The 72,089-nt window shown below is 36.8% G+C and overlaps 1 protein-coding gene and 1 pseudogene across 1 annotated transcript; both read left to right on the top strand.

Annotated features, from left to right (window-relative positions):
• The first annotated feature begins 1,291 nt into the window (after positions 1 to 1,291).
• Positions 1,292 to 2,047, top strand: LOC124503894 (general transcription factor 3C polypeptide 6-like; annotated as a pseudogene).
• Positions 2,048 to 15,482: 13,435 nt separating this feature from the next.
• On the top strand, positions 15,483 to 38,364 carry SLC5A7 (solute carrier family 5 member 7). The gene is made up of 8 exons (XM_047067514.1): positions 15,483 to 15,660; positions 20,221 to 20,334; positions 21,080 to 21,235; positions 25,266 to 25,414; positions 28,806 to 28,949; positions 32,333 to 32,486; positions 36,258 to 36,475; positions 37,738 to 38,364. Exons 1-8 carry the CDS (start codon positions 15,483 to 15,485, stop codon positions 38,362 to 38,364), a joined length of 1,740 nt encoding a protein of 579 aa, XP_046923470.1.
• The last annotated feature ends 33,725 nt before the right edge of the window (positions 38,365 to 72,089 follow it).

The raw sequence follows: 72,089 nt of genomic DNA, 5'->3' as shown, positions 1-72,089 counted from the left end.
ACACAAATGAATGGAAAGATATTCTGTTCCCACAGATTGGAAGAATTAATATTCTTAAAATGTCCATACTATCCAAAGCAACTTATATATTCAGTGAAATCCTTATTAAAATACCAATGGCATTTTTCACAGAACAGAACATATACTCCAAAAATTTCTATGGAACCGCAAAAGATCCCAAATAACCAAAGCAATGTTGAGAAAAAGAACAAAGCTGGAGATATCAAATCCTCTGATTTCAAACTATACTAGAAAGCAAATAGTAAAACAATATGGTACTGGCCTAAAAACAGACATACAGATCAATGGAACAGAATAAAGAGCACAGAAATAAGCCCACACTTACATGATCAATTAATACATGACTAACGAGGCAAGAATACACAGTAGGAACAAGACCAGGGCATCCGGGTGGCTCAGTAGGTTAAGCATCCAACTCTTGATTTTGGCTCAGGTCATGACATCATATTTTGTGAGATCAAGCCCTACATCAGCACAGAGACTGCTTAGGATTCTCTCTCTCCATCCCCCCCCCACCCCTCTCCCCTCTATGCCTTTCTCTCTCTCTCTCTCTCTCTCTCACTCTCAAAATAAATAAATAAACATTTAAATATATATTTTTAAAAAAGGGAAAATACCATCTCTTCAATAAATGGTGTTGGCAAAACTAGACAGCTACATGCTAAAAAATGACACTGGGGCCACTTTCTTACACCATATACAAAAATAAATACAAAGTTAATTAAAGACCTAAATGTAAGACCTGAAACCATAAAACTCCTCACAGAAAATATAGACAATAAACTCTTAAACACTGGTATTGGCAATATTTTTCTGGATCTGTCTCCTCAAAGCAAAGGAAACAAAAGCAAAAAATAAGGAATTGGGACTACATCAAGCTAGAAAACTATTACATGGTGAAGGAAACCATCATCAAAACCACCATCAAAAAAATGAAAAAGCAACCAACAGAATGGGAAAAGATATTTGCAAATGATACATCAGATAAGAGGTTAATATTGAAAATATTTAAAGAACTCACAACTCAACACACATAAACACACACATACACACACACACACACACACACACACACACACAACACACACAAACTAAAAAGTGAAAAAAGGACCTGAACAGACATTTTTCCAAAGAAGACATACAGATGACCAACAGGCATATGAAAATGTGCTCAACATCAGGGAAAATCCAAATCCAAACCACAAAGAGATATCACCTGACTCAGTCAGAATGGCTAGGATCAAAAACACAAGATAGGCCTCTACTCAAGATGGTAGCCCTGGAGAGCATGGCCACTGATTCAGAGGTCCCAAAGAGGTGCAGGATTAGGGTGGCCACTGATGAGAGGAGCTGGGAGGAGAAGGAAGAGGAAGAAGAAGAGGTAGAGCAGTTGGTTTTGGTGGAATTGTCTGGAATTATTGATTCAGACTTTCTATCAAAATGTGAAAATAAATGCAAAGTTCTAGGAATTGACACTGAGAGGCCCATTCTTCAAGTGGACAGCTATGAAGAATAGTATGGAGAGTATGAAGACACTCTTGGGACCTGGATTGTATCTGAAGAAAATGTTGAATATGATGATACAGAGGGCAATAAAAAAAAACAGTGCTAAGATAAAATGCCATACAATGAAGAAACTCAGCATGACAAGGACTCTTCTGACAGAAAAGAGGGAAGGAGAAGAAAACAGGTGATGTGGAATGGCTACAAATCAAGGACAACGATTTCTTCCATAGACCCAACATGATTTTAGCTTTCTGCATGAAAATGAAGATAATGAGCCTTCAGCCTCAGACAAACCTTTGGAAGTGGAAGAGGAAGAGATTAAAATGAAAGATAATTCAAACCTGAGTTATGAACAGGGGAAACCACTGAACTTGGAAATAGAGAAGCCTGGTCCTCTTATTGATATCCCTTCTTCTGAGACAGAGGTTCTGTTTTTTTGGAAACTCATAAACTCATAAAACTCACTTCTATTGCCTTAGAAATCACTCCTAGAAGAAATGTTTCCTATAACAACTACTAATGAACTTTTTGGAGTTTTTATATAAAATTATCGTGTAACTTTCAGTTTTTTACTATTTTACTAGTTTTGTTGGCTATACACACATTTCCAATATAGCACAGTTTAATATACCAGAATCATTAAGGATGAGATATGAGTTGAAAGTTTAAAATTTGGTATAAATGACTATAGGGACCCATCACTGATAAGTCCTTTAGATTGGAAGTTTTATTAAGGTAAGTGTAAAAGTTTTTTTGTTTTTGTTTTTGTTTTTGCTTTTGTTTTTCAGCCATCACAAATCACCATGGGCCAGTTCATCTTCTTCTTGCTGAAACATGAACGTGGTGGCTAGATATTCAGGAGGCTTTTTGGACTATAAAGTAACCTTGGAAATAGAAGCTATGAATGGCAGAGCAATAGATAGAATATTGGACTCTGTAGTACTTGGATGGCTCAGTCAATTCAGGGTCCAATTTTGATTTCAGGTCAGGTCATGATCCCAGGGTCATGGTATTGAGACTCACGTCAGACTCTGCACTAAGTATTCTCTCTCTCTCCTTTTGCCCCTGACTTCACTCTGTATCTCTGAAATTAAAAATAATAATAACAATAATAATAATAGTAATTAATAATAATAATGGATCTTGATATGATAGTGCCCTGTACTGACAAGAATAAAGAAGGTTAATAATAACCTTTAATAGATTAATAATAATCTTTTTCTTCCTGGTAAAATGACTTCAAGATTACCTTTTGGCATTGTTTTCTCTGGAAATCTACTAGATAAAATAACAATAGAATGTCAACTGCGATGTCAGGCAATAGTGTTTATAATTAAAAATATCCCCTTATTGGTAAACTGTATCTAGACCAAGAAGGCTATGACAACTCTGCCCATTGGAAAATATGGGCTTTGGGCTTCTTTAAGTGCTGTGTTTCTTATTACAAAAATCCCTGGAAACTACACTCATGGATGTTACAAGAAATATTGGTTCTTGAGGAGACTGAAGTTTCTAAACCAGTGTGGCTTGTGCATCCACCCAAATCATCTTGTTCCCTTACACCTGAACTGACAATTGGGTGCCAGAGTAGAGCCTCCTATTGCAACAAGCCTCAAGCTGCTGTGCTGGTTCCTATGAAATTAAGTGAGCCTGGTGCCGGGTTCAGTCCCATGAAGCCTATTGGGTACTGTAAGTGTGAATACCATTACAAACCTGTGACTACTGCTGCTGTTCAGGTAGGTAAGGCACTGCAACTACCTACTTCTGGCCTTTTATGTGAGAGAGAAGTAACTTTTCTCTTCTTTAAGTCACTCTGTATTAGCCACGCATAACCCTACTTAATTCATTATGCATTTTGAAAAATAGAGAAAAGTCCAAGGAAGTAGAATGGAAGATTCTTGAGATTTGTAATCTTGCAAAAGGAACTGATCTAGACTGCAGTGTAGTTCTACCTTACTGGGGAGTAAGGTTAGGAATTCCCTGAGACTGCACCAATGGCTTAACACAGTTTAGGACGAAAGCTTCCAAGAATAGACAAACAGAGAAAAAGTGCCCCCAACATAGAACAAAAGCAGAAAGCTGCTTCCACAGGATGAAAGCATCTGAGAAGTGGTAAACAGGGCAATAGACCACATCAGACGGGTGAAATTGCCTGGAGCTAATTAGCAAAAGAAAAGTGCCTTGTTGACCCTGAGGTAGCATGCTCTATCTATCTTACCCCCTAGGCAAGTTAAGATAAACAGACAGGATGCCTGGTGCCTGCCATAAACAGCCACCTGCTCAACACCAGGGTTCTGTTTTGTATTGACCCAAACCCTTAACACCACATATCTTCAAAACCCCCTTTCTCTCACACACTGGAGTTAATGATCATTGTTTTATTGTCTCTTTCTGAACATCCATCACATTTGTAAGCCTTCTGATCCTAATAAATAGGGAGCAAGGACCCATACTCGGGGTTCTTGTCTTCTCCCAGACATTAGCCTCTCTTATATTTAATTCTGCATCCGCTGTCTTGCTGGACAAGAGAGAATTCCATACTCAAAGTCTGCAACATACCTTACATTGAAGAAGTTAATAAAGTCTTATATTCTGAAGAAGAAGAAAAAAAAAAAAGACAAGATATAAGTGTTGGCAAAGATGTGGAGAAAAAGGAACAGTCATGCACTGTTGGTAGGAATGTAAATTGGTACAGCCACTGTGGGAAACAATGTGGAGGTTCCTCAACATATTAAAAATAGAGACACCATATGATCTAGTAATTCCACTTCTGGATGTTTATCCCAAGAAAAAAAAATGCTAATTTTAAAAGATATGTGCACCCCTATGTTATTGCAGCATTATTTATAATATCCAGAGTATGGAAGAAATCTGTCTACTGATAGATGAATGGATAGAGAAGATTATATATATAAATATATATAAATATATATATATTTATATATATAATGTATATAATGGGATGTGTATACACACATATATACACATTACATATAATACATATATATATATATTCTGTTTAAAAAAACAGAAATAAAATCATAAATACAGAGAACAACCTGGTATTGACAGAGGGAAGGAGGGTGGGATGATGAGCCAAATAGGTGAAAAGGATGAAGAGGGACAAACTCTCAGTTATAAAACAAATAACTCACAGAGATGTAAAGTGCAGCATAGGGGATGTAGGTAATATTGTAATAACTTCGTATGGCAAAAATGGTAACTACACTTGTGGCGAACATTTTATAATGTATATAATTGCCAAATCACTATGTTGCACATCTGAAACATAATATTGTAAGCTAACTATACTTCAATTAAAATTTAAAAATATGTTTTAAAAACAGAGAGACAAGTCCAGTATTTGGATATGAAAACATCATATATAGCAAAATTCTTTGGAAGAATATACCAAAATCCAAAATCTGTCATTCATATTATCTAGGATACAAACCAAACTACTCAACATAATTAATAATGAAAAAAAATGTGAAAAATTCCCAGTAGAAAAGATAGTTACAGGAAATAAACTGTAGGTGACCCAGATGCTGCCATTAGCAGACCAGGACACTAACATACCTATTTTTAACTATGTTTGACTACATAAAGAAAATATGTCATACTGGAAAGATAGGAAATTCAGCAGAGATAACAATTTAAAGGGAACAAGTAGAAATACCAGAACTATAAAATACAATGTGTGCGCTTTTAAAAAAAATATTGGATAGAGTAAAAGTACAATAGAGATGACTGCCCCACACCAAAATTTCAAAAGTCAGTGAACTTAAATGTATCTCAATAAGAATGATCTATTCTGCAATACTAAGGGGATAAACTGAAAATACAACTAGAATCTTAAGAATCTGAGGAATAAATTTCAAAAATCTTTCATGGAGACACAGATGTGGAAAAAAGAGACATTGGGGCAGAAAAAAATTTTAATAATGTAAAATTTCCTGATATCATACACAAAATTAATTTGAGATAGATTATAGAACTAAATGTAAAAGCTAAAATTATAAAGCTTTTTAAAGAAAATATTAGAGAAGATTCTTTGGAGCTATAAAGTCTTAGAGGAACAAAAGAAACTAAACAAACTAGAAACTAAAAAAAACTACTCAACTACTTTAATAAAACTAAAGAGAAAAATTAGATTTGATCAGAATGAAAAACTCCTGATCTTCAATAAATAAATAGATATATAGGGGCACTTGGGTGGCTCAGTCTGTTAAGCATTTAACTCTTGATTTTGGCTCAGGTCATGATTTCACAGTTTGTGAGATCGAACCCAATGTCAAGCTCTGTGCTGACAGTGTGGAGCCTCCTTGGGATTTTCTCTCTCCCTGTCTCTCAGCCCTTCTCCCATCATGCTCACGATCTTTCTCCATCTCTCTCAAAACAAATAAACAAACATTTTTAAAAAGGTAAAATAGATATATAAAGAAGGTCTACAACAAAATAATTTTTTAAAAAACAAGTAACTCATCACAAATGGAAACAAAATTGAATGTATATTTCACAAAAAGAAGACATACTATTTTTTTTTAAAAGATTTTCTTTTTTTAAAGTAATCTCTACCCCTAACATGGGACTGGAACTCACAACCCTGAGATCAAAAGTCACATTCTCTATTAACTGAGCCAGCAAGTACCCCAAAAGAAGACATACTATTAATCATTAAGCACATCAGCAAAATGAAAAATAAACTCACAATGACACATCTCTACATAAGCCAGAATGGCCAAAGTTAAAAGGAAAATTATATATATATATATATATATATATATATATATATATATATATATACTGGCAAGGATATGAAGCAAAATCTTATACGTTGTTGGTGGGAATGTAAAATGGTACCTCTACTTTGGGAAATGATCTGGCATTAAAAACAAAATCTAAGTATACATTTTCTGTGACCCAGAAATACCACTTTTAGGCATTTACCCAAGAGGAATAAAAACATGTACCCACAAAAATAGCTGTTCATAGAAGCTTTATCCATAATAATCAAAAATTGAACACACCCAGATGCCTATCAATAGATTATCAACTGTGATATATTCACACAATGGAAAATTACAGCAAAAAAGGAACACATTGCTTATTCAGTCAGCAACGTTGATGAATCTCAAAAAAAAAATATGCTGGGTGGAAGTACATACATTGTGGTTCCATTTACATGAAGTTCTAGAATAGGCAAAATTAATCCACAGTAGAAGAAAATTTAGAACTTCACTTGTCTTTTTGGAACAATGGCAAGGATTGATTCAGAAGGGGTATAAGAGACTTTATGGGGTGCAAAGTAATGTTTTATATCTTGATCAGGGTCTGGTTACATTGGTCTTTGCTTTTACCAAAAATCAGCTAATACACTCTCAAGATTCATGAATTTCAGTGCATGTAAATTTTACCTCCATAGGAAAGGAAACAACTGTAAACAATTAGTGAACTCTAGTTAATGATATGTTTGTTCAGGGGGAATTGTACTTATGTCATTTATTTTCAAATGCATCAAACAAATGAGATAAATTGATGAATAGGTAGAAAATAGATATGATAAAAAGAAATGTTCTGAAAGAATCTAAATTGTGGCTATACAAGTATTAACTTTGATATGTGTTTCAACTTTAACGTTTTTTTGAATATTTTCATAATATAATGTTAGGAAAAAAACATAAGGAAAAATGTCTTCTGCTACTACCAAGAATAACAATGGTTTCATAGAGTGACTTTGACACCACCAATAGAGGGTGACTCTAAAATACATTATTCACCACTGTTATACTTTTAAAAACTATGATGAGGCTATACAATTATATAATTCCCATATAACTTCTTGTTTCAAATATATGAAGATTTAGTCATCATGTGCCATTTATCATAAGGATAGAAGGAAAAAACTTGGCATTTGCTAGCAATTGCATTTGAATCTAATTGATTTGTTTCCAAGTGATTAATTTGAGTGTTATTGTCAGCACATGGAGGTCTATTCTAATGCACTCAGGTCTTCATTTACTTTGAGTCTCAATTTTCCTTCTGTAAAAGAATAAGGCAGTTCAGCTCAACTAAATTTTTGACCAGTAGTATTCCAGGCACAGTGCTAAGTGTGACTAGATAAAATTTATGGAATGTGATCTTTCCCTTCACAGAGTTCACAGGCTAATAGGAAAATAAACATATGATCTGTTGACCATCAATAGGTAGCAGTAAGTGCCATGGGAAAACAGCCTGGAAGAGGGACATATCACTCTGGCTGCATGTAGACAAAGGATCATGGAAGTTTCTCTTGGATTCATGTCTGACCTGGATCTAAATGAAAAGGGGTTAGCCTTATACAAGGTGACCAAGGTGAAGAGGGTTTCACTGAAAAGTTTCTGGGGACTGTTGGTGAGGACTGAGTGTCAGGAAGATGATGAAGTTGGATGTCTCTTCCACATGTATCTCTATGAAAGTGAATTTTTACCTGTCCTTCCAGCCCTACCTACAAAGGCATAAATTGGCTTTAGCTAAAAATGGATCAAGAAGTAGAATCTGCACCTTAGTCTATGATGTGGTTCATGTAATATATGAGCTTCTGAAGCAGCCCTGAGGTTATTAGCAAAACATTTCTCCAACATTAGGTAAGGAAATGGTCAGGAACATTTATCCACCACAATAGTTGTGTGATTAACTGCTATCAGAGGCTGGAACATCAGCAGTTCAACAGTGAATCAAGCAGCAATAACAGAAGTTACAGCTGAGGTAGCAATTACCTACTGTATACTGATCACCAGTGGGAAAATATGTGTTGCACTTAGTGTTTTAAAAAATACTGTCCCAATCATTACATTCCTATGAAATCAACAATAACCTTGCACATTTTTTATTTCCATTTTAGAGGAAAATAATTAAAACTCAAAAAAGGCAAAATAATTTTCTGAAGTTCCCATAACTAGCAAATATCATCTAAAGTTGTGTGGTTTGACTTCAAAACTTTTTCCATCCTGAAAAGCAGTAGGATCCCCAACTTAGCTGATTATCAAAATCACCAGGAAGCCTTCAAAAAAAAATTCTGCTTTCCTATATACCTATAAACACAACGAACAAGTGGAATCTGAAATTAAAATCACAATAACACATTAGTACCCCTAAAATAATACAGATATAATAAAAAAATGTACAAAATCTATGGGATAAAAACTATAAAACTGATGAAAGAAGTAAGTAAATGGAGAGATATCCTATGTTCATGGATAAGAAAGGAAGACTCAATATTGTCAAGATGTCAGTTCTTCTCAATTTGATCTATACAGTCAATATAATTCCAGTCAAAATCCCAGAAGTTATTTTTGGGGATGCTGAGAAACTGATTCTCAAGTTTATATGGAGAGGCAAAAGACCCAGAAAAGCCAACACAATATTGCAGGAGAGAAACAAAGTTGGAGGACCTACACTACTCAACTTTATGACTTACTATAAAGCTACAGCAATGAGACCAAATGGTATTGGTGAAAGAATAGATAAATACATTAATAGAAAAGAATAGGGAGCCCAGAAAAAGACCCACATAAATGTAATCAACTGATAACTGATCTTTGACAAAGGAGTAAAGGCAATGTAATTAAGCAAAGGTAGTCTTTTCAACAAATGGTCCTTGAACCCACTCCCCCCCCCCCCCACACACACATGAATGTAGTCACAGACCTTACACTCTTCACAGAAATTAGCACAAAATGGATCCCAGGCCTATATGTAAAACACACAACTATAAAAGTCCTAGAAGATAACAGGGGAAATTTAGATAACCTTGGCTATGAAGATGACTTTTTTATATACAACATCAAAGGCACAATCCATGAAAGATATAATTGATAAGCTGTACTTTATTAAATTAAAATTTTCTGCCCTGCAAAAGACATTGTCTAGACAATTAAAAAAAAAACACAGACTGGAAGAAAATTGTTATGAATACATAGGTAATACAGATACAGAGAACTCTTAAAAACCAACAAAAAGAAAATAACATTTAAAAATGGGCTAAAAGTCTTAAACAACACCTTATAAAGGAAGATATACAGATGGAAAATGAGAATATGAAAAGATTATCTGTGTCATATGTATCAAGTAAATGCAAATTAAAATAAAAATATAATAGTACACATCTATTAGAAGGGCTAGACTTCAGAACACTGACAACACCAAATGCTGCTGGGAGTGTGGAGCAATAAGAACTCTCATTCATTGCTGATTGGAGTAAAAATTGGTGTAGACATTTTGGAAGATAGTTTGACAGTTTCTTACAAAACTGAACATACTCTTATCATGTGATCCTGCACTCATGCCCCTTGGTATTTACCCAAAGGAGTTGGAAACTTATGTCTACACAGAAAACTGCACATAGATGTTCATAGCAGCTTTACTCATAATTGCCCAAACTTGGAAGTAAAGAAGATGTTCTTCAGTAGGTTGATGGATAAAAAAAAAAACCTGATACAACCAGACAATGGAATATTATTTAGCACTAAAAAGTAATGAGCTATCAAGCTATTGAAAGGCATAGAGGAAACATAAATGCACATTACTAAGTGAATGAAGCCAACTTGACAAGGCTACATACCATTTGATTTCAACTATATGACATTCTAAAAAAGCAAAACTATGAAGACAGCAAAAAGATTACTGGTTGCCACAGGTTAGTGAGGAAGGAATGAACCAGTAGAGTACACATTATTTTTAGGGCAGTGAAACTACTCTGTATGACACTATAATGGTGGATACATGTCATTGTACATTTATCCAAACCCATAGAAAGAACACCAAGAGTGAAATCTAACATAAACAATTGACTGTTGGTGATAATTATGTGTCAGTATAGGCCCATCTATTGTAACAAATGTACCACTGGGTTGTGGTAGTGCTGAGGATGGTATTGATAACAGTGGAAGGTATACATATGAGGGAGGGAGTATTTGGGAAATACCTTCTATTCAATTTTTCTGTGGACCTAAGATACTCTTTAAAAATAGTCTATTTAAAATAAATTTTTGAACTCTTACCCAAGATTTACTGAATCATAATTTTTGCTGTGGGGCCCTAGGATCCACAGTTTTTAAAGTACTCTGTGACTGTTGATGATCACCCTGGTTTGCAAATGACAGGGCAAAATTATAATTGAAGCTGAACGTAATCAATTAGAAATTATGAAAGGTTCAAGTAAAAATTGTATGAGGAAACTGAGACATGATGAAGGATAATGGCTTAAAGAAAAAGGATCCCTCAAAATCTCATTATGCATTGTCATTCATATCTGAGTGATGTTCAATGTGTGTATACCAAGTGATGTCCTTCTCAAATTACCAATGTTATAAAAACAAAAGAAAAAGAAATAGAGATGACGTTTGACACTGTTGTTTCATGGACCATACTTTGAGTAGAAAGGTCATAGACTATAAACTCAATGAGGACAGGGCTGTCTTCATTTCAGGCTATTCACTTCACACCTTTCGTAATTCCTAGCACAGAGTAGGTCCTCACATTGTGTTTGTTGAATGTATAAATCTCCCCTTCCTCCAATAACAATACCCCAGTCTTATCAAAGCCTTTTTGTGTGTTTTCTCTAAAATCTGTGTGCGTAGATATGACACGTCTTTGCCAGTATTTATAATAGTATATTCAAGTAGAGCTTTTGCTTGTTTGTTCCTGCTTTCCTTTCACTAATGATAAATTGCTTGAGGGCAGGGACTATATAATTTTCCACATGCTTCTTAGTACTCAGAACAGTGCTTGGAACATAAAAGGCGCTTAGGAAATTTCTGTTAAATGAATAAATGATTTGGAAAGGCAAAACCTTCTTTTTTTATTGTCCAAAGCTGAAGTTGAACTTCCATTGCCATGTACTTCACATATTCTTAGAAGAGCAGAAGAAGAGGTGCATATTAAAGACAAAAGAGGAGTGGGTGTCTGGAGCAGACATCCCACAGCAGAAAATCACAAGCAGCCTCCTGATCAGATCAGAAGCAGGAGCTCAAAGGGCTCAGCAAATGAGGAAATGTCTCCACAGAAGTAGACTCAATACATCAGCAATTGTTATTTTCAACTGGTGCTTTCTGTCATGAAAGATAGCTGCTCTGCCAGGTCAGAATTGTTTTGGCCACCTTCAAGGTCATCGTACCTTCCCAGATCTGGCACTGAATCTAGAAGCTGGCAAATCTGGCTTCTTAAAGTGGATTAGGTGGGCCCCACAGAGAGCTTTGTGTCCTGGCTGCCTTCCTGATTCTTGTAGCTGAAAGCCATGGTGATGTTTCTCTGAGGACAGCCACCTCTTTTGTCCCTCTTTGGATTTGAGTCTAGCCCTCAGGAACTTAGCCTTGTGCACTATTTCAAACACTGTCACTGCCCACATATGCCCTGCTACAACCACAAGATTTTTATCATTTTGACCTGAAGTGTATTCTGGTAGGAAAGACAGAAGTTACCCTGTGGCCTAAGTCCAGAATCAGAAATTCACTTATACATAACTGTCAAATACAAAATCAAGAATGAATGAATGAATTTCTATTGAAAAGCACTTGAGGGGCCCCTGGGTGGCTCAGTCAGTTAAGCATTAGACTTCAGCTCAGGTCATGATCCTGCGGTCTGTGGGTTCAAGCCTGGCATCAGGCTCTGTGCTGACAACTCAGAGCCTGGAACCTGCTTCAGATTCTGTGTCTCCCTCTCTCTGCCCCTCATCAGCTCATATTCTGTCTCTCTCATTCTCAAAAATAAATAAAGATTAAAAAAACTTAAAAGAAAAGAAAAGCACTTGAGTAATAATATGAAATTTCATCTATGTTTTCCTTCTATCAGTTCCTTAAAATTGCTTAAATTCATAACCCCTCATGTAAAAAAAAAAAAAAATGGAGTGACATTGAAAGGTTATCTAAACCTTTTCCAGAAAAGCAGTGGGCTAATCATTCAAACTAAATGAGATAACTGTTCACGCAGACCCTTCTCCCTTGTCTTAATTTCAATTTGAATTCCATGGGACTTCTTATCTCAAACAAGGTGATCTGATGTAGTTAGTGTTTATACAGAGAACAAAGAAAAGGGGTAGTGACATAAATTTGAAAGTTAACTTTCAAATCCAGCATAAGAAAATGGGGGATGGTGTGAAATTTCACCTTGCAAGAAGTGGACAGTAGTTAAGAACTACTCTTACTTATTCTATCAGTTACTAGATTTTCATGTTTCACTGGTTAATACATTGACATGTTTCAACGTGGAAAGAAAGAAAAACGTGGCCAGAGGGACTTGTTGCTATTCTATCTTTTTACATACACTCACAAATGTATATAAGGGGTATACAAGGTATATACAAGGGTATATAAGGGGTAGCGGGAGAGTCGGTGGGGGGTTGGGTGGGGGGTGCTTGGGGAGCCCCCAGGCTGGGCCCAAGAAAGAATGTATATAAATAAGCAGATATTTATATCTACCAATCCATCTATATATCTAGATAAATAAATATAGCTCTATGCTATGCATGTGTAACTATATCCGTTCATATGTAAATAATCTAGGCATTAAATATAGCTATCTAGGGATGGATAGATAGATAAATGATAGATAATATTAAACTTACAGCAAAATTTTTTGTGACGCTAGAATAGGGGATTTGGGTGGGTAAACAACCTAGTTACATCTACAAGGAACGCTATCTTGTCTGGCTTGTGCAATACTTCATTGTTTTGGACAACTCTTAGAGTCTTTCATTTTAACCCCATTTTTAAGCGAAAGGGATATGAATTTAAAAATGACTTCGGAAACTTTCCTGAAAAGTCTTCTTCAGAGAACCCCTCACCAGGGCAGCTGGAACCAGCCTCCACCCAAGGCCCATGGGACGCAGTGGGAGATAGCCCCTCTACTCCGTGAGAGGCAAAAGAAACCACTTCGGGCCAGTCTGGGAAGACAAGAATTCTAGACCCTTCCTGTCTGTTGGACTTCCGCTGCTCCATCTGAAAACAAGAAGCCCTGGGACCCTCCCAGTTTCCCCATCCCCTGCTTCGAACCAGAGCCCAGGGAAGTCAGAATGGGAAATGACCCTCCGGAACACGCCCTCCTTTCCGGAGGAGGGGAGAGGGAGTGGCAGCCACTTGGTCCGCACCGCCTGAGCTCGGGATCCCGCAGAGGAGCCACCCCAGAGCCCGGGCTCCCGCCCAGCCCCTCAGCCCCCGCCCCTCCTCACCCCCACACCCATCCTGCGCGCGAGGGCACTTTCACCGGCACCCGCCCCAGCACCACTTTGCTCTGACGTCCGCCTGCCCAGCTCTGACGATCGCCCCCGCCAGCCGCCCTTATAAAGGGGACTTTTGCCAATACTGGCATCGATCGCCACCTCAGCCGCGTCGCGCGCCCTCCGCCGGGGCGCCCACACCTGTCAACTCCGCGCGCGTCCAGGTTCTGGGAGACCTGGGACAGGAACCCAGCCGCCTGGCGCTACTCCTCGCCCCTTGGCACCCCGGACCCTCCCCCTCCCTCGGCAGCCTTGCAGCCCCCAACCACCAAGGCGCCTGGGCGGCGGTCCCGAGAGGAGCTCCAGCCGGCGGAGCACTTCTCCGCGCGGCGACGACTCCAGGTAGGAGCAGAGCAGGCATCCCGAGCGCGTCGGAGCCCGCTCCCTCGGGGACCCGGTGGCCGCCCAGCAGGCGTTTTAGGTCGGAAGGACTCGGCTTTTGTTGCCTCTTGGTGGGGATGCGCGGGTGGGTCCACTGTCTGGCACCCAAGGCTCTTAGGCTGCAGCGGCGGGAAGTCTGGGCGCAGGAGAAGGACCGAGGGGTAGCGGGAGGGTCGGCGGGGGTTGGGTGGAGGGTGCTGGGGAGCCCCCAGGCTGGGCCCAAGAAAGAACTTCCCAGCTCGGTTGCTCACAAAGGCGGAGCTCACCCAGCCCGCCCGCGCGTCTTTTGCTTCCCCTGAATCAGAGGGAAGCTAATTCTTTCACCCAAGGACTCATCACCCACCTGCGAACACAAATACCTGCATTTCCCCCCAGAAACGTGCTTGTGTGAACGCGAGTGCATGAAATAGCCATGGTCACGAGGGTTGAAAAATAACAGAGAACAAGAATTCCTGAAGGTGAAGGCGTTAGAATTTGACATATGTCTCTTAAGAAGTCTTGTTTTTAATACGTTTGACCCCCTCTTATATATTTAGGCAATACTGTATTTTTAAATTGTTTTCTTGTACCTACCATTAAGTTCAGGAGGGGGGAGAGATGAAAAGAGCAAAGAACAATGGAAGAGCCAGAAGAGCAGGCTAAAAGGTACATTCTTTAAACAATGTACCATCTATAGTTGCTACAGTAACTTGGACCACGGGCACTTGTTGAAAATTAGAGTTGATGTGCTTTTGAAACTGGTTTTCCTAAAGTTTTTTTTCCCCAGATATTTGTATGGCACATTACTTTTGGAACCATTCCCTACAATTGTTTGAAAGGAGAGATAGAAGAATGAATGGATGACTGAATGTAAGAATATGTTAGAATTTTCAGGGTAGTCTTACAATAATTCTAGATGGAATAGTAAGTTAGTTCCAAAAGCCAGATGCATCCTCTTTGTAAATGATCTTAACTGAGACTCAGTTATGATACAAGACAAGGTTAATTTTAAATTAAAAGAATTTATTAAGCACAAAAAGTGACCATGATTACATTTGGTAAACAGCCATTTCTATTTTTTTTCCCCCCTTGGAGGCTCAAAACAATGTTAAACTGTTAAATACTAATTAGAATAAAATAGTGGACATGTGTTGGCAACTGCTAGTGTCATATGCGATTTCAATGTGCTTTTTCTGTAAGTGGCACAGGATCTCTCATGAGCCAGCTGGTTTATTCCCAGCTGCTTATGCATGCTTGGCTGGTTTATAATGCATTACTGTATTTTCTTCAGAAATCTTAATGAAGTAGCTCACTGTGGAAGAATCTGGACCCCTAGATAAAAATGGCTTTCCATGTGGAAGGACTGATTGCTATCATCGTGTTCTACCTTCTAATATTGCTGGTTGGAATATGGGCTGCCTGGAGAACCAAAAACAGTGGCAGCTCAGAAGAGCGCAGCGAGGCCATCATAGTTGGTGGCCGAGACATTGGTCTGCTGGTGGGTGGATTTACCATGACAGGTAGGTTCTGATGCCTCTGCTCCATGCTGCCCACCCCTCCTTGGCTTCTCAGAGTGACAAAGCAAACATTAGCCTTTGTCCTTTGGGGATTCTTTAAGTTCATTACTTACATATCCTAAAAATAATTTTACTTTTTTGAAACAAAAATAAGTGGGTGTCAACTCAGTAGAACTTGAACAAAATGATTTTATAAAAATCGCTGGACACAATATCAATGAAACAAATCTGGAGGATCCGGACAGTTCAGTGGGTGGGAACAGAATAAAAACAAAGGAGAAAAGTGTCTTAGTCTTACAAGCTATGTGATAAAGTCAGTGTCTCATCATGTTCATTAATACAGGTACAAAGTTGTGAATTTTTGTTGCCTTAAATGATGAATGTCAATGAACATTAACTCATGATAGTTTTCAACTGAATAAATCAATTAGGGGCAACACAATTCCATATTGAGAGATGCCCTGTTTTGGAACCTTATCCTCCCATTTAATAAACCAATTTCCTCAGAGGAAGATAATCACATGTTAAGAATCCACAGCACTGGGGAAAAAAAAAAAAAAAAAAAAAAAAAGATTTCCAGGAGGCTTGATATAAAAGGGGGAAAGCTAGGGCGTGTCCCAACTGAAATGCCTTAGCCTGCATCTGCAGCCCTTTCCTACTCAAAACCCTTTGGGCTCAGAGAAGCTGATATCTTTCCTCCTGTTCCCAAAGGTGGTTCTGTTTAAGTGGTAACTTGTTTCTCTTTTATATTCTTATTTGTTGTTGAAAATATTTCTGAAAAACAACAATTTAAAATTATATCTTTAATATTATTTGATATATATTCACTAACAATAACATTTCACTTCTGATTCTTACTAGGTTTTTAAACATTAGCAACATAATCCAGACTAACCAGAACTCTGAGGGCCCATTGGAAAATATCCCATGAGAAATCATATCCAAATGATGCCCAGTTTCCTTCCTGATGTGCTATTTAAATATGATTCATCTGTATATGAAATAGTTTAACAGAACAGTCTGTGAAGGCTGCATCCCTGCTGGCCATCTGAAACCTACAATGTTCTAGAATAGTTTATGGACTATAGGTTTTATTTTTCAGACATGCTCATTTTATGTTCCTTTAATTCTTCTTCAACTGTGTATAGTTTCTTATGATCATTATGAGGCTGTTTATATTTGACCACTGTGAAAGGTCTCTGGAAGTAAGGGCTAGAATTAGCACCAAACCCTGGCCTTTTGGCAGCCACACCCTGGGACCCCTCCGCAATGCACCAAGTGCAGGCCTCTAGCTGGCTTTGCTTCCTTTCTAGAATATAAAGGCACAACATTTGTAAAAAGGTCCTTTCTTACCCCCGTGTCTCAATTTTTCTATATACTCACATATACAGAACAAATTGTATTGTGCAAAATATTTTCTGTGATATCTATTATACACAGATAAGTAGGAAAACATAAAGATTAAGAATCATCCATAACCCTACAACTTGCGTATGTTTACTGAAATGTTGGTATAGATTTTCAGATGTTGTTTCCTTATTATCCTGATGAACACCATGCACAACTTTACATCTTAATTTTCATTTTTCATTATAGCAACAACACTTCTTTTTTACCCTAAAGATCCAGATGTGATACTGGCATCTGAAGTGAAGCAAAACATTGTGATTATATTCCCTTCAGGTTTCTCCTATACCAAGAAAATGAGAAGAAAAGTGAAATAAAACAATAGAAACTGATTTCACTCAAAAAATTGTTGAAAAGAATAAATGAGTTGCTGTACATCAAAGTTTTTATTCATTGAAAATTATTATAGTGTTCTATGACTCTAGTTTAATATTAGATCTATTGTGTTCATAAAGATAATATTGCAGAATTTGTTTTTATGATCTAGAATGATTATGTCAGCCTAACAGTTTTTTAAAGTGTATAGAAGAATTTGAATCATGATTATTTCATATGAAGTTTCATAGTCTATCTCAATTTTTAAAGATTTTTTTTGGGGCGCCTGGGTGGCGCAGTCGGTTAAGCGTCCGACTTCAGCCAGGTCACGATCTCGCGGTCCGGGAGTTCGAGCCCCGCGTCGGGCTCTGGGCTGATGGCTCAGAGCCTGGAGCCTGTTTCCAATTCTGTGTCTCCCTCTCTCTCTGCCCCTCCCCCGTTCATGCTCTGTCTCTCTCTGTCCCAAAAATAAATAAACGTTGAAAAAAAAAATTAAAAAAAAAAAAAAAAGATTTTTTTTTCAGTCTTTAAGAACTGAAAAGAACCTTGGTCAATATCATAACTCATTTAAAATCTGAACCATATTATCTATATCTTGTCAGATTCATTGATCATATATATTTGTTAAAGAATAAAGATTAAAAAATAAAAATGCATATAGTGCATATAGTTTAAAAGAGTTATTGTTCTCACTGATAAATCTGACATGAAATATACAAACATGCAGAGCAAATTCTGGCATAGAAGAGACTAGAGTGATAAAAATGGATGGGCTTTAACCAGGATAAGTAATCAAGTCTTCACTTCTATATGTTTACAATCATTCAGACACCAATTTTGTTTTTGGATAAGGGAGAGGACATCTACACAATGAAAAATGATCACTTATAAGCTTTGTGCTCATAAGACCATTTCCTTTATGCAATGAAACATTGCTAGTGTGTTCTTAGGGGTTCCAGTTTCCTAGTTTCCAGATTCTCCTAGAACGAGGATCAAGTCTGATTCTATGACTGTGAAAATAATTTCTTCAAGTCCTAGTTAGACACCCAGTGGAGGGGGAAACCCTGTTTAAATTTACAGGAGGGCTTAAAATGAGAAAAACAAATAATAGCTTTTGTTATTTATTCACAGCCATGTAAAAGCTAGCAAGCAGATGAGAGGGGCTGATATATGCATATTTGTCCTAATTTAGGGTTTTTGTATTTCCATTTAAATGTGCTTAAGATTTTTTTCTAGGGAGATCTTTTCATGTTAACCTTTAAAAAAAATACTAACCTTAAAACATTCCCTTCTTTGCTTGGTATCTGGATTAAACGCCAGATAAATTTTGGAATGAACACAGTAGAAACACTTGTCTTTGATAGTTTCAAATACATGTTTACTTACATTCTAATTGTGAGATTTCAGAGAATTTTTCAGAGTCAAATTTTTTTCCCAGTTGGATGATATAGCCTAGAATTCAGACTCCTATCTGATAAGCCAGCGCATGTTCCTCATAATTTTACACACATTCTACAAGGGATTCTTTTAGATATTTTGGCAATATTCTTAAAAGGAAATAAACTATAAAGCTTTGGGGCACCTGGATGGCTCAGTTCAGTGACCAACTTCGGTTCAGGTCGTGATCTCGTGGTTCACAAGTTTGAGCCCTGTGTCAGGTTCTGTATTGACAGCTCAGAGCCTGGAGCCTGCTTCAAATTCTATGTCTCCCTCTATCTCTCTGCCCCCCCCCCCCAGTTCTTTCTCTCTCGCTGTCTCTCAAAAGTAAATAAACATTAAAAAAAAACTATAAGGATTTAAGTGTTCCATTAACTTTAGCTTTTCAGGAAGAAGCATATATGATACTACCTTCTCAGAGAAAATGGTAGAGTTTATAGATCCTTCTTCGCCCAAACTTGTTTACCCAACATGTGTTTTCTTTGGATCCTTGACCTCTTCCTTCAACTGTTATGCTACAGGAGTTCTATTAAATAACATCTGAAGAAGACATATTTCTTATTATTCTCCGTGAAATATCAAATATCTTACTAAAAGACCCAGATTAGAATGAAGAATGCAAGTGGGTGTGCAGTCAACATTCAAATTCTAATATCAGCCCAGGTCCTAAGCATATGTTAGGTACTTGGAAAGAAGGAGGAAAAACATAATTTAAAGTCACTTTAGGACACCTTGGAGTAAAAGTGTCATCTCTCCTTTAATAATTTAAGAAAGTAAGTAAAATGTTAGGATGCAGAACAGCTCTGCCAAAATCCTATGTACCCAGAGTGTTTAAGAAGTGCCCCTATTAATTAAAAATAAAATTTTTATAAAGTACATACATCTACAACTGCGAATGCCTCTCCCTGCCCCCTCCTTGAGGAAGATAATCGTGATCCATGTGAAAAGATCAATACAATTAAAACAGAAAAACCTTAAAATAAAGAAACTTGACCTCAACAAACACAAGGCAACACTGTCCAATAGAAATATAATGTGAGTCACAGAGGTAATGTTAAATTTTCTACAAACCTTTTTTAAAGAACATTAAAAAGTAGAGGAATAAGTATAAAGTAGAATAACGTAATAAAAAATAGAATGTATTTAACTCAATACATTGAAAATGTTTCCATTTCACCATATAATTAATGCAAAAACAATTATTGAGACACCTTACATTCACCTTCACATATGAAGTCTTTGAAATCCAGTATATATTTTACACCCAGAACACTTCAATCCAGACTAGCCACATTTCAGGTGCTCAGCAGTCACCGGAGGCTACTGGCCACTGTGTCAACGTGAGCAGGTCTGGGGTATGAGGAGTTTGGCAGTGTCTTTCCCTCACTCTTCATTCTATTTCAGCCACCTGGGTCGGAGGAGGTTACATCAACGGGACAGCTGAAGCAGTGTATGTACCAGACTATGGTCTAGCTTGGGCTCAGGCACCAATTGGATATTCTCTTAGTCTGATTTTAGGTAAGTGAAAATTTAAACTTTAGTGACACACTCAGTAAAGCATAAAGAACAGGAGTACAAATAACAAATGAAATAACAAGTCAAACTGTAAATAACTATTGTGGAAAAAAAATGTTACCAGAATTCTCTCAAGTAGGTGTTACCAGAAATCAGTAACACTAATGCTTAGATTATTTGATCTCTTGACTATGGAATATGTTTTTAGTCCCTTGTTCTGATGGCAAGAGAATAGTCAATTTCCTAATGTATGATTTTTTTTCTTTCAAAAATAGTGTAGAGATATCATTAACAATGAATCAACTTGAATTGTACCTGAATTTCTTTTTGTAAATAAAACTAAGAAAAGGTCAAGAATATTATATAACAGAGTTCCTAATATTTTTTGCCGTTAAAATACTTTTATTGGATTTTGTGCTTAATCAGCGTCTAAATGTTATTCTGGGTGATACAAAGGCATTTTAGCGAATGCCACGCTGGTCCATGTTTTTAAATCTACATGCCTCGGATATACTATTCAATGGCCCTTTTGATGCATACAATGACAAAACGTATTAAGAAAGTCATGTTTTGTTACTAAGTATGTCTTGGTTCTGTATTCACAGTGTATTTTAGTCTGGTTCCTCCACACATATAAATATTCTAAAAAATGTATTTCCCTTGAGAAATTATAACATAATAAAATGTTGGCAAAGACTATTATATTATGATTTTTTTATTTTCTCATAAACACTTTAATTTCTTTTAGGTGGTTTGTTCTTTGCAAAGCCTATGCGTTCCAAAGGATATGTGACTATGTTAGACCCGTTTCAGCAGATCTATGGAAAGCGCATGGGTGGGCTCCTATTTATTCCTGCGCTAATGGGAGAAATGTTTTGGGCTGCAGCCATTTTCTCTGCCTTAGGTAAGGACCTCTGCCTCTCTCTGGTTGATGAGCAGCACATACACAAATTTACTCCCTTTAGCCACAAGCCAGGCTACCTGCAGCTTCCCTCACCTGAATTAATGCAACCATCTCCCTGCTTATGGTTCAGCCCTCTTCCTCTAGTCTACATATGGTAGCCAGACTCATCCTTCTAAAACACAAATCTGATCATGTCCCTTTACTGTCCCTTTCTAAACTTTTAAGTGGGCCCATAAAGCTTTTTATGACTTAGGCTCTTGTTTCTTTCATCATCCTCCCCCCCCCACTCCTCCTTACTTTTCCAGAACTCTAGACCTCCTGTCTTGCCTCTGACACTGTGCAAGCCCAGGTGCCCTCTGCTTTGGACTCCTCCCCCCCCCCTACAATTTTGCACATCTGCCTAGAAAACCAGGAAATGTCCTTCAATCTTCTTATAGATGTCACTTCCTTGGGCCAGACATCCTGACCTTGCCAGATGCCTTTCCCATGGGCTTCCTTAGATACCTAGAGTTTTATTTTCATTGGACTTGTCACTTTGTATTATTATGTGCCTGTTTATCTATATCATGCCCAAATCCAACCTCACAAAGGGAGTTCTAAAGTTCTTGAAGATAGGACTTGTATCTTGTTAACAGTTATAATCTTCTCACAAATGAATGAAAGAATGAATGAATGAATGAATCATCTATGGCTATACTTTCTTCAAAAGAGGAGAAGAAAAACATTTCCTTTCTCAGTGTAATCCCAGTACATCCTAAAGTACTGGGTTGTATATATGTTTAGGGATCTAGAAAATGAATGGAGACTTCTTAGGATCTAACTTACTACCAAGACCAATTAATGCTAAGAACAACTTATCCTTGGCCCATCAGTTCTCAGCCCACTTGCAAGGTTTAGAAAACAAGATGGTGGAAGATCGGTCAGGTTCAATAATTTGCCTTTTCATCAAGGGGAAATTTCACTGAGTGCTGAGTTCCTTCTTGAAGATTAATAGACTTGGAAGTTCCATAACCTTCCTCAGTGAGCTGTGTCCGTGTTTGATATCCAGGCATCCATGTATGTTTCTCTCCATCTCTTCTTACAAATGAAGATAAAAGGCTTATGTCTATAGCTAGACCCTAAGTGGTCAAAGCAAAAGTAAGATAAGATGAATTTCCTTCTATGGTGTATATTCTATACTACAAACTTACCTTCTGGCTTCAGTATTATCATCAGATCTGACCTCTGTAATGTCAGACATTAGTTTATACTTCCTTTCATGACATTATTTTTTAAACTCCCATATAATCTTATCTTCTTGGTCTCCAACTATAAAATGAAGGGATGATTTGATGTAGAAAAGAAAAAAAGTTTGATAGCTATAAAATATTGTAATAACTCAGTGGAAAATGTTGCACTTTCTAGGTACTATATAATAATTCTCCACAACTACCACTGCACCTATAGCCTAATGAAATTATGTGTAAAAATACATCTCCTTTGCCACCTCGCTGTCATTAGCCAAGAAGCAATGGTAGTTTGTCATTGGTTTTAACACTAGAAAATGTTGGTTTTAAGAACAGCCTGCTGAGATATTTAAAAAGGAGTGGGCTCAGTAGCTAACAGAATGAATACAAAATGTTCACTTTCATGGAATACAGATCAATTTATGTAACAGAGCCCTGAAGGGAGAGTTAAAATAATAAACTAATATTTCTAAAGTATTTTTGAAATATAAACTTGAACCAAACTCTAAACTTCGCTCAGTTAGTTATTATTGTATATGTGTGTGTATCTACATCTGTGTGTTATGTCACTATATATGTAAAATGTGTTGATATCTATATATCCCTCTCTACACAGATGCACACACATATCAAAAACATGTATAAAAAACATTGCTGCTATTGTTTGGAATATATGCTTTTGTAAAGAGAATGTGTCTTTCTAAATTAACACATATTTTCTTCAAAAATAATAGTGGGACATAATTCAAAATTAGTGTTTATTAGAAGTAAGTTGGGACACTTAAGAATAGACAAATATAACATTATCACCTTCTTGTGAATGTGCTGAAACTTAGGAGAATTTTAAACTATCTTCTTGGCATAAATGGACAACATCCTTTACATACATTTTTTTTTAAAAATGTGTATTTATACTTCTCACAGCTCAAATTCGGTGAATTTTTATAACTTTATTTTATGTTTATTTTTATGGCTTCATGATTAAACTAATATTTCACAGCAGATCTGGAAATGTAACTTCAATTTTAGTCACTATAAATGATGGAATTATTTAGAAAATATTTTAGAGAAAAAATTAACCCCAATCTTAATAGTGATAGAAAAATGGGTGATTTCTTTAAAACCACTGAGTTACAACCAAATGGCAGTATTTACCAGGACCCAAGTCTTTAAAATCCTAGTCCAATGATCTTTTTTTCTGTAGCATACAGCCTCCCTCCCTACCTTTTGGAGGTATGGAATTAATAAAAACGTCACAATGGGTAGAAAGTTAAACAGCAGCCCAAAGAGGCAGGTAATAATTGGAATTTTCATTCCTGAGATATGACTTAGAAATGTTATTAAAGTCAAGAACCAGACCAAAAGAAGATTGGCAAAGAATCACAACTAAGGTTTCAACATGAAGCAAAAACTCAATCTGCTATCCAAAGTCACCACCTTTGCACTGATCCAAATTGACCACCTTCCTTCATCTTCATTCTCCAATACCAGACTTTTTACTAATTCATTTTTACTCATAAAAATAATTTAATTTTGTTACCAAAGCCAAATCACTCAGAAAAAAATTCTTGAAAAATATTTTATTTTGTTATCTTAGATCAAAATAGTTTACACTGCTCCTTGAGAAAATGGATTTTCGTCTCTGGTGGTTTGCATATGCTATTAGCATGCATTTGAGGAGTGGTAGCAGAACATAAGATTGAAATTAATGATACAAAAAAATCACAGATGTGTTGCACGTATGTTGGGGTTCCTATAATTGCTGTGTTTAACAATATGAAACATAAACTATGTAACTTTTGAAAATGGTGGAGAAAGGATGTGTAAAGCAGCAGGTGAATTCTGAACTGGAAGTCCAAGGACCATAGTGGTCCAGTGTCCCTATCCTCATATTCTCATTGGAAATATAGACATCAAAAACACATAAGCAGTCAGAAAGTAAGAAAAACATAAATTTTATTTCTAAGGCAGGTTTAAAATTCTGATAAGGAAAATTACTTAAAAATATGATGTTGAAATCTAGGGTTCTTCAATACGTTTGTGTCCTAGCAGTAGGACTGGATTAAATTTACCAGTTTTATTACTTTCTCCTACAATGTTGTCTTAAACCTTGGCACTTTATACCATCTGTCATCTAAGAAAAGCTAGCAGGGGTCAGAGTTAATGCAAAATGGAAAATGAACATTAATTGTAAAATGTGGAAGTGCGTGATTGTGCTTATCTCGTGAATATGAGTAAATACATTGCATATATTTAATTAAAGTCTGTTTCGGATAGCTAGTAAAATTATTGTAAGTTCTTTTTTTTTTAAGTCTATTTATTTTGAGAGAGACAGAGATAGTGCAAGCAGGGGAGGGGCAAAGAGAGAGAGAGAAAGAGACAGAGAATCCCAAGCAGGCTCCACACTGCCAGCCCACGCAGGGCTTGAACTCACCAACCATGAGATCATGACCTGAACTGAAACCAAAAGTTGGATGGTTAACCAACTGAGCCACCCAGGTGCCCTTGAAAGTTCTTATAATGGTATTAAATTTAATATATTTCATGGAATTCTGAGGTCATATCATCAATTTTGGGTGCTCCCACCTATATAAGTTACCAAAGTGCCAATTTCAGGAAGGAAGAATATATTATAGATTTTAAGATTTTGATATGACAATTCACTTTGGCTGTTATCATCCAATACATTTCACATGACACAGAGGCACTACCTGCTGGTACTGAACATTCAATGTATCCTTGAACAGAAAGTGGAATCCATTTGAGTACCTTGACCATAGCATTCTCTTATCTGCTTTCTTCAGGAGCCACCATCAGCGTGATCATTGACGTTGATGTGCAAGCTTCTGTCATTGTTTCTGCGCTCATTGCCACTCTCTACACGCTGGTGGGTGGTCTGTACTCCGTGGCCTACACGGATGTAGTTCAGCTTTTCTGCATCTTCATAGGCCTGGTAAGTGGGGCCATTCACAGACTTTCTTCCTTTCCTTTCCTTCTTCTTTCTAAAAGATAATGTGGTATTTTATACTAACTCAGCAAAATTGAATAGAAACGTTATTTTCCATCATGAGCAATACATAGTAAGTTGTGTATGATTTGAGACTTTAAATTTCTCAATTAATTAATTGGATGAAAAACTGTAGTCATTTAGTTGGATTTTGACAGAAAATATGCCCTCAGTTTAATTCTTAGCAAGGTCTAGGACTTGCTTTGCTTCATGCCCACATTTGATGGAAACTTATGTATGCTCTCCCTTGAGTTTGAAAGCAAAAAAACACTTCACCTCAGAGTTAAAATGTCAATGTTGGTGCTTACCTGCATTAGTCTTTTAACCTTCCCCTGTATTAGTTTTAATTCCATAAGACTGCTCATAAGACAGAAACTATCCCATTGGAAAAACTGTGGGTTTCAATATTTATCATCACTATTTGGGGTCTCAAAACAAAGAAAGGGCACAAGATTTATTATGTATTGTTTGTAAGTTCTAGATTAAATTAGGTAATATATGTGTGTTTTTTCAGTAAAAAATACTGAATTATGGAGACGTGAATATTGTTGGTATTATATTAAAAGTGCTTTTGTGTTTTACATGCACATTTCAGTCAATGTTGAGCCTTTGCAAACTCAACATCTTAAAATGTCAAGACTGTATTATTATCCATATAATATCCAAAGCCTAAGACAATTCTAAGGTAGTATAAAGAAAATGGTGTGACCACTCCGTGCTGGGCACTGTATTGAGTTCAGACATGTGTATGTTATCTCAGCTGTGTGTCCTGTAGGGGTGGTGCCCTTGAAGAAAGGCCACGGACAGAGCACATTGAGACTGCACATCATGACTCACTTTCCACAGATGATTAAAGCACCCTTGAGCCTCCTCTTTTTTCCTTATTTTTCTCATAATGAAAAGCTCTTCACCCTATGCTAGTGTTCACACTAGACAGTCAGAAAAATTAAGTTGAATCTCAGACTCATTTTTTGTTTTTGTTTTTTTTTTGTTTGTTTTCTAGCATCATTAATAATGGAGGAAAAAATTTAAAAGAACTGACTACAACTAAAGTTACAGTTCAGCCTTAAATTAACATATGCTAGCAATGATCATAATATTTCCTCTTTTTCCCCTAGAACTGATGTGCATTTCATGGAATTTCATTCACTTATATTTTAATTGAATTCAAGTATATTTAATTTGCTTAATGACTCCTACTTTTTTAATTTTTAAATTGTCAAAAGCAAGTGGGCAGTGCTGAAATTCACAATTCTCCTTAGCATCATCATACACTTCCAGAAATAAATCTCTGTTCAGAACCTTGGAGGCATGGTTGGTTTGGCAATGTCAGCTCTCATGATGCACTTGGTATTCTAACAAACACAACCTCAGGGGATGAAGCTATTTATTGACAATAAATGTAATTTCTCATTGCTTTTCATGAGACCAGAACTTAAAATGCACAGGTGCATAAATCAAGCATGCCAGTACAAAGATGGTAGGGCAAATATATGTGGGTATAAATGTTAGAGTGCTTTTATGCTACAAAATGTAGCTAAACTGATAAGGAATCAAGTTGTCTTGGTTATAAGTTAAGGGCCTATTGATTTGACTGAATAAAAGGCCAAGAATGGTTTGTTTTCCAACCTTCAAATGGCTATACATGGATGCATAATTAATGTATCAACTCACACCTTACCATTTCCTTTTCTCAAATTCTCCAATTCTGTTGATTTTATCACCATCCTTGGAGCTCCACAACTGTAAACATGAGGTTCATCTGCTCATTTTCCCTCTCTGAACTCTCTTCCCACTCTAATGTAAGGACTGTTGAATCTCTCTTCATAATCCTTTTTAGTACCAATGTCTTTCTATTTCCAATATCATCACTCTATTTCGCGCCTTTACCTGAGTCATATCAGTGTACCTACTGCTTTTTCTGACTTATTCTTCTCCTAAGCTCACTGTTCACATCTAGAAATTAAAATGCAGAAGAAATATACTAAACTCTTTTTAAAACTCAGAAGAAACAACAGGTGTTGGTGAGGATGTGGAGAAAGGGGAATCTTCTTACACTGATGGTGGGAAAGCAACAGGTGCAGCCACTCTGGAAGACATTATGGAGGTTCCTGAAAAAGTTAAAAATAGAACTACCCTGCATTCTAGCAATCACACTACTAGGTATTTACTCAAAGAATACAAAAATACTAATTCAAAAGCATGCATGCACCCTGATGTTTACAGAAGCATTATATACAATAGCCAAATTATGGAAGGAGCCCAAATGTCCACCAACTGATGAATGGATAAAGAAGATATGGCTCATATACATAATGGAATATTAGTCATAAAAAAGGAGTGAAATCTTGCCATTTGCAATGACATGGATGGAGCTAGGGAGTATTATGTTAAGCAAAATAAGTCAGTTGGAGAAAGACAGATACCATATGATTTCACTCATATGTGGAATTTATGAAATAAAACAAACAAGCATATGGAAACAGAGGTGAGCCAAGAAACAGACTCTTAACTATACAGAACAAACTGATGGTTACCAGAGGGGAGGTCAGTGGGGGAATGGATGAAATAGGTGATGGGCATTATGGAGGGCACTTGCCATGATGAACACCTGGTGTTGTAAGTATCTAATTGCACACCTGAAACTAATATTACACTGTATGTTAACTAACTGGAATTTAAATAAAAACTTAAAAAAAAAACTTAGAAGAAATACCACTAGCTTCTAGTTGCCTGCAAAACAAAACACCAACCCTCAGCTTACAATTCAAATTTCTCTCCATATATTTATGTTTATCTGCCCTATTTCCCTAAGCCACTTGTAGCCCAAAAGATGTGTGTGCACACCCTGTGTGTTCTCCTCTTTGCCTTGTTCCATATAGATGGTCTCCCCATTCACTTCCTTCTTTTTGTATTAGCACTGGACTCACGCCTGAAGGTTTGTGCCACCCACCAAGTTCTCAATCAGGTCTTTCCTTGTCATGTTAAAAATTGGACATCTTTAATTCAAAGAAAACAATAAGTGTTTATATATCAATATACTCAATGTTCTCAAACTTAACATTCTCTTCCCAAAGATTTGTTGACTGCTCTTATATTTGATATGATATGGTGTAATTAAGCACAGGTATAGATAATATGTTAGTCTAACTTTTGTAAATAAGTATTTCATGGCATCCCGCAGAGAACTTAATTCCAAGTTCTCCTCTGTCTGAACAAGAGGAACAACCGAGCTATGTGGTCTGTGAGGAAACAAAATATGTGGCGAAACCTTGCATATGTTAAACAGGTAAAAAAAATTGTAGTTTAACAGTCTCATGCCCCTCTTTGGTTGTAGTGGATCAGCGTCCCCTTCGCCCTGTCACATTCTGCAGTTGCTGACATTGGGTACACTGCTCTGCACACCAAATACCAAAAGCCTTGGCTGGGGACCATTGAATCATTTGAAATCTACACTTGGCTTGATAGTTTTCTGTTGTTGGTAAGTAATGCCCTTACCTGAGGAATGCAGTCTCATTTTTCCTAAAATCGAACATATTTTTAAGATTTTAAGACTTATATGTATATGTCACCTACTGGCTCATGTATGTTTCTGCACTGACTACTTCCTGTTGGAAGGCTGGAGCCACTTACTGACTGTGGTAGCTGATTAGTGTCAAAGTGGAGAGAGAGTGAAGCCTTCACGGGACAATGTCAATGGGGTAATATATGGTGTGTACCCATTTCTGCTGTGCTATAAGTGAAGAACACCATGCCCTACCCCCAGGTACCTCCCCAATCTGAAGCCAAGCCTTCTAAAAGCTTTAATTTGTATTTTTGGTTTAGGCATTACAACCCACTTCTTCTGAAAATAAGTAATCCATTCAGTCTCTAATTACTGAGTAAGTAAGTTAGTCGTGCCATAAGACCTTTAGTGCAGACAGAAATTGGAAAAAGAGGTGTCCCTCAGGAAAGATACCAAGAAAGAAGTCTTGAGAAGTCAGAGATAGCTTGGGAACTTGGCAGGACTTTGGGGTGAAGGTGGGGCACAGAAGAAATAAAGGCAGATCACAGATTGAGGAAAGATGGGAAAACCAAAAGAAACTGCCAGATATTGTGATTTTGCTACTTGGAATGGTTACTTACAAAAATAAAACACTTATTTTGATTTCAAAGTAAGAAATAGATTAACATTTATATCAAAATTAAAGGGAAATTGTTTATTTTTTTTTCCTTTTTAGAGGGTTCACAATAGTTTGTAATTTCACTTTGTCATTATGTCACTTCGGTAAATTTCAGCCCTGAAGGCAGATTTGTCTGTCCCAATAAGGAATTTCCTGGTAAGAAGACAGGAAAACAAGAAAACAAGTTGTTTCTAGTGGTGCTGAGGAGAGCTTCTTTCCCAAAGACTGTAAATGTATTGGCCAACATTTTTCTAGATTGGATTATAATTATGAATTCAATGGATAATGGGGTTAAATATTATGTGTGTATGAACTTATATCTGCATAGCAGATATATTTATGGTTACATAGGAGAAGATTATGACAGAGAAGATAGGCAGTTTGTTCATAATCACACCATTGTCTGAGTGAAGGATTAAAATAGAGAATCAAGACCCAAAACTTATTTCTCCTACATGACACTTTAGTCCTCAGATTTACAGATCTTGAAGATAAGGCTATATATCCAATGACTGCTAAGGTTTCTTCCACCTCAAAAAATTATATGACTAAGTTATGTTCATTCTTCAAAATGCAACACAAGTGAAAGTGGAATAATAGATAATGAATGAATCGATGAACTACAGAAGGAAGCCTCCAAATGTTTCACGAGTGGTCTCCAGCCTTCCAGTTGTCTCTCTGAACTTCCACTTGTCATAAATTTATGATTTATGGACTCCTGCTCTGGATACCTTTAAGGTATCACCCTGAACCTGCTCACTGACAACATTCCTCACCTGGCCCATTGTAATGGCCCTTCACGGTCTCCCTGCAGCAGCCCAACCAAATCTCACTTCTCCAGACCCATCTTCCACCTCACCATCAGAGCTTCTGTTTGTCTGTGGCAGTCAGATTTCACCTCACTTACAAAGCTCTGGTGACTTTAATATCCAGAGAGATTGGCATGTAAATTATGGTGTAGAGATTCATATAAGCATCTAAATTGTTGATGAATGTTCATTGGCATAGAAAATGTTAGTGATATACATACATTCCTGACTTATCACGGTTTGACTTAACAAGTTCTCAACTTTATGGTAGTGCAAAAGCAATAGAATTCAGTAGAAACCATACTTTGAATTTTGATCTTTTCCTGGGCTGGCAGTATGCGGTACTATCCTGTCTCTTGTGATGCTGGGCAGCGGCAACCAGCCACAGCTCCCAGCCAGCCACGAAGAGTAAACAACATACACTGACAAACATTCTGCACCCATACACCGTGTTGTTTTCCACTTTCAGTCTAGTAATCAATAAATTATATAAAATATTCAATGCTTTATTATGAAGTAGGCTTTGTGTTAGATGACTTGTCCAACTGTAGGCTAATGTCAGTGTTCAGAGCACCTTTAAGGTAGGCTAGGGTGAGCTATGATGTTCAGTAGATTAGATGTATTAAATGCATTTTTGATTTTGACTTCAGATATTTTCAACATATGACGGATTTATTAGGATGTAATCCCACTGTAAGTCAGAGAAGATCTGTATTGACTTACAGGTTGCAAACCAAAGGAAAAGTTTTGGAAAAATATAGACTTGAGACATGGATTATGTATTTTAGAATTCATTATTTTACTTTTTTTTAACTTTTGAACATGTATAGCTTTTATAAGGAGGAGATTGTTCTGGAATCAATATGTAACAAGCACTCTCATTGGCACAGGTGTGACAATGATAAACAATACATTCCAGAGGCAATTAAAGAAACAACTTCAATACATTGTGATATGGGGAATTCATTCACCTGTTCACTCATGAGCAGTGACTGTATGAGAGTCAGAGGACCATGGCAGTAATCAAGGGGAAGGTATTCCCCTGCCTCCTGTCTCCCACACACCCTGACCTTTAATTAAGCCAAAGACATGGTGGTCTCATAGCTGTTTCATTGTTTTTGTTTGTTTGTTTCTTCTTCTGTTTTCACATTAGATTCCTTGCCAGGTGTTGCTGTCTTCTCTCTCCATCTCCACCTAGTGACACCTTCTCAGTGCTTCAGAACTGACTCCCTGTCATTTCTGCAGGTGTTCCTGATTGCCATGCAGCTGTATATACTTCTTTATAGCAGGCAACAAATTACATTATAGTTCACTGTATCCAAAATGTTTATGATTGTGTATCCTCAGTAAGAATTTTAAGTACATCCCCCAGGCACCTGGGTGGCTCAGTCATTGAGTGACCTACTCTTGGTGTCAGCTCAAGTCATGATCTCATGGTTCATGAGATCAAGTCCCACTTCAGGTTCGGGGCTGACAGCATGGAACCTGCTTTGGATTCTCCCTCTCTCTGCCCCTCCCCCATGCTTGTTCTCTCTCTCTCTCTCTCTCTCTCTCTCTCTCTCTCTCGTCTCAAAATATATAAATAAACTTTAACAAAAAGAACCTCCAGATAAAAACAAAGCTAAGGCTTCTGGGCTTCTGGGTAGTTGTAATGCAGTTTAAAGTAGGGAAACCAAAGAATAGAAAAGATTGTGTGATATAATTATGAAGGAAAAAACTTGAAGAAATTCTTTGCAGTTGAAAATGTGATGATTGCAGTTGAGATGTTTGGCATGTATGAGAGCCATATAAATGACTACTGTGCATGTAACTGTACAACTTCTTATTTAAAAAATACCTAATAGATGTTATTTGCCTCTAATTTATTCTGAGTCCCTGCTGTTCCCATGCAGATGCTGGGTGGAATCCCATGGCAAGCCTACTTCCAGAGGGTCCTCTCTTCATCCTCAGCCACCTATGCTCAAGTGTTGTCATTCCTGGCAGCTTTTGGGTGCCTGGTGATGGCTTTACCAGCCATACTCATTGGGGCCATTGGAGCATCAACAGGTATATCTCTTGTAACTTCACTAATGGACCCACTGAGGCTTCACTGAAGTGACCAATTACCACCCAGCCGGCCTCCCTCCCCCATTTTCCCTCTTATCCACACACAGTTGATTGTTTCTCATCATATTCATATACAGACATTTGTTATAGCACTCAAACAATTGTATTTTAGCTCCATGCCTCCAAAAAGCGTTTGATTGCTCTCCCCACCAATAAAACATTTGTGAGCATGCCCTTCCCCCCCACCCCCCTTGCTGGTATACTTATCAATTGTGTCTATGTAATCCTGTTAGCAATGTTTCTCAACCAAGGTGCACATAGACATCATCTGGGGAGGGGAAGGGACTCGAAAAAAATACCCATTTCTATCCTACCCCACAGGGATTTTATTTTAATAATCTAAGATGGATCCTGAGAGCAGTGGTTTCTAAAGCTGCTTGGTGGCTCAAAGTGCAGCCCAAGTTGAGAGCCACTGGCTTAGAAATTTACCTGACACCTACAGACCACTTTGAACTTGAGATTCCTGATTTACATTTTTTATAGTTTGCTAATTACAAGTTTTCTTTCTTGGAGAAATCAATAAGTAAGTTTTCAAGATAAAGATAAACTCAAGGCACTAAGTAACTTAGAGAATAATTTACTCAAAATCAGTAAAAAAAAAAAAAGCATTATGAAATGCTTATCTCCCAGTAGCCTCTATCTAGAACATTTTTAAAATCTCACCCTTAATTTTACTGAACTTGTTAATTACTCTTGATGCATATATATCTATGCTATGCAGCTTCCAAGGGTATTTCATGAAAATACAACACAATAATCCAAATTCAAAGGGGTCCTGTAGGTAAAGGTCATTAAAACAGATTAAAGAAGCTTACCTTTTACTCTGCTGTGTTTGTAAAGTTGATACAGGATAATACTCATGTGACTACTTTTATTTTCAATTAGTACAGCTGTTTATTAGATTATTTAACTTTTACAAGAAGTAGTCATGATTCATAATGTACACTCTTCATTCCAATTGTTCATCCATGACATAAACAAACACTTAACAAGATGACTGACAAAGGTGATTATATGCCTTTGAATAAAAGATAGCATTTATGTCACAATCAGAAAACAGATCCGGCATCAGGAGCACTCATGCATATGTGCATGTATGTGTGCGTGTGTGTATGTGTGTGTATTGTAGGACAACACACTGAAAAACACAATGTCAGCTATTTTTTTGGAATAGGTTCATATTCTTGGTTGTTGTTTCTGGTACCATAATATCTCAAGGAATGCTGTAAAATTGGCTTCAACAAAGCGTGGGTTTGAACTGTAGTGGAAAATGGGGGAATAAAAAAATAGTAGGATCCGAGGGAAACCACTCTTATTCAGTCCTGTACTTATGCCATCAAAGAAGTTCAGCAAATAAAAAAGGAACTATAGTAATGTACATTTAAAGATTCCATTTTATTCTTCAGCACATAATGGTACAAACAGTAAAGAACTATATATTCAAAGATAAACTTTTTTTGTTTGTTTTTCACCACAATTTTCTCCATCTTGTGTGGTGCAAAACAGGATATTTTTTGTAACCCTTACAATGAAGCCTTCATAGCCATTCTGTAAATAATATGCAAAAGCATATAAGCACAATGCAGAATTACCTTTGTTAAAAAATAAATTTAAAGATGTAATTCCTTCTATGAATTCTAGAGTTCAGCAGGCAAACATATCATAAAATTTAAATGATCTTATAGCATATTTTACTAGTGGTTCACCTGAGATTCTGTTGGAGAAGCATAGTATTAATGTTGGTGAGTCTTAGACTGCTAATTGATAGGTTTGTATAATTCAAAACACTCAGTTGTATGAAAAATTAATGGTTCATGAAATCAAGCCCTGCATTGGGCTCTGCTCTGACAGCACAGAGCCTGCTTGGGATTCTCTCTCCTCTCTCTCTGCCCCTCCCCAGTTCATGCATGCACACTCTCTCTTTCTCTCTCTAAATAAACTTTAATTCATAGATACATGCATAAATAATGGAAAATTTTGGAAAATAATGCTGACCGTGTTGAATTGATCATGCAATTCCTTCAATTATGGTAAAAAATTTAAATTTTCTGAAATAAAAAAATACAGTGTTTTATTTTCTTTATAGTATCAATATCAGGAATAATTTCCAAGTTTCAAATTTTAAAACTTAAAAGCACATTTACTTATTTTATTTTTTCAAAAAACCTTTTATATATTTGAAGAAACTTCATGTTGCCTACTTTAGCTTTTTAAAAAATGTTTCGAACATTTACACACATTCTTCTCTGTATGAAAATGTACAGTTGTATAATTTATGTATGTAGTTTTTCTTCTCTTTTCTTTTTTTAATGTTTATTTATTTTTCAGAGGGGGGGGCAGAGAGAGAGGGGGACAGAGGATCTGAAGCAGGCTCTGTGCTGACAACAGATAACCTGATGCAGGGCTTGCTTGAACTCATGAACTGTGAGATCATGACCTGAGCCGAAGTCTGATGCTTAACCGACTGAGCCACCCAGGTGCCCCATGTATGTAGTTTTTCTAAGTCAGCTTCACAGTATCATTTTGTGAAGATCACATAAATTGATAGTATTCTGTAATTAAATTTTACTCCAAAGGTCAATCTATCGAATTAACTATAATTTGGTGAATTCCCAGATTTGGCTGAATATTATCATCATTCAGACATATGCAATCAGAATATTTCAGGATAGGGATGTAGGACTCTGCATTTTAAAGGCACGCATGAGAGATCCCAATGTTCATTCAGGTTTGCAAAACACTGGATTAATCCAATGGTGATTCTTCCTTTTATTTCTTACTTTAACAAGATCAGGCACTTGCCATCCTCTGCCCATTTTTTTCCTTATCCTCACAACTATCAAACTGATTCATTGCTTTTAATAGCCTGGCCCACAGACTTAGCCAGAGATGTGCTGCAAAACATTGCCTGTACACCTCTGATGCGCATGCCCTCCTGCTTCCTCAGGAGTCCTTTTGCCTTTTATGTTTTGAGTTCTGTTACATGGAGTTCAAAAACCTCCTGAAAATGTTAGCCTCATACCTGCACTTTCTACTCAATAAAACAAGGACTTTGCTTTATCTATCATGCCTCCTATTTCAAGTAAGTGGAATTCAATGCAAGAAGGGATTTAGTTGGTAGAAAAACAATGCTGAGGGAGCTCCAAAACCAAGTTTATATACAGGAAAAGGATGGATGAGAATAACCTCACTATTGTCTATCCATTAATGCTTCTATGACTAAAGACTTAGGACTGAAACAGTACTTGTCCCCTCATACCTCCAACTGGCTGAAGAAATAATGTATGCTTTTGTTTTATAACATGTTTTCTATGTTTCTGTACAATTTGATGTCACAACTGCAGAAAAGAAATAGATAATGGGCAGGTAGTAGATAAATGAATAGATAGATGATAGATAGCTGGTGATAGATAGATGATAGATGATAGATAGATAGATAGATAGATAACAGGTCTTGTGAATAGGGCTAAGTGTAACCAAAACCCATTAGAAGCCAGAGTTGAATATAAGACCATTTCACTTGACCAGTACATGGATTTCCTACCTACTTAGACCAACGTACCTAATTATATTAATTACACTTCTCTGATCAGACTAATTCATACATTCTGAATTTATTTCAAAAGCTCCCAGAGAATAGGATGACCCCCAAATGGATAAAGAGCATGTGGTTCTTTAGTTGTTATTATGTTTGTCATTTCTATTCAACAGACTGGAACCAGACTACATATAAGCCTCTAGATCCCAAGGACAATGATGAAGCAGACATGATTTTACCAATTGTTCTGAAGTACCTCTGCCCTGTGTACATCTCTTTCTTTGGTCTCGGTGCAGTTTCTGCTGCTGTTATGTCATCAGCAGATTCTTCTATCTTGTCAGCAAGTTCCATGTTTGCCCGGAACATCTACCAGCTTTCATTCAGACAAAATGTAAGAACAGTCTTTTCCAGTGTAGCATTATTGCTTTTGTCATCATTGCATTTATTTTATCTGTAATATTATATATTTACTAATATCCTATATTAAAATCTGACCCTACTCTGATTAAGCACACAAGATTAAATAATGCTGAATTTTATTTATGCTGTATATGAATATTTTTAATGCATCTTACTATTCATGTTAGTATGTAAGGGAACAAACCAACGTAAGCATTTTTCAAGAGGTACAGTCATATTGCTACAATTCACATTTCTTGTCTTTCTAATGAAAGTAATGAAACCCAAAACATCTTAGAAAAACTTTGAGTTTAATCATGTACTATAAGAAACTTGAAGCAGAGCATGGTGAGTACGTTATTTTGTGGTCATTTGTGTAGCATCTGCCCCACCCTTCACTTGAACTCCCAAGTCCATGTTCATGAGAAAATAGCCTCTCAGTGTGATTGTCCTTAATGAATCAAGTGGGTGCAGAACAGGGCTATTGTGTCACTGAGCAGCCAGGAGTTCCTGCCCACCTTCTTCCTTCACTAAGGCTTTGTTCTTTGTTTTTCCCTAGTTTTCTAGGTCATAGTTAACAAAATGGCCCCACATGTTTTTAAGGTGGCTGGCCTTAAAGATGGTAGGACTTCTAGAAGAGAGGAAAGAAGGGTGGGCCATGCATCCTCCTGGCCACATAAGAACTATTCCTTAATATGAAAAGTACATGAAATCCTCTCTTCATTATTTTTTTTTAAATTTTTTAATGTTTATTTCTTTTTGAGAGAGAGACAGAGCATGAGCAGGGGAGGGGCAGAGAGGGAGACACAGAATCTGTAATGGGCTCCAGGCTTTGAGCTGTCAGCACAGAGCCCGATGCGGGGCTTGAACTCATGAACCATGAGGTCATGACCTGAGTCGAAGTCAGTCGCTTAACCAGCTGAGCCACCCAGGCACCCCATCTCTTGCATTATTATTCCCCTGTGACAGCACATAAGCTCCTCTCACCTCTCCCCCTGCATATTCAGAGAAAAGTGCAGCTGACCTGTGCTTCCTGCACAAGACACACAGAAACCTCTCCCAAAGGCCCGCTAGGGAAGCCACCTAGATTGCTTGCTTCCTATACTGTCGTTTAGGTTGGTTTTGCCTGCAATGAGCTATTTGAACCAGGGGAATTGTTTAGACCTGCTTTAAAGCACAGAAATGCATTTCATTCTTCACTTAAATGAGCCAGTGCACTGTGTGAAAAGCTGTCACTGTGGCATTTTCTTGCAGGCATCAGACAAAGAAATCATCTGGGTTATGCGAATCACAGTGTTTGTGTTTGGAGCTTCTGCCACAGCCATGGCCTTGCTGACGAAGACTGTGTATGGGCTCTGGTACCTCAGCTCAGACCTCGTTTACATCATCATCTTCCCGCAGCTGCTCTGTGTGCTCTTCGTCAAGGGAACCAACACGTATGGGGCTGTGGCAGGTTATGTGTCTGGCCTTTTCTTGAGAATAACTGGCGGGGAGCCATATCTGTACCTGCAGCCCTTGATCTTTTATCCTGGTTATTACCCTGATAAGAATGGCATATATAATCAGAGATTCCCATTTAAAACCCTTTCCATGGTTACCTCATTCTTATCCAACATTTGCATCTCCTATCTAGCCAAATATCTATTTGAGAGTGGAAACTTGCCACCCAAATTAGATGTGTTTGATGCTGTTGTTGCAAGGCACAGTGAAGAAAACATGGATAAGACAATTCTGGTCAAAAATGAAAATATTAAATTAGATGAACTTGCACCTGTGAAGCCCCGACAGAGCATAACTCTCAGCTCAACTTTTACCAATAAGGAGGCCTTCCTCAACATTGATTCAAGTCCAGAAGGGTCTGGGACTGAAGATAACTCCTAATGACCCCATCCACATAAAATACTGCTTTCACAAACAGAGTGTTATAGCAGGCTAGTCCAGGAAAGATGGGTTGCATCATATAAAAAATATACTTAAAAAATAAACAGCATTCAGGTGGATAAAAATCCATATAAAAGTGCAGTTGCACAAATGCAAGCCAAGTTAGAAGGAATCATGTATGAAAGCAACAGATTGCTTTCTCATCGGTATTTCTCATCCTCATTTGATTCTGACTCTAGATATTTTTGTTAAATATTCAAAAGTGAATTAAGCCCCACTCAAAGAACAGAGGGTTAGAGTATTTATCTTTATTCAGAAAAAAGCAGTAGGTATGAAACAGCCAAGGAAATTCAGTAGACTTGCTCTAGACCTTGTCTGCTAATGCACTAGTGGGTCTGGTTTATTTTCATGATGAAGTTCAGAGAGTAACTTGCCATCACTCAAATGAATGGTGCAAGAAATTAATGGGTGATTGTCCTGGTGTCCTGATGGTTAACCTATTCTTGCATCTTCTGAACTAGAACATTTGCTGAATATGCAATTTGTTTCTCTTTGTAGTGACACACATTATTCTGAGCACAGGCAAAGCAAACACATATGCAAAATACTGTGTCGTGGAATTTCTTTATGCACAAGGTAATAGGAAAAGTAGAATCCATCTTTGTAGAGGAGCACTGGCTCCTCCGAGTGTGCCCAACAGCTACCATGTGTATTGAGAAGCATACCTAGAGTATGGAAGGCATGATTATTAGACAACCTTAAAGCAATAAATCAAGAAGGCCATTAAGCAGAAAGTGACAAGAACAGGTTTTTGTCTTCATCTGAAGTTTATAAAGTTTTGCTTCATGATAAAAGAAGTAGTGTCCCATATTACTATCTAAATTGGTACTGGAAGTGACATTGAGCCTTATCTAAGGTGAGATAACAGTATAGCGAAAAATAAAACCCTCTCAATTTTGGATATTCATTAGTGAAGATGATTTAATGTTAAGAGAGTGACTCTGGCACTTTTTGCAAAAGCCAGTCTTAGGTACTAGACAAATCATCACTACAAAAAGTAGACAGTGAATTTTAAGATGCAGATGAAAGAAGAAAATAAAAATAAGTCCTAAAGGGAAAAAGCCATCAATTTTAACATTTGGTGTCCACATAACTTTCATGAGGTTGGTCATTAAATATTATTTTGCTCCTTTTCTGGAGTTAAAAAATATGTATGTGTGTGTGTGTGTGTATGTATATATATATATATGTATATATATATATGCACACACGTATATGTATATATTTATATTTATATTTATTTATTTATTTAATGGTTTGTACCATTTTAGAATTTTAAATGCTTTCCCCATAGCCACATTATAGAAATAACCAGGGCTATGTCTACAAAAGCAGAGTGAATTGATGAGCTAAAAAATTATCTGAGCATTTGATCAAATAAAGAAAGGCACCATGACTTATTTAAACTAAAACATTTTGTCCAAAAATGTTTCTGTTTTGCAATTCATAGACAAAATGAAGTTAATTCAGTGTTCAACGTTAAGTATGAAAGTGTTGTTCAGGAAGTTACAATTCCTTTTTTAAAAAATTTTAATTGCCTAAAAGCATCAAATGACACATGAGATAAATTCACAGGTGATTCATAGAATATGAATTAGATAATTCTACCTGTTGTAATATCCCATATTTTAATGCTTTATCAAAACTTGATGGAGAATATGATGTCGCATTCAGAATGTTTATAGAACATCATCTATACTTTGGGGCATCTGGATGACTCAGTCGGTTAAATGTCCAATTCTTGATTTCAGCTCAAGTCATGATCTCACAGTTGTGAGATCAAGCCCTACATGGAGATCCACATTGGACATGAAGCCTGCTTGCTTAAGATTCTCCCTCTCTCTGTCTCTCTGTCTCTGTCTCTGTCTCTATCTCTATCTCTATCTCCATCTCCCTCTGCCCCTCCCCAGGTCACACACACTCTCTCTCTCATAAATAAAAACATCATCTATACTTAAATAAAAAGAGAATTCTTTTTACTCATCTATTCGCTCAGAATCTACTCCATGCCTATTACCCAATAGAGCACTTGGAAGGAGCACATTTTTGGAAGCAGTGTGGGAATCCCAAGGTTCTCAGACATGGATGGAGAGAACTGGGCATGAATCTCACTAAGGACAAAGTGCAATGATGGAAACATTTGGCATGGAAAAGTGATTAATTGTTGGGGACTACAGTTCCTGATGCATCTAGTCTTTCCAATGTACCATGCTTTCCAGTACACTGCCTGAATAATTATTTTTATGCACTCCATCACCCTAAGTTTTTGTACAACTTATTTATGGATCAGCTTCCATAGAAGACATCACCCATATTGTAATAGAGTAAGCGGGCATGTAGAGTCTCTTTGAAGATGTTATAGTTCATAATTTTGTTGGGCAACAGTTGTCCAAATATGCTCAATATGTGCAATAACCATATTTAAATCCAGTGAAAAAGAATAAATATTAACAGTGAAAATTTCTTCCACCCCATTTATTTTGTAATAGTAGAAAGATAAAAAGGGAAAAAAGTTTAACTCATCTAAAACATTAAAAACTAGGCAACTTAAAATGATATAAGCCAATAAAAAATGTTCTTTTTTAAAAATTTTTTAGTGTTTACTTATTTTTGAGAGAAAGAGGCAGAGACACAGAGTGTGAGTGGGGAAGGGGCAGAGAGAGACACAGAATCTGAAGCAGGCTCCAGGCTCTGAGCTGTCAGCACAGAGCCCGACTAGGGGCTAGAACTAACGAACCACGAGATCAAGCTTAATTGACTGAGCCACCCAGGCACCCTGACAATGTTCTATTTTTATTTGACACATTATTTCATACCTACTCTCAAACTAGATTTATAAAAATCTAATTTAGTATAAAATACACTTACAAATGTGCTAAATATTAACAAGATGATTTTTTAAAAGGACAAAAAAAATGTTGACGATCAAAAAGAATGAAACAGCAATCACAGGATGTTTACTTAGGTTCATTTGCATGCATATTTCTCCATTTCCAAGGAAGAAACAAAGTTGTGACATGCAGAAGACAATACCTTATGCTCATCCCTCGCTCTGTGTTGACATCATGGGCAGTGCTGGAGGCTTTGTATACTTCCAGCTTTGCTCAGTGGACTTAATTTTCAAAAATCCATCCTCCATGAAAATAAAGCGACAGGAACATTTTAGACACTGGCTATATATTAACCTCTGGAGGCAATACCTGTGGATAAAGCATTAGAATAAAGCATATATTTTATTTTCATACTTCTACAATAATTGTAACATGTTTCTTGGATGATTTTAATGTGTTTTTTTCACACATATTTTCTAAAACATCAAGCTTGGACTGAAATGTCAATAAGCCTTCAAACTCTCAGTGTCAAAATTCAACATCACTGCTACAGTTAATAGTAATGAATTTTATGTGAATGTAAAATGAATGTAAGCCTGAAATAAGTGAATTTAGTGGAATGGCTATTAGGTTTTTTAATTTAGAAATAATGAATTAACATTGTACTTTAAATATAAAGTGTAACATTTTCTTTTTAGTCTTCGAGAAAATTTACCCTGGCATAATATATAATTTATTATAAGTTTGCTCTTGAGCAGACAGATATGTATAATGGTTCTAAATATATATTTTTGTCTGTCACAATACTATATAAACTATGCTTAAATTAAGTAGATTTTCAGCTATACATGTAAATGTTTTCAATGTAATGATATTGTATTAAATTGTCCTGGTGAGATTCAGGAGATCATTGTCTAGGCTTGGCTTTTTGGGGCCCTCTCTTAAAACAAATATAAGTGGTGCTTCCAGGCAACTATGCAATGGAATTGAAATAAACCATCTCATTGCTGGAACCTGTATAAATATGAAATGGAAATGTTGCACCTTGTATAAATCTTAGGGCAATATATGAATATCATGTCTCAAAACAATGTGAATTATTTTTCCTGGAAAAGAAGTTCTGCCACCGCACACAGTACTTTCTTTGAATCAAAGAAATCAATAGACAGAATATCTCTTCCACTAATACCAAGAAATCTGCATCTTAAAAATCAAATAGCTGTTTGATAATTATTGACCTGGGATACACAACCAATCACTAAGAACTGGTTCTCATTATTCTCTATACTTTAATATCTCTCACCTAACTCTATCAAAGTGTCTTTAAAGGTGTAACTATATATACCCTCAGAAGAACCTTGGCCCCTTAAGCCTAAATCATAAGCATGTGTGCCTCTGGGTATATAGAGAGAAGAGGTCTAGGATGAGCTTAAGGATGAATGAAGGAAAAGAATAAATAGTTATAGGAGGAAATATACCAATTTGTCTGCTATCATGGACCCACTACTGGAGAGTCTGTGTTTTGCTTTATCACAAATCTATACTACAGAAAATTAGGAGCTAGAAAAGACAATGTATATTGGAGCCTATGTACGCTTTCTTCATTTTACTCCTGTATTAAGAGAGTTTAATTTGATCATGAGCATTCTCTTAAGGCAGATATTCCAAGAGATCCAAAGAGCTACAAAGCTCTTTGTAGGACAAAGATAAGGACAAATTATTACTTCTTCATTTTTTTGTATAGTGACCCAAAGAAGAACCCCCAAATGGTAAAAATATCCATCTCCTATTATTTAATACTTTGGAAAGTTTATTTATTTATTTTGAGAGACAGTGAGAGACAGAGCATGCAGGGGATGGGCAGAGAGAGGGAGAGAGAGATCCCAAGCAGGCTCTGCACTGAGTGCAGATGTGGGGCTCAAACTCGTGAACCGTGAGATCATGACCTGAGCCAAAACCAAGAGTCAGATGCTTAACTGACTGAGCCACCCAGGCATCCCTCCTATTATTTAAATTCTCTATAATCAAAAAGCATATGGTAAATTTGTTTTTATTTTTGGTTGAAAAGCTATGGTTATATATTTAAAATAAGTACCGCCCTATGTACTTTGAAGCTAAAATGCTGTGTTGGTTTATTAATTTTGAACAGAAGCAGTTAAAAACATAAACCAGGTAGGACCCAAAGCCTAATAAGAGTAGTGGATACTAATGAGAGGAATAAGTGAAAACCCCCCTGGTGTTGCTACAAAATTCAGCTGGAGTGAGTGAGCCATAGCACTAGAATGGCTCAGACTCCATGGCTTTTGGCCTTATTGTGGCATAACCTGGAAGACAGTAGGTAAGAGTGGAAAGGCAAAGTAAGACACATATAGCTCCCACTAGCTACTTTGCCTTAGACTGAGGATCTCAGTGGTATGACCAAGCCACTTAACCTCTGCAGCCTGATTCCCAAATGAAGATTGCATTTATCTGTTATTAGGCTGAAGTTATATGATACCTAAATGGTTAGGTGGTTAGATAGAACACAAACAATGTAAAAATATGGAAATATAAACATAGCACTCCAACTGAGAAAATTGGACAAAACCTATCTAGCTATTTGGGAAATTATTTTGCCTATGAATCTTGTCATATTCAACTAGTTTTAAGCCTGGATTCTAAATTAGGGATGAAGAAAGAAGAGTCATGTTTTGAAATATATTGAGCTATAGGTTATATTTGCTTTATGTGGCTTTTCAAGGACCTAATGTAACAGAATTTTAGTGCTGTTCTGCATGCACTTAAATTATGGTCCATGGATGAATACAAAGTTAGCAAGGAGTGACTAAATCTATGGGAAGGTTATCTCATTATTCATGTGGGAATTTTCAGGCAATACCACCTACCAAGAGTCCTTTGTGCTCAGAGTAAGGAATGGAAAGTCTATAGGAGGTTTGTAGGCTTGGAAAAGTCAATAAAAAATTTCTTTAATTTAGTTATTTTGTATATTTCTGATCATTCCATTTAAAAGCATCACATAACTCAATCATTTTTTAAGATAAGAAAAATGAAAGGAGATTGAAAAAGCAAATTGTGTTTTTTTTAAAAAACTACTCAAAGCTGGCCTTCGAAGCTCATAAATGTTAATCCTTGGGCAGGAATGGAAATACGCTGGTGGATACCAATAGAAATTAACATGAAGTTTAAAAGCATCAGAATCCAGAAAGTATTGCAAACCATATTACTCTATGTAGGTTAAAATGTCCCAAGAACAGATGGCCACGGGCATAAAGTGTGAGCTATGACTTAAGTGCAAGGAACAATCTGGGCTGAATCCATGCAAAGCAATTGCAGCCCAGACCACATTTGTCTGTGTTCACAGAGCGTGAATAGATACAATGGATGCCGCATGATTTATTTTCTGTTACTTAAGGTTGAATCAACATTTATCCTTCAGAAAAAATCTAACCCACATTGGCTTCCATTTCATAACAACTTACTTTTCATTTTATTTCAGTTTTTAGAATAAAATTTCTATTAAATAACACTAAGTTTAGTATTTCCTACATTTCACTTTTTGGAGAGAACTATAAAGCTCCAGTAAACCACTTGCTACTAGAGATTTTAAAACATAACATAAAATAAACCCATCTATCTGACAATGGCCTTATGAATATTTGATTCAGTCTTCTGTTTTTACATCTATTACTTTCAAAATAATTCTGAGATCACTGTTTTTAGAAAGATGGCTAAAAGGAAAAAGTTAAAATTAATTTTAGTTCACTTTACCTTCTAATTTAAGAAAAACTTTAGAGAATTTTAAACAACATAAGCTAAAGTAAAACAAGTTTTCAACATTCATGTTGATGACCTATTAGAAATTCTACTTTCTTACCTTCATCCCAGTTGAACCAAGGAGTTAGGAGATGGTACCCTTCATTCTTGGTTTAATCTTGAATGAGCTAATTGACCCTTCATGGTGTCAAGTAATTTTTTGTAAATGATGATCTTTAGAGTATAACTCTAACTTGGAATTTAACAACTACATGAGTCTACATCTGACACAATTGAATAGAACAATGAGATTCCAAAAGTTCTCTGGATATCTTAGTATTCCTGTGAGCGCCCAAGCTTTCTGTGACTCTAAATACCATGAGAATTATCTCTGAGGCCATTTTTCTAGTTAATTGATAAGACCCAAAGTATAAGAAAACTTCTATATTAAATGACTGTTGCCCACAGTAGGGCTCTGGATTACACCCAAAGATGTTGGGAAGACTGGAATGTTTTCTTGCTATATATTTACATTTCAGGAGAAACAAAGCTCAGATCTTGGAAGAGCTAGATCATAAAAGCCAAATTTTGAGTTTTTCTGAATTTTGGAGATTTTATTTAAATACCAACAGGTTTGGAATTAGATGCCCATTATCCTTCCAAGGAGACTACAAGGTAAGAGGGACAACTGTGTTCTTCACCTCTATAAGCAAAGAAAAATCATTTGTTTTCATCTCTCATCTGTAGTGTTCACTGCTCAGGAACACTGTGTGCCATACACCATCGTCATACCTTTCTATGTGTCATGCCCCCTTAACCCAATCTTGTTCCCTATTAAAATAATTATATCTCCTGACTTACTATGATTGAGTACCTCCATTTTGACTCTACTGTTTTGAGGTCCTATCTCCTGTCACCCTGACCCCTATCAATGAGCCCCTGCTACCATTGGCCTTGGCCTACAAAAGAAAACACCACTGAATTTCCATCACTACTGTGTATTCCACTCCAGTAAAGCACACTTCCCAGAATGTTTTAATCCCTTCCTCTACTATCAAATATGGTAATTCTGGTATTTCAACTTCACTGAGCTAGGCCAAAACATTTTTATGTTTCTGGGAACCATGCCAGGAGTGAGTTTATACTATCTCCAGTGGTCCTTGCCAGGATGTTAAATCCTGTACCTCAGGCAAGTGTTCCCATCAAAAAATTTCTCATCTGGAAGAAACACCAATGATTTAGCATACAAGACACCACCAGCCCTTGTCACTGAACACTCAAATGCTGACAAGATGACCACATGAGTGAAGTGGCCATGGTGGCAGGGATAGAAGTTATAGATGGTACTGGCAACACAGGCTCCTTTTTACCAAGTTGATCTAGATACTGCTACCCCAAGTGTCTAGTCTACAGAGACCAACACTGAGTCCTGATATGGCATCATTTTTTAGCAAAACCAACGGGCCATGTGGTGGCAAGTTGATTTTACTGGGTTTCTTCTGCTCTGGAAGAGTAAGCAGTTAATTCTGAAAAGGATAGAATATATATATATATATATATATGTGTGTGTGTGTGTGTGTGTGTATGTATATATATGTATAATATATGTATACATATATATGTATGTATATATACATATATATGTGTGTATATATATATATATATATATATAGTTTTTTTTCTGGATATTGGCTGACTTTCTTGACAGTGCTCCCATCTAAGAGTTTATGGAGTATCGCTTCTCCAATACTGGATTCCTCATAACTTCACATCAAACCAAGGGACCTACTTATAGCAAAGGAGGTGTGCAAAGTAGGCCTATGTCCATGGGATTCTTTGGTCATATTTTGCAACATATTACCCCGAAGTTGACTGCCTATCAGAGTGTAACAACCTGGTGAAGGTACAGGTGAAACACTGCTTCAGAGGAAAGACTTTATGATAATAGAGTGCCATTTTCTAGAATGCAGTATATACCTGGGAATGACCTTTATCTGGTACTGTGTGCCCAGTAGGAAAAATAAATGGGAACTAAGGAAGGGGGAAGCATAACTGAGCCTACTAACCAACACCCCTACTGACCCAATGGGGAATTTGTGCTACCTATCCCTGTGACTGTGAGCTCTGCATAGTTGAAAATCCTGACTCCAAAGGGGAAACACTTCTGCCAATGAAATCAGCAAGAATCCCCAGGGGTATTAAAAGCTACCCCTATCTCCTGGGCACTTCAAGCTCATTAACTGAGGCTCTATCAAGCAAGAAGAAAAGTCACCATCTTAATGGGGATATTGACCCTGATCATCAAAGGGAGCTAGAATGGCTGTTGTCCCCTGAGAGTAGGGAGGAATGCATTTAGCATTCAAGAGATTATTTTGTGCCTTTGTTATTCCATTTCTTACTTGTGAGGATAAAGGGAAAGGTTCAGCAAATATACTTGAAAAGGGGCAAGGTGGCCCACCCTTATATCTCTCAGGGATGAGACTTGCATGAGTCACCAAGTTTGTCATCAAAACCTCAGACTTGCTAGTGAGGATAAAGGGAATTTAAGATGGCTAGCAAAGAAAGGAGACCATGAGTCCTGGTCATGGCCCTGAAAGCAGGTACACTTGTAGAGGTTATAGTTGGTATCGTTTTCTTTCCTTTTTCAAGTTTTTCCAGGAAAAGAGATCCACTGGAATCTTGAAAGAGTTGGTTAAAGTTTTGGACCCCTAAAGTAATGTTTGCCTATTCCCTCTTTCCAGGTGGTCCTTTAATCCATGTTGGAACATACTGGTGAAGGATAGTCACCTATTTCTGAGTCAGCTTACTCAAATACTAGAAAGTTCCCCGTATTCAACATGTATTCATTTTATTGAGCAAAATCTGCATTTCCCTAGAACTTGAAATAAAATTTTATCTATATGACAAAGTGCAAATTAACCTTTTCCCACAATTTTGATTGAAAAAATATAACATGTAACAGAAGAGTCCCACTCTTGCCACTCAAACATCAAAGATAATGTCATATGGGTAGTAACAAATAATCTGATTAATATGTGAACTCTGTCACCTTTTGTCCTCATGGGGAAAAATGTAGCTAAGGTAGTAGAGAGATGATGGACTGTAAGATGGCAATTCAGAAGAAATCTGTCGTATGTTCCATTCAGAAGAAATACAAATTCTAGTCTAATATACTGTAATATAATTTGCCATCTTGAAGAGGCAACAAAAGGAAATTTCTACCAGTCCACAAACAGTCATAAGTTCTCCACATAAGTCCAAAATTCCACCATGTCTGGCCCTGCCCTGTCTTCCTTCTCTGTCTTTCTCTCCCAAAACTTCTGGCCAGGATTTCTCTGCGACCCTCTCTTGCTTTTTCTTCCTCCTGGAGGAAGGGATTTACCCATTTTTGTCTTCCTCTGCCCTATATCTTTACTCTGTACTTTGACTAGCAGAACAAAGGCAGTCCTTTTCAAAACATGAACAAGTAGGAGCTATGCACACTTCCATTTTTATAACAATGTATTTTTTCAATATTTGAGCATGTCAACTCTGCTAATATTTTAAGAGCACAACTTCTTCGTGGTTTCTAAAACAATATTTAGGTGTTCACAAAATCTAGAGCTTAATAAAATAAAACAACAGAAAAAAATGAAAATGCTTTTAATTTTACAGGGAAAACCTACTGCCTATCAAAGGCCACTGTCATAATGCACATGGTTATAAGATATCATATTCTGTGGGTTAATCTCTCCCTCTTCACTGAAGGAATAGCTTCCATGAGAGCATGAAATGATCCATCCTTTATCTAGAAGTTATTTATCTTGTCTGGCCTCTTGCTTATAGATAATGGTTGTTGGTTTCAGACATATCTTACAAAGGACTTCAGATAATTCAGGGAAAGTGTCCTAATTTATGATCATTATACATATGTCAAAAATTGAATTGAATGGAGAGGAAGCAAACCATAGGATTCCCTGCCTTTGCCCTTTGTAGTTCCCTTACTAGAAATATTTCAGCTAATTAGGGGTACCAAAGAAACAAAATTGTACACATATTCCATTCTGGTTTTTCCCCCTTTCTGGTTTTTATTATAGTATGTGAACAGAAACCAATCCAATACCCTAAAAATATTACTCTGTCCATATTAATCCATTGGTTACACAAGTAAAACTTACAGATACTTAGAGAATTATGGAACTCAGATCTTTTTCCTCTGAGAATATTAGTAAATCCACAGGTCAGAAGTATATTTCTAGGTATTACCTAGTACACACATATTATGCTTGGTTAGCCAACAAGAAGGCCCTGAGTTTCTGAAGAGTGTTTCTGAGGTGGAAATAGAATCATTTATTCAATTTTATGAGATAAGGCAACAATTTTATTAGGTACTAGTAGAAATCAAAGATCAAGCAATCATAAAACTTCTAACTGTATTTATTAGGAAGCAGATGATTCATATTTTTAGAAACCACATTCTGATTTCATTTAATAAACCATATTACAAAAAGACTCCAGGACATCACCCAGGTGGCCAAGTAGGAGACCCCAGCCTCCATCTCCCCACAAAGATCAACAATTGGGCAGCTATCTATGAACAAAAACATCCTTGGGAGATCTCAGGAGTCCACTTAAGAAACTTCAGGAACACAGTGGGAAACCCTGAGAATAAGTGCACAAAAAGGTAAGGAAGAACAATTTCATTTTGCTTGCATCATCCCATCCCCTAGACCAGCACTGCTGAGCACCACATGGGAATTCCTCAGCTAGAAAGGACCCCTCAATAGGAAAGACAGACCAAGGTGAGGAAACAGCCTGCCTAGGTTTTAGGGTACCACATGAAGGACTCACTTCAAATTCACCTCACTCAGACACTTGTAAAGCTAAGATGAATAGAGACAGCTAGGATCAAGGAATAAAAGCAGAGGACACTGGTACCAACCATGCTGAATGACTGAGGTTCCCTGTAACCTGCTCTGCAAAGGACCCTAGCAGCTTTCATCTCTGAAGAAACCTATGACCAGGAAAGCAGCCTTTTTGCCAGGTGTTCACCCCATGGGTATTTGTATTCACAGACTCCAGCCACCTGAGTCCTTCCCTACTCCCTTCTATTCCCACCATGCCGGAGTCCAGGAGCTGCACCAACTGAGGCCTCTGCAGCTACAACACACCAGCCTTGACCTCTGCATGTGACCCCCCATCTCAATGTATATGCTTAATACTAACCCCTCCAGCTGTGCATTTACAAATCACTAGCCTCTACCATCATGTATGTGTCCATGGAAAGGTCTTACAGACACAGAAGTGAACCCCAAAACCTAGGTTGTAACAGATGCTTGTGGCCCATATCTGGTCCTATCTCCAGTCACCATCTTGCACCACTGGCTCTTTGGCAACTAGCCCACACAGTTGCTTGTAAGCTTGGCTCCATCCCTAGCTCCTTTCACTGGCCTGCACCACTGGGTCTGCCTGTAGCAAGCCCCTCCAGCTATGCACCTTCATGCCAGTGGCCCAGCTCCCTTCATCACCTTCCACTGTCATACATGCACCCATGAGGAGACTCTGAAGTCCAAGGAGTACATGCTGACATGCAGGGTTCCCACAGCTTCCAGCACACCCACACTTGACCCAGACCCTTGCTGATGGCTGTGGCCCCCACTACTGTGTTTGCCATTAACCACTACTACTGCACAGGTATCTCCAGCTGGCCCCCTCAACTAAGTATGTAGAGAACACCACCTCTAGTCACCAATGCTGTCTGCCATTGTTCCTAGCCACTGGACTGGAGGTGACACTAAAGATCCCTACAGGCTTTACAGCCACTGCAGACTCTTGCCATGTTCATGAGAACCATTCACTTGTTGATAGTGTGGATTCCAGAGGCTTGGGCCAAGGAGACATCATGCCACCCCAGACTTAGAGCCACCACATGGCCCTGCACAACTAGACCCAGTGTCACAGTACATTGCAGGATTCTCACACATACAGGTGAAGAGCTTTCTTTACAGAAGTCAGATCATGAGGTCTGGAAGAGGTAATGAGTTCTTCAAATGTGCAGACACCTGAAAAAGGTTATGGGGATCATGAAGAATCAGGGAAACATGACATCAACAAAGGAACACTTTAAACTTCCACTTATGGACCCCAAAGAGATGGAGATACATGAATTGCTTGGCAAAGAATTAAAAATAATTCTTCTGTGGGCGCCTGGGTGGCTCAGTTGGTTAAGCATCCAAATTTTGATTTTGGCTCAGGTCATGATCTCACAGTTGTGAGATCCTCCCCCACTGTGCTCTCTCTCTCAAAAGAAATAAATAAACATTAATAATAATAATAATTCTGAAGATGCTCAGAGAGCTACAAGGGAACATAGATAAAGATTTAACAAAATCAGGAAAACAATATAACAAAGTGATAAGTTCAACAGAAATATAGAAAATATAAAAAAGAACCAAACACAATTTTGGATCTGAAGAATACAATGACTAAAATGAAGAATGTAATAGAATGTCAACAACCCACAGCACCAAGCAGAAGAAAGGATTGGTGAGCTCAAAGATAGATCATTTGCAGCTGTCCAGTCAGAGAAGCAAACAGAAAAAAAAAAAGGATGAAAAAGAATGAAGAAAGCCTGTGGCACTTATAGGAAGATAAACAAGAGAAATAAGAGAAAGGATTTACACTAGAGTCCTAACAGGAGAAGAAAGTAGTAAAGAGAAAGTTTACATAAAGAAATAATAGCTGAAACTTCCCAAACCTAGAGAGAGTTTTGGACATCAAAGTTTAATAAACTAATAGATCACCCCATAATTTCAATCCAAAATGATTTTTGACAACAAGTATTATAATAAAACTATCTAAAATCAAAGACCAAAATTAAACTTTATAAAATAACAAAAGAAAAACATATTCTCTCCTATAAGAAAGTCATAGAAGGTTATAAACAGATTTTTAAGCAGAAAAGTTAGATGATACATACAATGAGTTTAAAGAATAAACTACTAACCAAGAATATTTTATCCAGCAAAATTGTCCTTCAGAAATGAAGGCAAGATACTTAACCAAACAAACAAACAAACGCTGAGGTAGTTCATCAACACTGGACCTATGTTACAAGAAATGAGCTCTTCAAGGTAAAAGAAAAGGATGCTAATTAATAACATGAAAACGAAAATATGCAGCACTCTGGTAAATCATAGCATATAGTCAGATTTAGAACACTTTAATATTGTAGTATGGAAGAGAATTAACCACTTAACTCTGATATAAAAGTTAAAATATAAAAGCATTAAAAATAGCATTGAATTGGAGGAGCCTGGGCAGTTCAGTCATTTGAATAGCAGACTCTTGATTTCAGCTCAGGGCATGACCCCAGGGTCATGGGATAAAACCTTGCATCAGGCTGTGCACTGAACATGTAGCCTGCTTAGGATTCTCTCTCTCTCTCCCCCTACCCCTCTCCTGCACTCACGCTCTCTCTCCCTCTCTAAAATAAATTTTTATAAATGAATATATAAATAAATAAAACTTAAAAGACAAAAATAGCTATGCAATAACTTGTTAAACAATACACAATATAAAGAGATGCAAAATGTTACATCCAAAACATAAAATGGGGACAGGACAATAAGAGTGAAGAGTTTTTTATGCAACCAAATTTAAGTTGTTAGCTTAAATACACTGTTTATTAGTAAGGTGTGCCAAGTAAGCCTCAGGGTAACCACAAAACAAAAACCCATAGTAAATATGTACAAGATAAAGAGAAGGTAATCAAAGTATATGACTACAGAAAATCAAAAATTCGTAAAGGAAGACAGCCAGACAGATAAAAAAGAACAAAGAAACTATAAGACAGGGGAAAAAATTAACAAAATAGTAACAGTAAGTCTTTACCTATCAGTAATTACATCAAGTGTGAATGGATTAATTCTTTAATCAGAATTTTCTAACACAGAGTGGTAAAATGGATAAAAAAACACCCACAAGACTTAACTATATGTTGTCCACAAAAGACTCACTTCAGCTTCAAGAATATACGTAGACTCAAAGAAAAAGGATGGAAAAAGATGGAAACCAAAAGAAAGCCAGGGGAACTACATTTATAACAGAAGAAATATACATTAAGTCAAAAACTGTAAGAAGAGACAAAGAAAGTCATTAGATAACGATAAAGTGGTCAATTCATCAAGAACTATATATATATATACACACACACACACACACACACACACACATATCTCCAAAATAAGAGCATCTAAATATATTAAGTGAATACTAATAGACCTGAAGAGAGTAATAAATGATAATACAATAGTAGGCAATTTCAAAATTTTTTAAAATTTTTTTTAATGTTTATTTATTTTTGAGACAGAGAGAGACAGAGTGAAACAGAGCATGAATGGGGGAGGGTCAGAGAGAAGGAGACACAGAATCTGAAGCAGGCTACAGGCTCTAAGCTGTCAGGACAGAGCCCTACGCAGGGCTTGAAATCATGGACTGTGAGATCATGACCTGAACTGAAGTCAGATGCTTAACTGACTGAGCCACCCAAGCACCCCAGTAGTAGGCAATTTCAATACCCCACCTTGAACAATAGATAGGTCATCCAGATAGAAAACCAAAAAGGAAACAATGGATTTGATGTGTAATATACTCCAAAGGAAACTAACAGACCGAATAGAGCCTAACTAACAGAACCTAACAAATCATCCCATCCCATGAAAGAATACAGGCATACCTTGTTTTATTGTACTTCACAGATACTGTGAAATCTGAAAAATGAAGGTTTTTGGCAACCCTGCATTGAGCAAATTCATCAGCACTGTTTTTGCAACAGCATTTTCTGACTTCATTTCTATGTGTCTCATTTTGGCAATTCTCACAATGTTTCAAACATTTTCATCATTATTATATTTGTTATGATGATCTGTGATCAGTGATTACAACTTGTTGAAAGTTCAGATAATGGTGAGCATTCTTTAGCAATAATGTTTTTTTTAAATTAAAGTACATACATTGTTTTTTTGTTTAAACATAATGCTGCTGCACACTTAATAGACCACAGTATAGTAGTAATTTTACATGCACTGGAAATCAAAAAATTCACTTGACTTGCTTTATTGCAATATTCACTTTATTGTGGTGGTCTAGAACCAAACCCTTAATATCTCCTAGGTGTGTCTGTACATAATCTTCTCAAGGCAGAGGGAACATGTTCCTGGATAGATCATATGTTAGTTCACTTAAAATGTCTTAGCAAATTTAAGAAGATTGAAATCATATGAAGTATCTTTTCTGACCACAATGACATGACACTGGCAATCAGTGACAAGAAGAAAAGCTGAAAAATACCTAAGTATGTGATTAAACAGTATACTACTAAACAACCAGTGGATCAAAGATGAAATCAAAAGAGAAATTCAAAAAGTAGTTTGAGACAAATGAAAATGGAAGCACAGCATACTAAATGTCTAGGATGCAACAAAAGCAGTTATGGTTTTCTCTGAGGGGGCGGCAGGCAGAGGAAGAGGGAGAGAGAGAATTTTAAGCAGGCTCTACATCAAGAGCAGAGCCCAATGTGAGGCTTCATCTCACAACCATAAGATCATGACCAGAGCTGAAATCAAGAGTTGGACACTTACCTGACTGAGCCACCCAGGCACCCCAGCAAAAGCAGTTCTAATATAGAAGTTCATAATGATAAATGCCTACCTCAAGAAACAAGAGAAATCTCAAATAAATAACCTAACCTTACACCTCAAGGAACTACAGAAAGAAAAATAAAACCCAAAGTTAGTGGCAGAAAAGAAATAGCAAAGATAAGAGTGGAAATAAGTGAAATAGAGACTAAAAAGACAATAGAAAAGATCAATGAAACTAAGAGTTGGGTTTTTTAATGTTTTTCAGCTTTTTTTGATAATATAAACAAAATTGACAAAGTTTTATTAGACTCAGCAAGAAAAAAAAAGATAAAGGATTTAAATATAAAAAAATAAGAAATGAAAGAAGAGATTTCAAAACTGATAGCACAGAAATGCAGAAGATCGCAAGAGACAACTATAAACAATTATATACCCACAAATTCGACAATCTAAAATAAATGGATAAAATAATAGAATCATAAAACCTACCATGACTTAATCATGAATAAATAGAAATCTGAACAGACCAATTACATGTAAGGTGATTAAATCAGCAGTCAAAAACCTTCAAACAAACAAAAGCACAGGACCAGATGGCTTCACTAGTGAGTTCTACTAATCATCCAAAAAATAATTCATACCATCCTACTCAAACTCTTGCAAAAATAAAAGAGGTGTAAACACTTCCAAACACATTTTATGAGGCTAGCATTACCCTGGATACCAAAAGTAGACAAGGATGTGTCAAGAAAAGAAAGTTACAGATCAATATGCCTGATTTACATAAATGCCAAAATCCTCAACAAAATATAAGAAAAATTAATTCAATAATACATTTAAATAATCACATACCATTATCAGTTGTGATTGATATACAAGGATGGTTCAATATTTGCAAATAAATTATAAGGAAACACCATAACAAAATGATAATATGATCACCACAGAAAAAGCATTTGACAAAATTCATGATAAAACTTGCAACTAAGTGTAGAGGGAATACATCCCAAAATAATAAAGACCATATATGACAAGCCCACACCTGAAGCTGAAACTTTTTCTCAAAGATCAAAACAATAAAAGGATGCCCACTCTCACCACTTTTATTCAACAGAGTATTGGAAGTCTTAACCAGAGACATTAGGCAAGAAAAAAATAAATAAAATGCATCCAAATCAGAAAAAAACGATAAAATGTCACCATTTGCAGAATGACATAATATTATATATACAAACCCCTAAAGACTCCATCAAAAAACTGTTAGAACTAATAAATGAATTCAGTAGAGTTGTAAGATACAAAATCAGCCTACAAAATTCTGTTACATTTATATACACTAATAATGCTCTATCAGAGAGAGGAAATATAAATCAATCTCATTTACAATTGCATCAAAAACAAACAAACAAACAAAATACCTAGCAATAAATTTAATCAAGGGGGTGAAACACCTGTACATTTAAAACTATAAGACACTGATGAGGGGCGCCTGGGTGGCGCAGTCGGTTAAGCGTCCGACTTCAGCCAGGTCACGATCTCGCGGTCCGTGAGTTCGAGCCCCGCGTCAGGCTCTGGGCTGATGGCTCAGAGCCTGGAGCCTGTTTCTGATTCTGTGTCTCCCTCTCTCTCTGCCCCTCCCCCATTCATGCTCTGTCTCTCTCTGTCCCAAAAATAAATAAACGTTGAAAAAAAAAATTAAAAAAAAAAAAAGACACTGATGAAAGAAATTGAGGAAGACACAAATAAATGAAAAAAATATTCCATGCTCATGGATTGGAAGAATTTATATTGTTTAAAAATACATATTAATCAAAGCAATCTACAGATTCAGTCCTATCTCTATCAAAGTCCCAATGGCATTCTTCTCAGAAACAGAACAAAAAATCCTAAAATTTGTATAGAACCGCAGAAGTTCCTAAATAGCTAAGGCCATCTTGAGAAAGAAAAAAAAGCTGGAGACATCACATTGTCTTATTTCAAACTATATCACAGATCTATAGTAATCAAAATTGTGTGGTATTGGGGCACCTGGGTGGTTCAGTTGGTTAAGTGTTCAACTCTTTATTTCAGCTCAAGTCATGATCTCAGTTTGTGGGATCCATCCATGCATCAGGCTCTGCACTGACACTGTGGAGCCTGCCTGGGATTCTCTCTTTCCCTCTCTTTCCCTGCCCTTTCCCTGCTCGTGCTCATGCATTCTCTCTCCCCTTCTCTAGATAGGTAGATGATATATAGATGATAGATAGATGATAGATAATAATAATAATAATAATAATGATAGGTAGATATATGATAGATAGATGATAGATAGATAGATAGATGATAGACAGACACATATATCAATAGAATAGAGAGTCCAGAAACAAGCCCATACAAATATGGCCAATTATATTTGACAAAGCAGCCCAGAATATACAATTGGAAAAGACAGTCTTTTCAATAAATGGTGCTGGGAAAACTAGCAGTTACATGTAAAAAAAATGAAACTTGATCACTCTTATATCACACACAAAAACTAACTCAAAATAGGGGATGCCTGTGTGGCTCAATTGGTTAAACTTCTGCTTTGACTCAAGTCATGATCTTGTGGTTTGTTAGTTCAAGCCACATGTTAGGCTCTGTGCTGACAGCTCAAAGCCTGGAGCCTGCCTCAGATTCTGTGTCTCCCTCTCTCTCTGCCCCTCCCCTTCTCTCTTTTTCTCTCTCTCTCTCTCAAAAATAAATAAACATTGAAAAATTTAAAAAAAAAACCTCAAAATATATTGAAACTTGAACATAAATACCTGAAACCACAAAACTGCCAGAAGAAATCACAGGGGTTTACCTCCTCAGTATTGATCTTAGTAATGATTTTTGGGATATGACACCAAAATCAAAAAGAACAAAAACAAAATTAACAAATGGATCTACATCAAACTAAAAAAGCTTCTGCATTGGAATGGAAACCATGAACAAAATGAAAAGACAACTTACTAAATGGGACAAAATATTTGAGGTTAATATCCAAAGTACACAAAGAGTTCATACAACTCAATAGCAAGACAAAAACAAAAAACCCAATGTGATTTTAAAATGGCTACAGGATCTGAATAGACATTTTTCTAAAGATGGCAGATGACCAAGAATTACATTATAAGATGTGCAACACCCCTAATCACCACTGAAAAGCAAATAAAAATCACAATGAGGGTCTCATGGGTGCCTCAGTTGGTTAAGTGTCTGACTTGATTTCAGCTGAGGTCATGCTCTCACAGTTCATGGGATCCATCTTTGTGTTGGGCTCTGCACTGACAGCACAGAGCCTGCTTGGGATTCTTTCTCTCTCCCTCTCTCTCTGCCCCTCCCCTGCCCACACACTCTGTTTCTCTCTCAAAATAAATAAATAAACTTTAAAAAAATCACAATGAGATTTTATCTCATTCCTGATAGAATGGCTTCTCACATATATGGACTCTAAAACAATAAGGAAAAAATCAAGCTCATTGATACAAAGAAAAGACTGGTGATTGCCAGAGTCTGAGCAGAGGGGGATAAGTGGAATAGGTGAAGGTTTTGAAAAGGCACAGACTTCCAGATATAAAATAAGTCATTCACCAAGATACAATGTACAGCTTGGTAACTCTAGTTAATAATACTGTGTTGTTGGGGCCATCCGAAGTTCCCTTGTCTCTCAAACAAAGCAGTGTTGACGCTATAGGACTTTGAACTCCAATAGTTCAGGTGGAAAAGAGACACAGAAACTTCCAGGGACCCACCAGGACAACCTAACAGGCCACAGATGCATGATTGTGAGCTTGGAGAGATAAAAATAATGGAGGGGAGTGATCCCCTTCTGCGGAGAGACAAAGGGAAGAGAAAGAGAAGCTGGGGAAGCATAGCACCGTATCTGGACAAGAGGGGAAAAAAAACACAGAGCAGGATGGAGAAAGATCCAATCTCTAACTGTGGGCTTTCCCTGGACTGGGGCCAGCTTCCCGGATCGCACACCTGGGTAGGAGGGCAGCCAGCCTTGGGCTTGGTAACTAGCTCAGAGGCGCAGTCTACAGAGGGAGAAAGCAATTCCCTCCCTGGAGTGCTGTGGAAAGAAGGTATATATCCACTCAAGGAGTGGCACTTCCCTGAAACTGGGTGGACTAATTGGAAACCTTAATGTCATTGGGGTTTAAGTCCCAGCAGAGAGGCATGGGAGTCAGCGGAGTGGGACAAACCATGTGCTTAGCACTGTGTGGTGGCAGAGCAGCTCTTCCCTGGAACCTGGATGCACAGAGCAGGAATCTTTAAGACATTGGGGTTTAAATCCAAGCTGAGTGCCAGGGAGGCCCACGAGTTGGCAAAGTGGGACAAACCGCCTCACTGGCACCTGTGGCACAGTGAAGACAGCTTGAATAGAGTGGTTTGGGACACCTGGCCCATGGAAGGGCAACTGTGGTGTCACCATTTTTCTCCCCAACACCAGCAAGGTGGAGCTTCAGGGAATGGACAGAGGTCCCATGGTGGAGGCGGACCCACCTGCACCAAACTACTCCCCTCCATGCCTGGTAATTGCAAATCTACCAGAATGGGATTGACACTGATGAACCAGACAACCCCTCCTCCAGACCAGCTCAGCTGCATTGCCTGATTTAATTCTCTGACAATCCTTATTATTATATAGATATATTCTTCCTTTCTTTCCTCCTTCTTATCTCTTCCTTCCTGTAGTGTGGTTACTCTGGCTGTTGGTTTGTTTAAGCAGACATATTTCATCCATTCTCTTGATACATATTCCACACCTCCTTCTTTATTTTCCCTTCTCTCTCTCAGGATTAAGCCATATACTTTCTCTGGTCAATTTTTATTTTATCTTATTTTCCCCTGCTCTTGTCATTTCTCTCTTTGTATGGGATAAGACCTCTTCCATCAGGACTGCCTCCACCCTGTTGTTTAGTGTAGCTGGTGTTTCTGGTTTTGGTTTTTGTTTTTTCTTTGTGTGTTTGTTTGTTTGTTTGTTATCCTTTCCAAGGATACTTCAACAAACAAATCCAAGCACATGTGGTGCAGGGCCCAAAATATCACTACAAGTAGAGAGATAAAGTAACCAAAGTCAAAAAAACAGAGAGCAAGTAACACTCTCCAAAAACTGCCTGAAGGTCCAGGCCCTGGACAGTGTATGACCCCTTTTTAATATAGTAGTGCTCACAGGTGCAGGACACATAACAAGCTTTTAAAACACATAAGAGACAGAAAACTAGCCAAAATGATGAAACAGAAGAATTCTCCTCAAAAGAAATTCCAGGAAGAAATTACACCTAAAAATTGTTCAAAACAGATATAAACAATATAACTGAACAAGAATTTATAATAATAGTTATAAGATTAATCACTGGACTTGAAAAAAGCATAGAAGACAGCAAAGAACCTATTGTTGCAGAGATAAAGGAACTAAAAAATAGTCATGATGAATTAAAAAATGATGGAAATGAGGTGTAAAATAAACTAGAGGTGGTGACAGCGAGGATTGAAGAGGCAGAGGGGAGATTAAGTGAAGTAGAAGATAAAATTATGGAAAAAGAGGAAGCTGAGAAAAGAGATATAAAAAAATTCTGGATCACAAGGAAAGAATTAGAGAACTAAGGGAATTCAATGAAATGGAACAATATCCATATCATAGGAGTTCCAGAAGAAGAAGACAGAAAGGGGCCAAAGGTGTACTTGAACAAATCATAGCTAAGAACTTCCCCAATCTGGGGAAGGAAACAGACATTGCAATCCAGGAGGCACAGAGAACTCCCTTCAGATGTAACTTGAATCAGTCTTCTACATGACATATTGTAGTGAAACTGGCAAAATACAAAGATAAAGAGAGAATTCTGAAAGCACCTAGGGATAAACAGGCCTTAACCTACAAGGGTAGACACATAGGATAGTAGGAGACCTATCTGCTGAGCCTTGGCAGGCCAGAAAGGAGTGGCAGGAAATTTTCAATGTGCTGAAGAGGAAAAATATGCAGCCAAGAATCCTTTATCCAGCAAGCCTGTCATCTAGAATAGAAGGAGAGATCAACATTTCCCAGACAAACAAAAACTGAAGGAATTCATCACCACTAAACCAGCCCTACAAGAGATCCTGAGGGTGCACTCTGTGAGTGGAATGTTGCAAAGACCACAAAGGACCAGAGACATCACTACAAGCATGAAACCTACAGATAACACAATGACTCTAAACCCATATCTTTCAATAATAAAACCGAATGTAAATGGACTAAAGGCTCCAATCAAAAGATATAAGGTATCATAATGGATAAAAAAAAAAGACCCATCTATTTGCTGTCTACAAGAGACCCATTTTAGACCTGTGGACACCTTCAGATTGAAAGTGAGGAGATGGAGAACCATCTATCATACTACTGGAAGCCAAAAGAAAGCTGGAGTAGCCATACTTATATCAGACAAATTAGATTTTAAACTAAAGACTGTAACAAGAGATGAAGAAGGGCATTATTTCATAATTACAGGGTCCATCCATCAAGAAGAGCTAAAAATTATAAATGTTTACACACCGAATTTAGAACATCCAAATATATAAAACAATCACAAACATAAGCAATCTTATTTGTAAGAATGTGGTAATTGCAGGAGACTTTAATACTCCACTTACAACAAAGGACAGATCATCTAGACAGAAAATCATTAAAGAAACAATAGCCTGAATGATACACTAGACCAGATGTACTTGACAGATATATTTAGAACTTTTCATCCTAAAGTAGGGGAATACACATTCTTCTAGAGTGCACATGGAACATTCTCCAAGATAGATCACATACTGGGTCACAAAACAGCCCTCAATAAATATAGAATTGAGATCATACCATGCACACTTTCAGATCACAATGCTATGAAACTTGAAATCAACCACAGGAAAAAGTCTGGAAAACCTCCAAATACACAGAAGCTAAAGAACATCTTACTAAAGAATGAATAGGTCAAACAGATAATTAGAGAAGAAGGTAAAAAACATATGGAAACAAATGAAAATGAAAACACTACAGTCCAAACCCTTTGGGATGCAGCAAAGACAGTCCTAAGATGAAAATACATTGCAATCCAAGCCTATCTCAAGAAACAGGAAAAATCCCGAATATGAAATCTAACTGCACAACTTAAGGAATAGAAGCAGTACAAAGAAATCCCAAATCCAGCAGGAGAAGAGAAATAATAAAGATCAGAGCAGAAATAAACAATACAGAATCTAAAAAAAAAAATAATAGAACATATCAATGAAACTTAGAGTTGGTTTTTTGAAAAAATAAACAAAATTGATACACCCCTAGCCAGACTTTCAAAAAGAAAAGAGAGAGGACCCAAATGGATAAAGTCACAAATGAAAATGGATTTATCACAACCAATGCTTCAGAAGCAATTATCAGAGAATACTATGAAAAATTATATGCCAACAAACTGGACAACCTGGAATAAGTAGACAAATTCCTAGACACCCACACACTACCAAACTCAAACAAGAAGAAATGGAAATTTGAACAGACACATAACTAGTGAAGAAATTGAATTAGTTATCAAAAATCTCCCAACAAATAGGAGTCCTGGGCCAGATGGCTTCCCAGGGGAATTCTACCAACATGTAAAGCAGAGTTCATACCCATCCTTCTCAAGCTGTTCCAAAAAATAGCAACGGAAGGAAAAAAATTTGGACTCATTCTATGAAACCAGCATTACCTTGATTCCCAAACCACACAGAAACCCCACACAAAAGGAGAACTACAGGTCAATATCCCTGATGAACATGGATGCAAAAATTCTCAACCGGATACCAGCAAATTGAATTAAACATCATATCAAAATAATTATTCACCGTGATCGAGTGGGATTCATTCCTGGGCTGCAGGGCTGGTTCAATATTCACAAATCAATCAGTGTGACACATCACATTAATAAAAGAAAGGATAAGAACCATATGATCCTGTCAATAGATGCAGAAAAAGCATTTGACAGACTACAGCATCCTTTCTTAATAAAAACCCTCAAGAAAGTCAGGATAGAAGAAACATATTAAACAGTGAAAAGCCATATATGAAAAGCCCACAGCTAATATCATCCTCAATGGAGGAAACCTGAAAGATTTCCCCCTGAGATCAGGAACACATCAGGATGTCCACTCTCACCACTGTTGTTTAACATACTGTTGGAAGTCCCAGTATCAGTAGTCAGACAACCAAATGAAATAAAATTGCATCAAAATTGGCAAAGAAGAAGTCAAACTTTCACTTTTCACAGATGACATGATACTATACACGGAAAACTCGAAATACTCCATTAAAAGACTGCTAGAACTGATATATGATTTCAGCAGTCACAGGGTACAAAATCAATGTACAGAAATCGGTTGCATTTTTATACACAAAAAATGAAGCAACAGAAAAAAGAAATCAAGAAATTGATCCATTTACAATTGCACCAAGAACCATAAAATACCTGGGAATAAACCTAATCAAAGGCATAAAAATCTGTATGCTGAAACAATAGAAAATTATGAAGGAAACTGAAGAAGACATAAAGAAATGGAAAAACATTCCATGCTCATAGATTGGGAGAATAATTATTGTTAAAATGTCAACACTTCCCAAAGCAATCTACACATTGAATGCAATCCCATTCAAAATTGCATCAACATTCTTCTCAAAGCTAGAACAAACAATCCTAAAATGTGTATGGAACCACAAAAGACCCTGAATAGCCAAAGTAATATTGAAGAAGAAAACCAAAGAGAAGGCATCACAATCCCAGATGTTAGCCCATACTACAAAGCTGTAATCATCAATACAGTATGGTATTGGCACAAAAACAGACACATAGACCAACTGGATAGAATAGAGAACCAAGAATTGGACCCATAAATATATGGCTAACTAATCTTTGACAAAGCAGGAAAGAATATCCAATGGAAAAAAGACAGTATCTTTAGCAAATGGTGCTGGAAGAACTGGACAGCAACATGCAGAAAAATGAAACTAGACCACTTTCTTACACCATACACAAAAATAAACTCAAAATAGATTAAAGATAAAAAGTTTCTGTACTGCAAAGGAAGTATCAACAAAAGTAAAAGGCAACCGATAGAATAGGAAAAGATATTTGCAAATGACATATAGGATAAATAGTTAGTATCCAAAATCTATAAATAATTTACCAAGCTCAACACCCAAAAAACAAATAACCCAGTGAAGAAATGGCAGAAGACATGAATAGACACTTTTCCAAAGAAGACATCCAGATGGCAAACATAAAAAGACACATAAAAAGATGTTCAACGTCACTCATCATCAGGGAAATACACATCAAAACCACACTGAGATATCACCTCACACCTGTCAAAGTGGCTTAAATGAACAACTCAGGAAACTACAGATGCTGGTGAGAATGTGGAGAAATGGGAACCCTCTTGCACAGTTGGTAGGAATGCAAACTGGTGCAGCCACTGTGGAAAACAGTTTGGAGGTTCCTCAAAAAATTAAAAATAGAACTACCCTACCACCTAGCAATAGCACTACTAGGAGATTACCCAAGGGATACAAGAGTGCTGATGCATAGGGGCACATGTACCCCAATATTTCTAGCAGCACTTTCAACAATAGCCAAATTACGGAAAGAGCCTAAATGTCCATCAACTGATGAATGGATAAAGAAGTTGTGTGTGTGTATATATACACACACACACAACTTCTTTATCCATAATATATATATATATATATATATATATATATATATATATATATACACACACACAGTGGAATACTAGTTGACAGTGAGAAAGAATGAAATCATGCCATTTGTAGTAACGTGGATGGAACTGGAAAGTATTATGCTGAGTGAATTAAGTCAGTCAGAGAAGGACAGGTATCATATGTTTTCACTCATGTGCATCTTGAGAAACTTAACAGAAGATCATAGGGGAAGGGAAGGGGAAAAAATAGTTACAAACAGAGAGGGAGGAAGCAAACCATAAGAGACTCTTAAATACAGAGAACAAACTGAGGTGGATGGGGAGGTGGGGAAGAGGGGAAAATTGGTGATGGATATTGAGGAGGGCATTTGTTGAGATCAGCACTGGGTGTTGTATGTAAGCAATGAACCATAGTAATCTACGTCAAAAATCAAGAGCACTCTGTAAACGCTGTATGTTAGTCAATTTGACAATATTTTATATTAAAAATAATAATTCTGTATTGTCTATTTGAAGTAAGTGAGGAGATCTTTAAAGTTGTCTTCATAAGAAAAAAAGTATAACTATGGTGACAGATACTAACTAGACTTCTGGTGAATATTTTGCAATATATACAAAATAAAGTCATTATTCTGTACATCTGAAATTAATATAATGTTATCTGTCAATTATATCTCAACAACCGAAAAATAAAAAAACAATCTTAAATTTCATATAGAATAAAAACAGACCCAAATAGCCAAAGTAATCTTGAAAAAGAACAAAGCTGGGGGCATCATGCTTCATGGTTCAAACTCTATCACATAGCTATGGTAGTAAAATCAGTATAGCACTGGCATAAAAATATACATATTAACCAATTTAACAGGATGAAGAGCCCAGAAATGAATGCACACATGTACAGTCAACTAATATTTAACAAAAGACCCAAGAAAATCAACAGGAAAAGGATAGTGTCTGACAAACAGTGTTGGGAAAACTGGATATTCACATGCAAAAGAATGAATATGGACCCCTATCTTATGCCACTCACAAAAGTGAACTCAAAATATATTAAGGACTTAAACATAAAACTTAAAATTACAAGATCCTAGAAGAAAACTGGGTAAGAGCATCTTGACCTCAGTCTTGGCAATGATTTTTTGGATGTGACACCAAAAGTACAAGTAATAAAAGCATGAATAAACAAGTGGGACTACTTCAAACAAAAATCTTCTTCACAGCAAAAGAAATGATCAATGAAATGAAAATTCATCCTATAAAATAGAAAAAAAATATTTGCACAGCATGTATCTACTAAGAGGTTAATATCCAAAATATGATAAGTAACTCATACCACTCAATAGCAAAAAGAAAAAAAAATCTGATTTTCAAAATGAATAGAAGGATTGAATATTTATGCCTCCAAAGAAGACACATAAATGGCTAAAAAGTGCATAAAAAGTCATTCAATATCACTAATCATCTGTGAAAGGCAAATCAAAACCACATGAGATATTACCTCACACCTGCTGGAATGGCTATTAACAAAATGACAAGAAATAACAAATGCTGGTGAAGATGTGGAGAAGGGGGAACCTTTGTACATTGTTGATTGGAATGTATATTAGTACAGTATTATGGAAAACAATATGGAGTTTTCTCAAAATTTAAAATGGAACTACCACATAGTTCCCACTTCTAGGTATGTATCCAAAGGAATGAAATCATTATCCCGGGGTCATATATGCACTCCCATGTTCCCCAATTAACTGGTGATATTTGGATATTGTAAGTATCTTCCCCACACTAATAAATTACATTTCACATACTGTCTGATTCACATAGTGTCTGATTTCAAAGTGTGTGCTCTTTATCGTTATGCTCACAGACTATGTTTCTTTGAGCTATCTATACATTTCTTAATCATCATCTTTCTACATGTCTCCCAACCTCCCCACCTCCTTACTTTTACATAGTCAATGGCTATGAGGGTATATTATATTTCCATCTTAAAACACTTTGAGATTTTAGCCCTTGGCAGTTTTATAATCAAGGTAGTCAATTTCTCAACAGAATTAAAAATGTCTTAATAAATAGACATTTATTTAACAATGAGACAGACAATAGACAAAATTTAGACAAAATTTAACAATGAGACGCCTTTTGTCCTACCTTCAACCTCAATTCTGATACAAGGGGGAAGAGTTGCTGTCTGAGAGTTCATATACAGTGTATGTGACATAGCAATGCCCCAGGAGAGACTCTGAGTACAAGGTAAGCATGTTACCATCATGATGAGTGGGGGAGCTGACAGCCCTGAGAGATCATGCTTTCCTTTAAACCAAGCTTTGTTTCAGACATGGGAGAAGGCAACATTGTTCTAAGAAACACAGATGCCTGAGGAACCCTATCACATCCCTTCTTCTCATGTTACTTCCCTGTGTTAGCCAATCACTGAGACTGAAAATGATGACAAGGAAGGAATGGGAAGACAGGGTGACCCATGATTCCTTGCCTCTTCCTTCCTCAGTAGTAAGGAAGGAAGTAGTAAGGAAGGAAGGTCCTTCCTTCCTCAGTAGTAAGACAAAAGTAGTGAATTGGTAGAATGTGCACATATCAAGAAATGAAATGAAAACATTTGCGGGTTTTTTGTGCAGAATTTCCACCATTCTGGTAAGAACACAGTTACGTATGTGCGCACAGGCTACAAAACATGAATTGTGACTATGTTATTTTCTTGATCCCACATACAAGTCAAATGCTCCTATGATCTTATTTAAAACTGGCTTCTCAGGATGCCTGAGTGGTTCAGTCGATTAAGCTGCTGACTCTTGATTTCGGCTCAGGTCATGATCTCACAGTTGTGAGACTGAGCCCCACTTCAAGTCCCTCATTGGTCTCTGAGCTGGACATAGAGTCTGCTTAAGATTCTCCCCTTCCCTCTGCCCCTCTCCCACTTGCACGCATGCTCTCTCAAAATAAATAAACATCTATAAATAAATAAATAAATAGATAGATAAATAAATAAAAACCTGGCATCTCACTTAAAACAATTCAAACATAAATGGCACCACATTTCACATATATGACCCCAAATAAATATTTATTTCAAAAATGTTAGCAAACAAACCAAATATCTGTTAAAATTACCCACACAAGTTCAAAACCATCGTGATTATTACAGCAAGACAAATAATTGTAAAATATAATTGTAAGTTCTTTAAGTGACAGTTTAAAGAACATAAGGTTTTCAAGAATGGATACTTATAAAACTTCCAACTCTTATCTCCTCAAATGGCATTATATACTAAAGTTATACATACAATAATTGTTTATAATCTGCATATTTATTAATCAGTTGGGAAGTATAAGTTGTTGTAATAAATATCCAAGTCATAATATTTTGTCAACAATTTCATGCCTTTCTATCACCCCAAAAGTATTCAAAGGAAATAAGCTAAATTCTTCAAAGTCTTATTTTAAAACGCTATTTTGATAAAACCAAAGTTTTTCTCAGTTAAGGATCTTTTCTTTCTTTAAATAATACAAATTGTTGGTGAAATGGTACCTATCATTGTTTCTAAATGAATGATGTTTAAGCAAAAACAAATGTTTTTGTCTTGGAAATCTGTATGTGAAAACTCACTTTAAACTGGGGTTTACAGTATAGTGCAAGGGGGGGCACCTGGGTGGCTCAGTCAGTTAAGCATCCGACTTCAGCTCAGGTCATGATCTCGCCGTTCATGAGTTTGAGCTCCACTGAGCTGTCAGCACAGAGCCTGGAGACTGCTTCAAATTCTGTGTCTTCCTCTTTCTCTGCCCCTCCCCAGCTCACACTCTGTCTCTCTCTCTCAAAAATAAATAAACATTAAAAAAAATACAGTATAGTGTAAGGCACATACTAAGTGTTCAAGAAACTTTTCCTTAGAAAATATCCCTTAGTTGCATAAATAATAATAATAATAATAATAATAATAATAAAGCTATCTGGAGATGTCAATGGCACAAGAATGATCATAGAAACATGGTGCACAATTACACACAAAATAACCCAAATATACTCCAAGAAAGGAAAAGATACACATACTGTGATATTTAAAATAATAAAATAACACCTAGCAACAAAAACAGAAAAACCCAAGCTTCCTACATTATGATATAGGTGGAAAATATAATATTGCATGCAAATATCATGTTGCAGAAGAATTTATTTAGAATTACATAATTTATCCAAAATATAAAAACCAAACTAAACAATGGGTTACTTAGGGAAATGATAGACAATTAGATGGTAGATAGATAGAGCTACAGATATGGATACAGATATAAAATGAATATTAATAACCATATCTTGATTTAAATATAATACGTAAAGGAACCTATGTGTAAGTGTATGTGCGTGTGTGTATATACACATACATATGTATACACAAAGAAAATTCAGAGAATTTTAAACACCAATTTCAAGATAATTGTTAAATCTGGTGGGGAAAACACAATGCCATCAAACAGAGATACACAAAGGGCTTCAAAGATATTAATCAGCTATATTTCCTATTTTTTTAACAGCCCTCCTGTGGTGTAATTTACATGATGTAAAATTCATTCTTTTTTAAAAATTTACAGTTCTGATACATATACTGAAGGACTTTTGGTACAGTTTTGATACATATACTGAATTGTCCAACCATCATCATAACCTAATTTTAGAACATTTCTATCACCCCAAAAAGACACCTGGGCCCATCTTGCAGTTTCTCTCATTGCCATCCCCAGATCCAAATAAACACCAACGTACTTTCTGAAGTGCATTTGCCTTCCTGCATATTTCATAGAAATGGGATCTTATTCTGTTCTCATGGTTGATGGATTATTACCATTATTGATATAGATTATGTGTTTTTATACAGAAATAGTTCATACTAAATAAATGGAAATAAAAAATAAAATCAAAACATTCATAAGCTTTCTTGTGAACTGAAATTTTTAAATTTTAATAAGATTTTTAAAGTTTTATTTTCTCAGTTCTGCTCACTAATACCTATTGGTAATGGATGCACAATATTCAAAGTAGCTCATAGCTTCTTAGTTTTATTGTCTGTAAAATGGGATGCATGAAGATCAATTAAGATGGTATTAAATAGAGGACATCTGTAAACTATAAAGAATCACATACGACAAGGCTCTTTTATTGGTTCTCTATTTCTTTTTCAAGAAAAATGTTTTCAAAATTGAAGATTGTAGTAATATGCTTAAGAGCAAATTGGAAATCAGGAACTGTGTGTGTGTGTGTGTGTGTGTGTGTGTTTTCCTTTCTTTGGTCTAGAATTCTAGATTCGTAAAGGAATATTCTGCTTATTTAATCTGAAGTTTCATACCATGGTTCTTATCTTGACTGCACATTAAAATTTTCTAGGAATACTTTTAAAAACTCAGAGGCTCAGTCATCTTTCCAGACAACATTAAATCAGAGTCTCCTACCTGGGGCCCAGGCATTAGGATTCATTGGTCTCAAATATTTTCATTAGCATTGTTACTTTCATAAAACGTGTAGAATAAATTATGACTTACATATCAACAGCCTCATTTTATCTTTAAGGATTCCAAAAGACTGTCTTCTGAAGGGGAAATTCTTTAGAGAAAAGACATTGTCAATGAAGCATTCTTAGTATATATTTCTTTATCTGAAGCAGAATGAGTGATAGAGAGTGACTCTGGTTGAATCTTGAGTGAAAGTGTTTACTTTTTTAATGTACAACCTTATATGAACTATGCTCTAGGTCACTCACTCATTTTGGGTAGAGGTGAAGTGAAAAGAAGGTCAGGGTATATCCATCAGTCTTGACGTTGAAGGCAAGGTTATTGACAAAAGGGAGCTGATCCATTATGCACAGAGCACTCCCTTTCAAATAAAATACGTTCTTGTTATCACATGAGTATCGTGCACAGATAGATCAGCTGGAAGGATGCACTTATTAATGCATATCATGGATACTTTGTGTTTTATCCTTCCTTTTTCAATTGTTCTTGTCTACTTCTGATTGTAATTTTTTTAAGGAGCACAAAATGAAGATAACTTATAGAAACTTTCAATGCCAAACTTTATAAAATGGCCAGCTTCAAAAATTTGCTATAATTACCTCTTATACATACATATTAAGGCTCAGTTTATATTTTTTAAATAAAAAAAAATCAAGTTTTTTTTTTTAAATTTTCTATACAGTGTGGTGGTTAAGATCAAGGACGCTGGCACAAGGCTGCCATTCAAATCATGATTTCAACACTTGCTAACTGTGGCAAGTTTCATCACCATTCTCAGCCCCACTTTCTGCACCGGTCAAGTGAGTGTCTGTGAAACACTTGGACTACTACCCAGCACGCCTGAAAGCTCCACCGAAGTATGTGTTCTGTAATTTTCATCATACTTTTATTTACAAGTGAGGAGGTATCCCCACAATAAGAAAACAAAACCAAGCACCAGTTATTGTAAAGTATTTCAAAGAGAATCCGGAGTCTGCTGCTTATACACAGTGTGTGGTCTCAGGTTGGTGTCTTGGCTTCATTAGCTCTTTGATGAAGGTGAGTCCTATTAGCTCCCACCGTTAGCCTAATCCAAAGTTACAAGGACAGGTAGCTGGCATGACACAGTGAATTTGATTATTGAAGTGACACTGTTTGTTTGTGGTAGATCTATGATTGGGCTATATGCACAACAGAAAGCTCAAAGTTCAGAGAAGATAACTATTTAGTTATCTTTAGTTCAGAGAAGATAACCAGACTTTGGTGGCTCCTCTTGAGCTGAGAATTTTCCTTGTCAGAAGAACAGACATCTAAAGCTTGTTGCTTCTGCATTACTAAATTACAATTGCACTGTTTCTGAGGCATCTCCAATCCTGTCGTTGTTGGGACATGAGGCTGCCTCTCAGGTAAGTGTGGAACTCTACTAACTAGTCACTGCATTGCAGGGACCAGGCAGGACTCTTGCAGAGTACAGGCTGTGGTTTGCAGAATTGCTCATAGTATCACAGTCCTTCCCAATTGTCCTCCAGTAGAAGTGCTTTGAAAACACCTCCCAAGTGGTCAGCCCTTTTTAGTATAAAACCCTAAATTCACTACTACTGAAAGTAAATAGACTTGATTGAAACCATTGGAGAAATAGCCTTAAGATTAAAGATTTAAATAAATATATATTATATAAAATAAAATATGTATAATTATAGACAGACATGCATGGTTAAAATTAGTTAATGTGTATATTTATATATATAAATGATTACTTAATCCTAATGATGAATATATATGTATATGTATATATATATGTATATATACATATATATATATGCATATATATATGTATATATGCATATATATATGTGTGTGTGATTCAAGATGGAAATTATTTGAGTTTTAGAGTACAAGCCTGTCCCCTCAGCCTCCCCTAGCCTCATGCTTCTGGTTCCATTGCATGGCAAGAGTTTGTAAACTCCCCCAACAAAACTATCAGGTCTTGTCAACCTCCAGTTAATGCAAGAAAGATTAGCAACTCATAATTTGGTTGAAAAGAAAAAAAAATTAAGCTTGACCGTTCAGTGAATTCTTTAGAAAATACCACAGGCAACAACAGATGTTGGAGAGGATGAGTGAAAGAGGATCTCTTTTGCATTGTTGGTGGGAGTGAAAGCTGGTGCAGCCACTCTGGAAAACAGTATGGAGGTTCCTAAAAAAACTAAAAATAGAACTATCCCACAACCCAGCAATT

The sequence above is a fragment of the Lynx rufus genome, unplaced genomic scaffold (genome assembly GCF_022079265.1).
Source record: "Lynx rufus isolate CCGP_SWC_20201006 ecotype Redwood Valley unplaced genomic scaffold, mLynRuf1.p SCAF_8, whole genome shotgun sequence".
NCBI classification, from domain to species: Eukaryota; Metazoa; Chordata; class Mammalia; order Carnivora; family Felidae; genus Lynx; species Lynx rufus.
Note: the sequence above shows the minus strand (reverse complement) of the source record. Positions and strands in the feature narration are given on the sequence as shown.

Coding starts and splice junctions, on each gene's coding strand:
- SLC5A7 (XM_047067514.1), top strand. CDS start 15,483: ATGGCTTTCCATGTGGAAGGACTGATTGCTATCATCGTGTTCTACCTT. Junction 21,236..25,265: donor AGCCATTTTCTCTGCCTTAG/GTAAGGACCTCT, acceptor TGCTTTCTTCAG/GAGCCACCATCAGCGTGATC. Junction 32,487..36,257: donor GGCCATTGGAGCATCAACAG/GTATATCTCTTG, acceptor TCTATTCAACAG/ACTGGAACCAGACTACATAT.